Source organism: Carya illinoinensis, chromosome 14 (assembly GCF_018687715.1).
Source record: "Carya illinoinensis cultivar Pawnee chromosome 14, C.illinoinensisPawnee_v1, whole genome shotgun sequence".
NCBI lineage: Eukaryota > Viridiplantae > Streptophyta > Magnoliopsida > Fagales > Juglandaceae > Carya > Carya illinoinensis.
Genome location: NC_056765.1, coordinates 9,709,910 through 9,781,590, shown reverse-complemented (window position 1 = coordinate 9,781,590; position 71,681 = coordinate 9,709,910). Strand labels below are relative to the sequence as shown.

The 71,681-nt window shown below is 35.3% G+C and overlaps 5 protein-coding genes across 12 annotated transcripts; 2 read left to right on the top strand and 3 right to left on the bottom strand.

Annotated features, from left to right (window-relative positions):
* The first annotated feature begins 1,872 nt into the window (after positions 1-1,872).
* LOC122294790 lies at positions 1,873-6,726 on the top strand. Of its 4 annotated transcripts, none has more exons than XM_043103754.1 (3): positions 1,873-2,334; positions 3,558-6,034; positions 6,128-6,726. In XM_043103754.1, the coding sequence occupies exons 2-3, from the start codon at positions 3,614-3,616 to the stop codon at positions 6,419-6,421; spliced, it is 2,715 nt and encodes a 904-aa protein (XP_042959688.1). In that variant the 5' UTR covers positions 1,873-2,334; positions 3,558-3,613; the 3' UTR covers positions 6,422-6,726. The 4 variants fall into 4 exon arrangements, with proteins under 4 accessions (XP_042959688.1, XP_042959689.1, XP_042959687.1 ...); XM_043103755.1 differs by having other exon boundaries at positions 3,549-6,034; XM_043103753.1 differs by having other exon boundaries at positions 3,513-6,034.
* Positions 6,727-20,478: 13,752 nt separating this feature from the next.
* LOC122294668 (serine/threonine-protein kinase BSK5-like) lies at positions 20,479-25,026 on the top strand. Of its 2 annotated transcripts, XM_043103580.1 has the most exons (10): positions 20,482-20,887; positions 20,988-21,208; positions 21,361-21,496; positions 21,998-22,131; positions 22,214-22,319; positions 22,408-22,493; positions 22,734-22,922; positions 23,156-23,320; positions 24,030-24,143; positions 24,577-25,026. In XM_043103580.1, the coding sequence occupies exons 1-10, from the start codon at positions 20,812-20,814 to the stop codon at positions 24,817-24,819; spliced, it is 1,470 nt and encodes a 489-aa protein (XP_042959514.1). In that variant the 5' UTR covers positions 20,482-20,811; the 3' UTR covers positions 24,820-25,026. The 2 variants fall into 2 exon arrangements, with proteins under 2 accessions (XP_042959515.1, XP_042959514.1); XM_043103581.1 differs by lacking the exon at positions 24,577-25,026 and having other exon boundaries at positions 20,479-20,887; positions 23,156-23,350.
* A 2,219-nt stretch (positions 25,027-27,245) lies between these two features.
* On the bottom strand, positions 27,246-30,259 carry LOC122294667 (mitochondrial import inner membrane translocase subunit TIM10-like). The gene is made up of 5 exons (XM_043103579.1): positions 30,074-30,259; positions 29,810-29,862; positions 28,813-28,851; positions 28,560-28,629; positions 27,246-27,673 (listed from the first exon to the last, which is right to left on the bottom strand). The coding sequence occupies exons 1-5, from the start codon at positions 30,116-30,118 to the stop codon at positions 27,623-27,625; spliced, it is 258 nt and encodes an 85-aa protein (XP_042959513.1). The 5' UTR covers positions 30,119-30,259; the 3' UTR covers positions 27,246-27,622.
* Positions 30,260-52,845: 22,586 nt separating this feature from the next.
* LOC122294400 lies at positions 52,846-60,916 on the bottom strand. Of its 4 annotated transcripts, none has more exons than XM_043103106.1 (3): positions 60,284-60,916; positions 56,523-56,564; positions 53,283-53,319 (listed from the first exon to the last, which is right to left on the bottom strand). In XM_043103106.1, the coding sequence occupies exons 1-2, from the start codon at positions 60,670-60,672 to the stop codon at positions 56,546-56,548; spliced, it is 408 nt and encodes a 135-aa protein (XP_042959040.1). In that variant the 5' UTR covers positions 60,673-60,916; the 3' UTR covers positions 53,283-53,319; positions 56,523-56,545. The 4 variants fall into 4 exon arrangements, with proteins under 4 accessions (XP_042959039.1, XP_042959040.1, XP_042959042.1 ...); XM_043103107.1 differs by lacking the exon at positions 53,283-53,319 and adding an exon at positions 55,233-55,251; XM_043103105.1 differs by lacking the exon at positions 56,523-56,564 and having other exon boundaries at positions 52,846-53,319; positions 60,284-60,913.
* A 935-nt stretch (positions 60,917-61,851) lies between these two features.
* On the bottom strand, positions 61,852-64,189 carry LOC122294401. The gene is made up of 3 exons (XM_043103109.1): positions 63,844-64,189; positions 63,493-63,535; positions 61,852-62,259 (listed from the first exon to the last, which is right to left on the bottom strand). The coding sequence occupies exons 1-3, from the start codon at positions 64,120-64,122 to the stop codon at positions 62,108-62,110; spliced, it is 474 nt and encodes a 157-aa protein (XP_042959043.1). The 5' UTR covers positions 64,123-64,189; the 3' UTR covers positions 61,852-62,107.
* Positions 64,190-71,681: the final 7,492 nt, after the last annotated feature.

Below are 71,681 nucleotides of genomic sequence, written 5' to 3'. Positions count from 1 at the left end.
TTTACTTTTTTAAGCAATTTTTATAAGATTAAATTTATTTTTAATTGAATTATAAAATTACGTTTACTAATTGAATTTATTTTCTTAAAGATTGTGTAAGAAATTCTTGTTTTGAAATTTTCAATCCAAATTCAAAAAACAGAAAAGGAAAAAAATATAACTAAGTATTATAACAGTAACAAAGGAAGTATAAGATATCATTATCCATTTAACTAACTAGGAATGATTTATACAAATTTTAAATAGATAAATATTATGCAAACCCTCGTAAAATAATGAATCTCACCTAAAAAAGATATAAGAAAAAAATTATATTTTAACAGTGAGACTCACTTTTTTATAACAAAAATTATATATAGTATGCAAATAATACATAAAAGTTACTATATATGATATAACTCTTTTAATAAAAAATTAATATTAGATTTATTTATTTAAAATTTGTATTTTACATTATTCATTATTTTTTAACAGAAATAATAATTATAATCATGAGTATATAAATACCATATAATTATTTTTAAAATAAATAAATAAAATATAAATTTTATATAAAAAGAAATTAATTTTTTTAATAATAAATTTTTTATTTCTTTTAAAATAAATGTATAATATTTATGCATTGCTCGTAACATTATTATATTTACTTAATAAAAATTTTATATGTAATATTTTTACGTAATCTTTTATATTAAAAAAATATTAATCTAATTAATTATATCAATAAAATATATAACAAATACATAAAAATAATTATATATAATATTATTTATTGTTTGAAAATGATGAGGATTGCCATCAAAGCAACGTCAGCCACACGCCAATTGTCAGTGAATCGTACATGGAATCAAAGCGATAAATAGTAACTCAAAATTTGCTCTCTCTCTCCCCGAAACGAAAGAAAATGCTTAAATGAGACAATACTGTAAGGTTGGGTTGGTACCGTAGAATTTTTATTTAAAATTTTATTTTATTATTATAATTTTTTTTAAATTTTTATATTAAATATAATAAATAATTTAATTTTTTTAACATTTTAAAACAATATTAATATTAAAATATTAATATTTTATCTTAAAACTTAAAATTTTTATCTCATTTACTAAACCGAACTTAAATAGAAAAAGATTATTAATTGTAATGCACAAAATAATTATTATTAATGAGATATTTGTAAATATTTTATAAATTTTTTGTGTGCATATTTAATATTTTTTTAAGAATAGGATTATATGTATTTATAATTTTATGTATAAGATTTATCTTATTATTTTTTAATTTAAATTTAAAATTATAAATTTTATAATTTTTAATATATCAATAACTTTTAAAAGTCAGTATGCATTACATAAAAATTATAAATACAGATAATATTATCCTTTTCCTAATACTATTTGTTAATCCTACAATTAAATTTTCAACAATAAATTAATAGACTTGATTGTAAATTTATGGAAATTCAAGCATTAATTTTACTGAAAAACATAAAAAATTATAACCATTACATCTCATCTCAATTATAATTATTACGGATTTGTACCGTTTGAACTGAGAGTTGATTTCAACTTATCTATCTAATCATTATAAGTTTTTATAACGAGTTCTATTACATATAATTATTTTTATATATTTTTTATATACTTTATTGATGTAATTGATCAAAATAATTATTTTTTATTAAAAAATAATAGGATCAATCACATTAATAAAAAATTTATCTATAGTCATTTTTATGTAATTTTTTAATAATAAATTTAAACATTAATTTTTTTATATAAATTTTATATTTTTTTAATTTTTTTAAAAATAATTATAGGATACTTTCACGGTTACTGCGATAAGTATAAGCCCAAGAACATTGTCAATCTCCGTCGCGCCTCCGTGATGTGACCACCTTATTATTTGGTATCCCTTTTCAGCCATCCGATGAAGGGAGATCGTTTACGCTGGCTCCTTCTCCCTCAGATATAGTGCTTGCTTTGACTGTATGTTACCGCATAAGAAACAAATGAGCTCCAGCCAGAATCACACTCACTCACTCACAGACTGACTCTCTCTCTATCTGAAGGCTCTGTGGAGCTCTGGGTTTGCATCTTTTTGCTAATATTCTCTACGGCTTTGGAGTTTGGGCAAGAAAAAGAGTCGCATTGGGATTACCAGCCGATTATTTCTTTCATCTTTTCTCTTTACGACTCTTTTCCTCGCTTCTGATCTCTGTAACGTCTCACCTTTCACTGACGCACACATGATGTACCGACGCGCTTTTCTTCATCGAGCTGCTGGAGCTTCCGTTAATGGTTGTTTCTCGCTTCTGCGTTTCCTACGCTGAGTCTGGTACGACTAAGTCTTTCTGAGAAATCCAGACGAATGTTTTTCTGTTTGCTTGGATGGAAATCACGATTGCCATGCCTGTTTATTGTGTTTTTGCTCATTCAAGGTTTGGATTTGTTGGTTCTCTGATGTTTGAAATGATATAATTATCACTATATTTTTACGTTTTTTTTAAGCTCTGGATTTGCATCTTTTTAAGTTGAATTTTGATACAGAGATCTCGTTCTTTTTGCCGTTTGAAACACTTGTACACTGTTTTGGACTCGGGAAAGTTGGGAGAACAAGAAAAGAAAAGCCTTTTGTTCTTTGTTATCTTTATTTTGGAGACCCAAACGAGGCCCGGCTGTTTAGGATTTTGAAATATTAGTGCGCTTTGGCTTTCGTATAGCTGGAGGATCTTTGTCTGTTCTGATACTTGTGGTAGTAACTAGTAAGAGCTAAGCAGCTACGACGATGACAGGTCGCTTTTCCTTATCGAAGTACTTGAAAAATGGGTAATGGACCACTCGATTTTTTTTTTGGCTTTGGATGTATTTTTCTCCCCTTTTATCTTGGTCCCTATGCTACCAATTGTCCTCTTGTATCCCCAAACTTTCACGCGGTGCGATTTAAAAAATTCATTTCAACATTTGGATAAAAGTAAAACTAATGTTAGGGTGTTCACTAGATTGTAAGAGTTGCCTGGTTCTGAACATGGATGAGCTATGTGGATGATAACTGACCGTACATTCTTTTTTTCTTATGCATAATGAAGGGAACAAAGCCCTGACGGGTAAAATGACTTTCTGTTGTCATGGTATTAGCTGTACAGTAAAAATTTGGTTGTTGATGAGGTGAATTTTGGATGGTGGTTTTTTCCATGTGCTAAGAAAATTTTGCTTCTTGTTAAAGGGGTTGTGATCAGTTTGTAACTTCGGCTGCTTATATTGTTGGCTCACGAACAAAAGGAAAGTACCTTTTTCTGTAGGATGAGTAAAAAGTAGGTACCCACGAGGCGAGATTATCCATTCTATGAGGACAAAAACACCTAGTTCTTCATTTTTAGATGCATGTAAAGTTATGGATGCCAATTTATTATTTTGTTGTATCATTTTTCTTGGAGAATGGTATTATAGTAAATCATTTTGCCTTTTATCTCCAAAGAGATCTGCTTCATTGTAAAACTGGTTTGACATTTGCAGCTGAAAAAGAAATATTAAAGCATTCCTTGTTGCAAGTTTCTGCAGAAAGAAGAAACCAATAATCGCAAATACTGGTGGAGTCCCCAAAAGATATCTGGTCTATGGAATATCCTTCGGAGCTTAAAATCTACTCAAGTGATCGACAAGCTGTAGGAACTTCTGAGACGCCCTTACTGCCCCAGACATGCCGAGGAATAAAGCTGCAAGGAAGATTAAAACCTGAGAAGCCAATTCTGTCATATCATGATTTTCAACATGAAATTACCAACAATGCAAAGGAATTCCGACCTAAATCTTCTGAGAATATCCGAAAACAACAGAGTGGTAAGAAGGCAACGGAAGAAGATGAACTTGTGAAGTACATGTCAAATTTGCCAAGTTTTCTGGAGAGAGGAGAGAATCTCAAGGAGAAAGCTTTAAATGTTGGGGTTCTTGACTGGAGAAGTCTTGAAAAATGGCACTATAGTAATAAGCAGATACCTGGTGAGAGTAGCCGCTATTGGCAATCTTGTAGCAGTACATCAAGATCATTTTCAACAGATGGGTCATCTGCTCTTTCAAGCAAACATGACAGTCGCTCTCCTGCTCATCCTAGAAGGCGCCGTCCTTCATTGCATTACCATCTGATGGCATCTCCAATAGAAGGCCATTCTCCAAGTCATGATGTCAAAGCCTTTGGGGGAAATTTTGGAAATTTTCAAGATCTTAAACCTGCAAAGAGTAACATCTTGAGTGGGCAGGGGAAGTTCATCAGAACAGATCAGCCTTCTTGTAATCCGGTAATCAAGCCAAAAGAGTACAAGAGAAAGGATTCAGGCACAAAGATTAATCAAGAAAGTGGTTTTATTGGAAATAACCGGAATTATGAGGCAGCGTCATGTACAAACTTGAAGACAAAGATTCAAGATGGTGAAATTAAGAAGAGTGCAGAGAAGTTACGACAAGCAAATTCAAATAGTATTGACCATGATGTCAATGCAAAACGTGAAACTGCCGTTCTCATTTTGCCAAAAGATCTCCCCCAAAAAAATAATTCTAGAATGTCCCAGTCGTCTGATTCGACAACATCTTTAGGTCGAAAATTGGCAGAAGCAAGCCGAAGGAGCTTTACAGAGAGATCCAAGGAGATTTTCCATGCAGAACTTTCTAGCATCCCATACTCGTGCCCACTGCCTTGTGAAGTTGACAATGAACACTCTTATTTAGCTGATACATCTAGCCCAATTCCATGGTCAGCTAAAGTAAGAATCAGTTCATCCATATCCCAGAATTATGGAGAGAAACAAACAATCTTAACACCCACCAATAGAATAAACCAACCTTTGAAGGGGTTGGATGTGAACATCAACAAATCTATGGACGAAAAGGTACGAAGCTCTTCACCTTTCCGGCGGTTTAACATTGGTTTGGGCAAGATGAGTAAAAGTTTCAGCTCCAAAGAGGGTTTGGATACGCAGCATATGAGCTCAACATATACTTTGTCCAAATCTGGTTCACAGAAAATTGGGGTGGATATGTCGAACAATGATAAACTCACCGCCACAGGCAGAGCCAGGTCCAGCCCTCTGAGAAGATTACTTGACCCATTACTGAAGCCAAAGGCAACCAGTTGCCATCACCTTATGGAGCCATTACTGGGAGAATCAATATCAATGGATAGAACTACTAAAAATTTCAGCAAACAATTGGATTCCCAGGCCGTGGATTCTGGCAAACCAAAATTAGATACAACCGTTAAAGCTTTTCTGCGAGTAGCAATTAAAAATGACCAGCCTCTGATCACATTTGCAGTTAACAATGACAGTGATATTCTTGCAGCCACGGTGAAGAAGTTAAGTGTCTCAAGAAAGGGCGACTACAACGTGATTTATACCTTCTTCACGATTCAACAAGTCAAGAAGAAGAATGGGAGGTGGATAAATCAAGGAGGCAGAAGCAAAGGAAAAGGTCCTGATTACATTCCTAATGTTGTTGCACAAATGAAGGTTTATGATTCAGAGTTTTCCAATTTGATTGGACCGCCTTGTATGGATCATTTCAGTACGAGAGAATTTGTTCTTTTTTCTGTGGACCTAAAACAGGCAGATCATCAAACCTCTGACTTCCAGCCAAATAACGAGCTTGCAGCTGTTGTTGTCAAAATTCCAAAAAGTACCAATAAAACTCCAATCGGAGATGGGTGTAAAAGCAATAACCGCAATGACTTGTTAGGGGTTGGTTCAAAAGAGTGTGGCATGGGATGTTATTACAGCACTGGGGGACATGTCCAGAAGCTGCCTTTCAATGGTACTAGGGACTTTGTTACCCCAACAGTCATACTTCCAAGTGGTGTGCATAGTCTACCAAGCAAGGGAGGACCTTCATCGCTGGTTGAACGCTGGAAAACTGGGGGATTATGTGACTGTGGAGGGTGGGATTTGGGTTGCAAACTTCGGATTCTTGCTGACCAGAATCATATCAATAACCAATTGGATTCATCCAAAGCTTGTCCCATAACAGATAAAATTCAACTATTCTGTCAGGTACTAGTCCTTTACTTGGACAGAGCTTATGCCCACTCTATTATACCATCGACTGCTAATAATGACATCTTTTATTTTATTACTTGACCGCAGGATGATGTTCAAGTAAATCAGCCTTTCTTCAGTTTGGCCCCTTTCAAGGATGGGATCTATTCGGTCGAGTTCAATTCTTCATTGTCGATTTTACAAGCATTCTCCATTTGCATAGCTGTATTAGACAGTACGAAACCATGTGAGCTTTCCCTACCCAGAGACTCTATCAAAGAAAAAACTTGGGAGGAAACAAGATTGATACCAAGTGAAAGAATAAGGACTCCAAATCGAATTGAAGTTGTTCCTGCAAGATATGCCTCATATCCACCCCTATCCCCAGTTGGGAGGGTCTAATGTGCATATCTTGCAGTTTAGGTCAATATTTTGTGTTGGCTTGATGGGCAATGTACAAAACCTACAAGGGTTTTGATGTGGATCAAAGTCAATCTGTCATTGGTGTGTTCAGCAAAGTAGAAAACGATCTTTATACTCATCATGCCCTCTTTAGTAGCCGGAAAAGTATCCGGAGCACCTTATTTGTTTTGTTACTTTTGACTGGGGAAGCAACAGCAAATGTAATATGAGAGAAGCAGTCTTCTTCGATTGTAAGTGTGCATATTATGAGTAAATGGTATTTTGCTTTTCCCATTGGACCCAAACCTTTAAAATTCTTGGTTTTACCATTGCATTGAGTTATAAGTTAAGAGAATAATAAATTCATGCATTATTCATAAGCTGGAACAGAAAAGAAGTGCATTGCCAAGGTTGAAGTGTGGAGTTGTCAAGTACTTTCCTCTCTGATGGAAGGTCAAACGTGCTGCACTGCATTTCGTGGGACAATGTGCGTTGTTCTCTACTTTGCTTCTTCAGGGTAAAAGCACTATACTCGTATTACAAAGAAGATTGGTGTCAATGTCACATAGATACAACTATTTTGTTATTTTTGTCCAATTTTTTAATAAAATAATATTAGTTTTTGAATATTTTTATGTTGAAATGACAATAATATAATTTCGTAACCCAAAAATGGGCCAACTCTGATTAGGCACGCTGTTGCCTATCTAGGAGTTATTCATGGGCCACAAACATTTCAGAGCTAGCAGCTCTCCTATGAATGTTTTTAAATTGCCTCAATTTGATTGTCTTATTTGGTTATACTGATGAGATGATAAATTAAATAAAAAAAATTATAAATAGTAATGAAATAGTTTAAATTAAAGATGCTTTATGGGGTTTTAGAAAATAAGAGAGAAAAAGTTAAATAAAAAAATTATAAAGTTAAAATATTGTTAGAATATAATTTTTTTAATATTAATTTTTTTTAATTTAAAAAAGTTGAAATATTTTTTATATTTTGCTCGAAAGTTTAAAAAAATTGTAATGATTAAGTAATGATTATATGAAAAAGTTAAAGGATTGAAAACTTAAAATTGAAAAATATTTATGTTTAAATTGTGTTTGAATATTAAGATAGGTTGAGACCATCTATAAATCTATAGTATTTTCCTCATGGACAGAAGGATTTAGAAGCATAAAATTTGGAATCAATATTTTGAACTTGAGAGAGACTTGGAGCCGGTCAGGGGTCACATGTTGTTTTGCAAATAAATAGTTACCACATATGACTTTCAGCCACATTTAATATAGATCCACATGCAACAGATCACAATTTCTATTCTTGAATTTGTGTCTGAGATCTCCCAAACTTGAATGCCTCTTCATTGAGCCGACTCAACTCCTATGCCTCCCTCCTCCCCCACCCCAATCGGCGGCCTCCCCTGTCTCTCTCTTGCTCTGTGTGAAAAAAGTAGTCCATTTGCTCTGTGCAAGAATTGTAAAGCTTAGGAAATAAGAATGGGAGAAAAATACTTGTCCTCGTATTGAATATGTTATTCTACACTTTAGATCCCTACAAAGAAGAAACCGAAAAAGAATATGAAGAAAATGAGAAGAAGACATGGAATCAGAGGCTTACAGAACGCCGCTTCTTTTCAGTTTTCAACTATTGTCTTATAATAATAACTATCAAGTTTATTTTGGTTATTTTAACTTCTGCACATTAATATAAATACTTAACAAAAATTTGTATGATCAATTTTTGGCTCTGTTGGGAAATTGATGATGGGTATGCATTTGCCGTTTTGAGTTGGTTGTAACCATGGGCTATAATCATTAGGGGTGAGGAAAAGAAAAGAATTGGAGGAAGAACAAGAAAGGGAGGGGAGAGGAAGAGTAGAGATTCAAGACGAGAAAGAGAGAGGCAAAGGAATAAAGTCGATTCCGTGAGGTAGGGTTTATTAGAAGATAAATACATCTCATACATGTTGCAATATTATTGGCCAGTATAAAAGTAGGTATTACACCCTACCTGTTGGAAGCTTTTCTCTTTGAACTTCTATAAATCACCTATGTAATTGCTTTATATATTTTTGCGAGTTTTTTTTTTTTAGAAAAGCTATAGTTACAATATATATATATATATAAATTTATAAATTAACGTAATTTTATTCTATATTAAATTAATTTATAATTTAACGTATTATATCAAATCAGTTAACGGAAATTTTGTAAAATTTTGTTAAATACTAATTTTTTTTTTTAATTTTTTAATTTTTTTTTTTTTTTATCTTTCTTGTCAAACTCTCCTGACCAAGTTGATGCAACTTGGCTTCATCGTCCAAACTATTCATTTTGTTAGGTAAATTAAAGAATGTTGTCATGATTTATGGTCGGTGATGTGATCTTATTATTAATCAAGTACATCTGCTGGACAACTATTTTTTGCCTTTTTTTTATTTTTTATTTTCCCTCCCTTTCACCATTTCCATAATTATGTAATCATTACACACACGAGGCCCCTATGTGTTAAAAATAAATTTTTAAAATAATTTTCTTTTATAAATTATTTTATAAAAATATATCTTATTTAAAATACATTTATATGAATTATTATAGAAGAAATTGTTTTTATAAGTTTTAAAAAATTATAATATTATATTCCTAGACTGAAATGGCTGTTGAATGGCAACAGAAGTTTTCTATTCTGCTCTTGAATAGAGTAATCCTATTTTTTATTTATACAATTACTAGTAGGACGTGTTCTATTCTTATGCAGCCTCGAGGTATATAGTAAATTTGATAACATTTTTTGTTGAGAAATTAGAGAATTTATAAAAATAAATTTGTAAATTAAGGTAATTTGATGTGAAATAAATTTAATATATCATATTAATTCACGTGAATTTAAAATTTTATTTTTATAAAAAAAATATTTATAATTAAAGCATTTCTCTTCTTTATTTATACACGAGTATATATATACACGTGCACGACCATTATCCAATGATTCACTTCTTTTTTAGGCACTGAACGGATGGAAGTTCAAAAACAATTATTTTAGCTGCTGCTGTAAAATATACAAATTCCTTTAAATAATGGGAATTGGGAATACAACATATAATAAAAATATTTTATTTTATCTCATTTTACCATTACAATATTTTTAGATTTCTACATAAAATATAATAAAAATTTTAAATTTTTAAAATTTTAAATCAATAATAATTTTAAAAAAATAATATTTTAATAATATTTTATTCAATTTTGAACTTTCTTTTCAACTCAGAATCCAAACGGCAACTAGATTCTGTTTGGCCACTGAGATTTTTTAGATGAAAATTTTAAATGTTAAGATTAAATATTAAAATATTATATTTTAATATTATTATTATATTGGGATTTAAAAAAGTTAAAAAAAAAATTAAATTGTTTATTTTATTTTATATAAAATTTTTAAAAAGTTGTAATGATGAGATAAGAATTTTATATTTAAGATGTGAATTTTATATAACCAAACAATACTTAAGAGTTGTGGGATGCTTGTTTTCAGTCTTATTAAAATTGTAAAAAGACCAATCTTAGAGGCTTGGGATGCAAGATGAAACAAATGAGAATAGGATTATGAGATGCAGATGGCAATTCAGTTATCAATTAATTTTGTTATTTGTAAGACTGATGTGTCAGTATATCATTTGTTGTTGTAGTAGTAGGACTCCTTACAGTCAACAAAAATTTAAAACGCTCAATTTTTTTTTTTTAATTCTTATAGGACCCACTTCTTCAGTAGCGGGTTGAGTATGTAAAAATAATAATAAAAAAAAAATTAGCATGTGCAAAGTTTAAAATTCTCAAACTATTTTTCTTAAAATTGATTAAGGCTACGTTTGGGTATTAAATGTATATAAGGTACTTTTAATATTTATTATTATTATTTATTATTTTATTATTATTTTTCATCCACTTTTATTATTATTTCTTACTTTTTATTTATTTTTTATTACTTTTTACTTATTTTTTTTATTACTATTTACGGTTCTTCTCGATACCCAAACTCACCTTAAGTTGATAGGGGATGGACCATGGTAATTCATGGTGACACATAGGGGACAAGAGGATGAGAGCATGTCATGCCTTCGATTGCCAAATGGAGCTGGCCATGGCATGATCCAATGATTCAAACTTAATAATGCTTCTAGGATGAGGTCCCCACCACGTCCAAACACCAACCCCTACTGCTTTTTATCGTGTTTTTGTTCGATGCATGCATATATATCCTGTTTTGGTATGAAGATGAAGCATGATGTCTGAGACAGCATTTGTTTGCATCACATGCCTTTCCTACTGAATTTCTCCCTGTCAAAGGTACTGTTCCCACTGCCTTTTTGCTATATCTTTTGTGCCAACGTTACATCTGGGCTGCTCTGCCCGACCACTGTCAAAATTTATGGAGAAAAAAAAGGGAGAAAAGAGGAAGAAGAAAGATGTCATTATGGCTGCAGGGGGACTCCCTGTTGGTTTAAAGTGCAACCCAAAAGAAGCTGCACCAAGCTCTGAATAAGTTGCTGTTGCTGTGGTGTGGTGATAGAGTGCAGCCAGCACAACTGGACTTAAAAATACTAAAAGGGGGGAGCCATCAGAAGTATTCTTTTTGTCCTGAGTTGTTGCATTTTATACCGGATTTGGTTTAGTAAACAAAAGAAATGTTTTCAGCAATACATGTCAGGATTTGGGGGTCATGTCTACTGCATAGACTTAGTTTTGGATAGAAAAAATATTTTATTTCAACTCATCTAATAATATTTTTTAAATCTTAAAATAATAATAATATTAAAAAATCTTACTTTTGAAAGAAGCCGAATCCCCATAGCATATTTATTTCCTTGCCAACCCCTGTGAGAGTATTACATGAAAGGAATAAGACTACACTATGCATTCTTTTTGAAAAAAAAAAAAAAAAAAAAGAGATTCATTATTAAAAATCATAATTGTTTTTAGACGAGTCTCATATTTATTTTTTTTCAAAGAAAATATGCAAGCTTACACTTTTTAAAACTATAAATATCATTTCTCTGTCTCCAAATTTTGGTGGCTCGAGTAATTGGCCAAGCTTGAGGATTTCTAACAAAATAAATAAAAACATACGAAGCTAGTTTTATAGTCTTTATTGTATCCCCATAATATATATGTATAAAGTAATATTATATGAATAATAAATATTGTTGGAGGAAGTTGATGGAATCTTTTTACGATGAGTGATAATATATGAGTTTTGTTACATACAAGTAAAGTCGCGTACTAATCTACGTATCAACACTGATTCTTTCATACTTAAAATTTTAATTAGCACTGTTTTCAATAAAATCTACTTTTTGACCAATCACAATAGATTGGTGTATATATTAGTACATAATTGTGCTTGCAACTGGATTTTTCCATAATATATATAGTTGTGGAGTGTATAAATTATTTTATATTCGCTTAAAAAAAAAGTAAAATTTATTATTAAAAAAATTAATTTTTTTCATATAAATTTTAAATTTATTTACTTTTTAAAATTAATTATATAATATTTATATATTCACGGTAGTAAATATTATTTATCACGTTTCCGCCGAAATCTTATAAAAAAATATGGACCTTAAAGGAGCAGAGAGCAGTCATTGTTGGCCATGTGGGTTATCCCACGAGTGTGGTTTTGGGGTCGAGGGCCAGGCTGGGTAGGGGGGTACCCGTGTTGGGTTGCACTTTGAGTAATGGAGGCATGTTTTCTTGAAGACACTCATTATTTAACAATTCATTTATTTTTATTTTTATTATTATTACATATAATGATCTTAGACACGTGCAATGTGCATAAATAATTGAATTTATTATCTAAAAAAATGTTTTATATAAACTTTTAAAAAGTTTCAATGATTCGATGTTATTATTGTAATATATTAATTTATTCTAATGATATACATCATTTTATTTTACTTAATAATAACAAAAATGAGAAAGTGGCTTAATAGTGTTAATTTTCATTTAATAATAAAGAAATATTAGATACAATCTTAAAATGCGCAAGCTCCACATAATCTTTTGAAAAAAAGTAAGATCCACCATTAAAAAATAATTTTTTTCATGTGCTGTTCATATTTATCTATTTTTTTCAAGAAGAGTATACGAGACTTGCATACTCTAAAACTATAAATATTATTTCTCTTAATAATAATATTCTATAATGGGGGGGTTGAAGATGAGATTTTACAAGGGTAAAACTTCTTACTTTGAAAATTATATTATAGTATATAGATATAAATTATCATCATCATCATCATTATTATCAATTTAGACTCTAGCCATCATCAAATCAATGTCTTTTCATAGAAAAATCTCAGGTACTAGAAAATGATCAAGGTGTTCTAAGTTTTATGAATTTTAGAGATTAGAGGAGAGACATAAATATATAAAGTAGATTCATATTTATAATTACTAGAGTAAACTTTTTGTAAAGTATTGAATGTTTGATAAATATTTAATGATTGAGTTCACATATATATTTCTTTTATTTTAAATTGTAAAGTTTGGACAAAGACCTTTTTTTTTATAACAAAAAATGGTATTTATTGATACTTATTTCTGCAAGAGAAATTCAAAATAATGAGAAGTAGACTCAAATCAATGATAATATTTGAAATAGTCGACACATTTTTGCCTAGAACATGAGCAATTTCTTAAGGTCTATTCTAACATTATTGACACACCAACTAGTAAATCTAGAAAGCAAAAGTTTAATATAAGATATTAACAATCATTTGCTGTTCCAGCTGTCCTCATTCCTTTAATAGCATTCATTACGTGTAATACTTCTCCCTCAAGAATGACCATCTAAAAGCCTAGTTCATTGCCAAATTTTGTGGCCTAGAGTGCTGCAAATACCTCTGCTGGCAGGGGATTTGGGATCAAGGATCTAATCATCCTCATTGTTACCATTACATCTCCCTTACAGTCCCTGATAATAACTCCAAACTCAACTTTGTACTGTTTTTTTTTTATCAACTGCATATTGATCTTGTTTACAACCCTTGGAGGTGGCATCTAGTTGCAATTGTTGTCTGTTTGAGTTGCACTTTGCATGGTAGGCTTCTAATGGAGAAGTTTTAGGTCTTGTAGCTTATGAGAGGTTCGTTTCAAGAGTGTATTAGGGTGTGTAAAAACCTAATGAAAATTTCTTCTCTTTCATAATCTCCAAGCCACTACTACAAATTCCTCCAAATACTCTTTATTCATATATATGAGCATAAAAAGGATATTGTCTTTAAAACTCTAGGATGTGATACTGTATTTCTGAAATGATCTTGAATATTGTCCCCACACATATCTGGTTGATTCACACTCCCACAAAACATGTTCTATTGTTTCTTGCTCTTGATAGCATATGAGATACATAGGATCATCCACCACCTACTTTCTGAACAGATGCAAATTGGTTGATAAGGCCTTATGATAAGCTTTTCAAATGAACAACTTTTCTACATTTTGGATTGATAGTTTCCAAAATTGCTTCCACTTCTCCTCATGACTAATGTTTCTAAGCCTATCGCGAATTTCTTCTTGCAAGTTTTATGCACTTTTGATCGAGAAGATTCCATTAAATATGCATCTCCAAATAAGTTTGTCTGCATTGCCACATTGACTTATAGGCTTATTAGATCAACTTCATTACTCAGAGAAAAAATCATTGACAAATTCCACGTTCCACTATATAGTGTCTTGGTCAATTAGAGCAGCTACTTTTTTATTTTGCTGTAATAGATTTACTTCACTTTGGATCATATAAGAGGAAGGTTGAGGCAATCATTTATCAAACCAACTTATGATTGACTCCTCATTCCCTACTCTCTAGATTAAACCTTCCTCAACCAGTGGTTTTGTTTCCATGAAACTTCTCCACAAGTATGAAGGGCTTTACCCCAACTTGGCTTGGTGAAAATCCCTATTTGGATAGTATTTGAGAGTCAAAACTTTTGTAGCTAGAAATTGAGAAGACTGCAGTAACCTCCAGCCCTGCTTGGTCAGCATGGCCAAGTTAAAATCCTCCAATTTTTTAAATCCTAGACCTCCCATTGATTTAGGTTTGCCTATAAGTTGCCAATTGACCCAATGAATCATTCTCTCTTTATCTTTATGCCCTTACCATAAGCCTTGCATCCACCTATTAATCTCTTGCAGTATGGCTTTTGAAAATTTCCATATGGTAGGTATGGAGTGCTTGAATCACAGATTTCAATAAGATTTACTTTTTTAGCTTGAGAGAGAAAATTTATTTTCCAATTGCTAATCCTTGATCTCACTCTATCCAAAATACTATTGAATGACATTACTCGAGATCTTCCATTTTGAGCAGGAAGCCCCGATACTTATTATATGATTGGTAGATCTGATACCTGCCATTTCAATGAATATGCCATTTTTTTCTTCTCTTGTATTGTTGCTAAAGAAAATACATATTTTTTCCTTGTCGAGTCTTTGACTTGATGTTGTTTCATAGGTCTCCAGCAGCTTTAATAATCCAGTCCACTCTAGTGAGCTAGTATTGCAAAATAGCAAATATCATATGGAAAAAAAAAAGATGGTTGTGTGGATTTATCCTTGGGCCAGTGGAACTCCAGTTAAGTGACTTGCAACTTCAGCTTCATTAGTCAATTACTAAATGTTTTAGAGCAAAGGATAAAAAGATAGGGTGAGAGGGGATCACATTGTCTTATTCCTCAGAGGGATTGAATTTCCTGCAAGCTATTCCATTTACGATAATGGAATAGGATACTATTGTTACACATCTCATTGGAGGTCAATCCATTTGCTTGCAAACCCCATCTTCTTCCTTACTACTTCAAAAGAAGGTCACTCAATTCTATCATAGCCCTTGCTCATGTCTAGCTTCAAAGCCACAAAACCATCATTTCCTTTCACATGAAATTCATGGATGCATTGACTAATAAGCAACAATCACATTGTCAGTAATTAGCCTGTCTGTCACAAATGCACTTTGAGTAGGAGATATAATAGAAAGAACAATTGACTTCAACTTGTTGGCCATCATCTTAGTTAAGATTTTGTACAGCACATTGCCCAGGTTGATAGGTCTAAATTCAGTAACTTTGTGAAGGTTTTTGACTTTTGGAACCAAAGCTATATGATTATCATTGAGATCAGGAGTCCATGAGGCTATGTTGAAAGCATCTATGACTACTTTGCACACACCATTTCCAATAGTCTCCCTAAGATTTTGATAGAAAACTGCAAAGAATCCATCTGGCCTAGATGAGCTTAAGGGGTTTATTTGAAAAATTGTTGTTTCTACCTCTTTTGTAGTGCATTCTCGAAGGATTTTTTCATTCATATCCTCTGTAACGGTAGATCCAAGAGTTTGTAAACAATTTGCTATCCCTATAGGTTGAGATGAAGATAACAGATCCTGGAAATAAAGTTGAAACATAGAACTGATGTCTTCTTTTGATTTCTCTGTATTGCCATTCCCATCAGAAATTGACTTAATGGTATTGACTTTCCTTCTCTAATTTTTCACATTTGGAAAATCTAGTATTCTTGTCCCCTTCTTTGAGCCACTTTTATTTGGCTCTTTGTTTCCACTTTAGATCCTCCTCTTCAAGTAATCCCTCCACCTCATTTTTCAAGCTTTTGATTCTTTTAGTGTTTTTTGTTTGCCTCTTGAAAATATTGGATAAGGGACAGTTTGGTATTAATGAGCTCCTTTTGATTCCTGCAAGCCATTTTGCTCCATTTCTACAAAGATTCTTTGCATCTTTTTAGGAACATAGTTATTGTCATGTATGCTATAAGAGTTGGATTTTGGATCCATGTTTGCTTTACAATATCAATTATCATGTCATTCTTCTTTTTTAGCCTAGCTTGCCTCATATCTAAAAAGCCTCAATTTCTTCCTTTCATCAATCATCATGTTTCTCATTTCAAAAAGGATAGGACAATAGTCAGAATTTTGAGCAACAAGAGTATTAACACTGGTACCATTAAAGTCGTGGAGCCATTCAAAGTTGTCCAAATCTCGATCCAATTTTTCTTTAGTGAAGTCATTACCTTTCCTATTGTTGCTCCAAGTAAACTTAGCACCTTGATAGCCCAGGTCACTTAGTCCACACAATTCAATAGCTTCTTTAAAATCCTCTATTTGTTTACAAGGTCTTTAAGCAACTCCTACGTTTTCATTGTGATGAAGGATCTCATTGAAGTTACCAATGCATAACCATGCCACATGCTCAAGAAGTTTTAGTTCTCTCAATAAGCTCCAGCTTGCTATCCTTTTTTTTTTTTTTTTATTACTGGATTGCCATAAAAACTTGTAAGTAGCCAATTTTTATCTGTGCTAGGTTGTGAAATTTTGAGGGATATATAACTCTGAGAGTAGGAATCAAGATCCACTACCATATGGTCCTTCCAAAGAAAAGCTAAACCTCCACTCCAGCCAATGCTATCCACTAGAAAACTTCTTTCATAACCCTATTTGTTTATAATATTCTCCACCTTACTCTTGTTGCACTTTGTCTCTATAAGGAAAACAAAGTGTGGGCCCTTTGTGATCACCAAATTGTGAAGTTCTCGACCTATTTGAAAGTTTTCAAGCTCTCGATAGTTTCAACGAAGACAAATCATTGCTTCTGGTGAGGCTACAAAACTACCTCTACCAATAGTTCCTAAGTTTGACTCCTTGTAGGTGTAAGTTTGTTTTTCTTAACAGTTGGACCTTTCTGAGTGTCCCACTCCACTACATATGAGTTTCTTCCCGCCCCCCCCCCCCTCCTTTTTAGAGCACATTATTGATTTATTGTTGGCAGATAAAACTCCTCTAGCTCATCTCTTCCAGTTGGACCTTTTTTTCACCACTTCAGCACAATCACTAGGATTCAAGCCAATTTTATCATTCTTGGCTGTGCTGCTGACATGTGTATTTCTTTTTTTTTTTTTTGAGTATGAGTTGTGGAATTTATGATAATGAAAGATTCTATATCCATATTTACAAGAAGAATATTACCCACTAGGTTGTCAATTGCCAAATGTTTGAAGGCTCCAAATTGTGTAGGTACTTCCTTTTCATAAAAGTTTCGTTCGTTTGAGTCTCTCATCATTTTGAAAGTCACCACTTAGATTGCTCTTTTTCCAACAAGTATCCTTAATGAGAGTTTCCCTAGGACAGTTGGCGGAGTCATCGAGATCTTCAGTTACCTTATTAATCAAATATTCCTTTGATTGCTCCTTTAATTGCTGCACATATACTTCCTTTACTTTTTTGCATTCATTGTTGCCTCCTGTGCCAAAAAACTGATGACTCCAATTCTCTGATTGGTCAACTTCTAGCCTGCCATTATATCTTTTAGAGCCATGAGAACTGGTTCTAGCTGGTTCTGCTATGAGCCATGGTCCATATTGTTGTTGAGAACCTATTGCCAATTGCCTGTCATGCTAGCAATGAACATTCCCCCTTCTATGTTTTAACACTCCACAATTGAAGTAAAAGTTCTGTAATCTTTCATATTTAAAGCTAATCCACTTCTGTTTTCCTCCAACGTTCAACTACCTTCCTCGAGCAAGTGGTTTAGTAATGTTTAGAGCAATTCTTACTTTGAGAAATTTGTCCTATCCCAGACCTTCTTTATCTAGATCGACCATTACAACCTTATTTGCTCACAAATCTCTTTTGTCATTCCAACAAATGGTAAATTATGAATCTGTACCCAAAATGTTCTTGTGAGAATGTAAACTCATTTGGATCGGAGAGTTAATATCTTCAAATTCTTGAATTACCACCAAGGATCGATTAAAAAAAACTAGGGTTTGCCTTTTATAATCCTCTCTTTGTCAGTCACTTCTTGAAAGTCTATGATGAATGGGTTTGCTCCCACCTCTTTGTATGTAATCCAGCCTTTTGGTTTCCACACTTGAGTCATGGTGTATTGAAAGGCCTCACGGTTCACACATCTATCTGCTAATATCATAACTAGTATGCAATGTCTTCCTTGAGCAACTGTCTTAGAAATGGCCTCCTCTGATAATTGTATTACTTGTTCTTCATCCTTAGTTAGTTTAAGGCCTTTCCGTAGATTGGGAAGGTCTTTATTTGCCATGCTAAAATAAACTCTACAGACATTAGGACTAAGAGACTAGATATCCCTGCCACAACAAAGAGACTCACACCTCACTCTTTAGAGAAGAAAAGGACCAGAGAAGGACTCCCAAGATCTCTAGTCTGGACGAAGACTCGCACCTCACTCTTCAGTTTAGACAAAGACTTTAAAAAACCTTAATCCCCAGAATAAAGTAATGCTTGGGAAATAAAACTAGATTGAAGCAATGAATAATAACTATTAGGCCTGATTTAGATAGCAAAATCCTCCTAACTCATCACATCTTAAGAATTATTCAATTTTCAAGTTAGTGTGTAAAGTACATCATCCACACCACTTAAATGATAAGATTTGATTTGTAAGATTCAAATTTTAAAATTTATATTTCAAATCAAATTATATCATATAAGTACGTTATTAGATGTGCTCTATACATCGTCTTGAAAATAAAATTTTTCTAACTATCTTATTCTAACCATATTTAAAATTAAAAAAATTCTATTTATAAGCCGATATGGATAGCACTACTAATAAAGTGCTTACATGATGACATATTTTGATGATTTGAAAGAAAAGTTTTAAAATTTGAATCATATGTATCAAATCTTACTATTTATGTAATATGAGTGGTGTACTTTACGCACCGAGTTGAGAATATAATAACTCTTAAGATTATAAAATATTTAGTTCTAAAATTATTATAATTTTTGTCCATGTTTTAAGGCCTAAAATAGGATAAAAAGATAAAAATAAACACATAAAATGACTTTATACTATTTATAATTAACTTGATAAATTTTTCGAATATCATATTTATTAACTATTACATGTGTTATCTCCCTTACTAACTATTTGAAAAAATAAAATAAAATCAAAGAAATCAAAATATAATGTATTTACAATTTTATCCAGCCATCATGCTCATCGATGGTAGGCTGGTAGCATGAAAAAGTGACATCTTTTTCCACTAACCCATTACTTGATAGGTGTAATTATTATAGAACAGTAGCCCATTTCATTATTTAGTCCAAAAGAAGGTAGTAGGAGTGATTATTATCAACCTATAGTCTTATTCCATACTCAATCCTTATCCCTTGCTTAATCATTACGCACGAATGGCCTTTCTGGTTCGACAAACCAAACGGGAGAAACTAGGATTTTTATAATGAAAAATAATATTGTGTAATGTATACATGTCGTATAATTGTTTTTAAAAAATAATAAATACATGATTTATTTAAAAAAATTAATTTTTTAATAATAAATTTAATTTTTTTTCAAAACGATTACGTAACGTTTATACACTTTATGATTATATATAATATTATTTTTTTTAAATTATGCCTATTTTATAAAGTTATATTTTTTTAAAAAAAAATTATTCTCAAATCAGTTTAGAGAACATGCTTGATAAAATTCTTATATGATATAATTTAATTTAAAAAATAAATTTTAAAATTTGAATGTTAAATTATATAGATAATGTACTTTATATATCAACTTAAAAATATAATAATTTTGTTTAAATTTAAATAATGCTATATGCTATATTTTTATTTGATTTTTATTTATTATATAAAATATGATATTTTTATCATTTTTTAATATTCTTTATTTTTTTAAAGAAAAAATATAGAGATTAATAGATAATGTCATCTCATGTTGAGTAAAGTGTAAGTGTGTGGAAATAAATTTTTTATTAAAAAAAAACTTATAAAATTATAACGTAAAAAAACTCATAATATATTTCAAAATTAATTCAATTTTTGCGAGACGACAAAAACACGTGAAACTATTAATGCAACCTTAGATAAACTTGCTTTTGTTCTTTGTCCTAAGATGTCGTTGAGATTTCTCTTCTTTTGACTTTGACCCCTCCTAATAGGAATAAGGCTCCTATACCCCGGCCCTCCTCTTGTGTCTGAAAGCGATAAAAAAAATTCCGGGGGGGAAAGCAGAAAGCGAGGAATGATGAGGTCGTAAGATTTCAATAAAAAAAAGTAGTAAAAACATCTGGATCCCAAAAGTTTCTTTTTCCTCTCTCACTTTTTTCTCGCTGTCCAAACGACAAATCAAGTGCAGTAGCTGACTTTCTCCTGCTTTTTATCTATATCTCTACCTTGCTTTCCTCCCCTATACTCGTCTCTCCGCCAAACAACCTTTAGTAACCCAGCAAAGACGTGAGAAATAAAAAGAGCAGCTTTAAGTGAGAGAGGAAGAGAGGTATTTATATTTTAGCTATTTCTCGGCGTAGGATTTGCAATGGGAGTTCGTTGCTCCAAGTTCTCGCTCTGCTTTTGGCCTTCAAGTACTAATCTCAACTACTCGTCAGACATTGGTAAGATCTTTGCTTCTTTTTTTTTTTTTTTTCCGGAGAAAATGTTGCTGCTCTAGATTTGTATGAGTTTTGGGGTTTATATATGGCGCTGTGGCTGCAGAGAACGGGAACAAGAATGAGAAGGACTCGTTGCCTGGGTTTAGGGAGTTCAGTTTGGATCTACTCAGGGTTGCGACTGGGGGATTCTCTTCGGAGCACATTGTCTCTGAGCACGGAGAGAAAGCTCCCAATGTTGTGTATAAAGGAAAGCTCGAAGAAGATCTCTTTATCGCTGTTAAGCGCTTCAACAAGTCGGCCTGGCCCGATTCTCGCCAATTCCTAGTCTGTTCTCTTATTCCAATCCATTCTCCACGTTAATTCTTCAGTTTTTACATACATAAATGCATATATGTGTATATATAGATATAGTGTGTACGTCTCTGTGTATGTGTGTGTGTTTTGGTTTTGAACGGGGAGTTTGATTCTGATTCCAGGAGGAAGCGAAGGCGGTGGGGCAGCTGAGGAACGAGCGGTTGTCGAACTTGTTAGGTTGTTGCTGTGAAGGCGAGGAGAGGTTGCTTGTCGCCGAGTTCATGCCTAATGAGACTCTATCTAAACATCTTTTCCACTGTGAGTATACTCGTTCTTTTGTTTCCTCGTGTACTGTATTCGAGTTTCTTATTTAAGTTGAGCAGATTTCTATGCTACATTTGTATGTTTCTAATATGGATGGGTTTTATCCACTATCTGGTTTGTTGGCGACGAACGGCTGAGGCAGATATTATTTGGGATTTTGGTTTTTCTGGAAATGCTGGGCAACGATCTTGGAAAATGGAAAGCTTTTTTATTTTTATGGGCTACTGAGTAATCAGAAGCGTAGACTCAAAATTTTGTTTCCTTTTTTAAGAACTTCCCTGGAATTTTTTGAGCAACCAAACGGGGTGTGAATAAAAGATGTAAGCTATTATTGCATACTGAGGGAAATGTACCTCATTTGTGGAGTTTTATGGACTTATAAACAATATAACATCTTATTTCTTCATTTGATACTTAGTTGATTCAATATGTGTCTGCACTTCACCTACTCAAAACCTTACTTTGCTCTTATTATATTTGTGCAATATGTTCTAGGGGACACCCAGCCCATGAAATGGGCAATGAGGCTGAGAGTGGCTCTGTATTTGGCACAAGCTTTGGATTATTGCAGCAGTAAAGGCAGGGCACTGTACCATGACCTTAATGCGTACAGAGTTTTATTTGATAAGGTACTTATGGCTATTGCCATTCTTCAGGTTTCCTACTCTTATTTTCGCCCTTCACTCCTTACAATGAGTTCCAACTTGACAGGATGGTAATCCCAGGCTCTCCTGCTTTGGCCTTATGAAGAATAGCCGAGATGGCAAGAGCTATAGTACAAACTTGGCCTTCACTCCTCCAGAATACTTGAGAATAGGTATTAGCTGTGGTTTTACTTAGGGTATCCATGCATGCCTTTGTATATTTCTATAACGAAGTTTATTTGATGTTGTTTCTGTTTGCAGGAAGAGTGACGACAGAAAGTGTAGTTTACAGCTTTGGCACCCTATTGCTCGATCTTCTTAGTGGCAAACACATCCCCCCAAGCCATGTACATTTACTAACAGTCAATTTTATCTATCTTTGAACTCTGCATAATTCTTGAACTTCCAAGAGAAACTCATGGGCTCCAAAATTAATTTAATGCTCAACTGTGCTTAGAGTTGCCACTTTATGGATTCAGTATTTTCTAAGTAGTCAGCTATTGTTTCTTTTTAGCTGAAACATTATCACATGCTAGTTAATTGTAACTTTAGAAACTTTTGCAAGTAAACGCTTCTTTTATCTACAGGCACTTGACCTCATACGTGGAAAGAATTTTCTGATGCTGATGGACTCATGTTTGGAGGATCATTTCTCAAACGATGATGGAACTGAATTAGTGCGATTAGCTTCACGTTGTTTACAGTATGAACCTCGTGAGAGGCCAAATGCTAAGTCTCTGGTGACTGCTCTCGCTCCTCTTCAGAAAGAAACACAGGTATGCTCAACTTCTTTCTACATAAATGGATCTTGGTAGGTTGATATAGCTTTTGAAAATATTTTCTTTATATAATATAAATATTATTCATTCGGACATTATGTTATTATCTCTCTGCAAAGTTTGTTTTCTAATAATGAGAGTTTGGTTAGCTGAATTCTTCTTTACAGTGCTGGCAGTTAAAATTGAGTACCTTGACAATACTGTATGATAGCATTTGATGGCATTTGTAGGTTCCTTCATATGTTTTGATGGGTATACAATGTGGAACGCTGTCCCCAAAGGAAGCAGTGCCATTAACACCTCTGGGTGATGCTTGCTCAAGAAGGGATCTTACTGCAATACACCAAATATTGGAAAAAGCTGGATATAAGGATGATGAGGGGGTTGCAAATGATGTTAGTGATCTCCAATCCTAAATTCTAAAGGTTTCTGCCTTGAACATGTCAGATGGGGAAGAAAAATTTAATCTCTCATCTTAAAAACTATGCTTTGTTGGATCTGCATGCTCCTTAGTCTTTTATCATCTGAAATTTATTTAGGCAATCATGTATGTACATAAACCATTGTATGCTGAAATACCATTCAATGCGTTGTCTTCACTGGCTATTTTTCAGTACTCTGAGAAATACTTTTGTGTTAATGAGTAATTCTTCTCTAAGTTTTATTGCTTTTGTCAAGAACTATCAAGAAGGAAGGTTGTCCTTGATTCAGTTGTCAGGTGATTTGCCTTAATAAAATGGATGGTTTAACTGCTCAGGATCTCCCAAATTATCATGATGCTAAAGAGTGATACTATGGCTTTTAACATAAGTTCTAACTTTTCAATATAAGACCATGTCATATAAACATGTATACACACACACAAGACCGTGTATATTCAGATGACCACTTTTTTGGTCGAGCGGGCTCTTTTATAATAGCACTTGAAAGATCGAAATGAAAAATGCCTGCCAAATATGCTGAAAATCTCATTATACAAACCAGTTATATGACACAACATGCTTCGATTTGTCGCATTAGTTTTGGTTCTAGAATCTGATATACCTCATGTAAATATGCCCTGTAGCTCAGTACCATGGAATTTTGTTTTGCCTTGCATTGCAGCTTTCCTTCCAAATGTGGACAAGTCAAATAGAGGAAACACTGAACTCTAAGAAGCGTGGAGATACTGCTTTTCGATCTAAGGACCTAGCCACTGCCATTGATTGTTATACCCAAGTAAGTCATTTCTTTAGACCTGCAGGACCTTCCAGCTAATTGGTCATCTGAATCAACATGCAAACAAATGCATGGTAGTGTTGGAATGCTGACAACCTGACACATTGGTGCAGGTTGTCATGTATTGTCAAACACTAAAAACATAATTTCATATACTTTCAACTCGGTGGATTGTAGGTTTAAAAATTGAATTGTAAGTTGGAAAAGATACAGTTATGTTTTAGTCAAAATGAAATCGGAGTGCTTGTAATTTCGTTAACCATAGAAGGAAATTGAAATGGGGTGATAGCATCTTCAGCTAACGCACCGATTTGGTCATAACCAATCCCAATTTAAACTTAACAGCCTTAACATCTGTATTATAGAAATGGAGAGTTCTTCTGAACTTGCTCCAATTTAATTGTGTGGTCTTATCCCTTGCTTGGATGTGTAGTTCATCGAAGGTGGGACTATGGTATCACCAACCGTGCTTGCCAGGCGCAGCTTGTGTTACTTGATGAGTGACCTGCCACAAGAAGCTCTAGGAGACGCTATGCAAGCCCAAGTAATATCTCCTGATTGGTCCACTGCCTTCTATCTTCAAGCAGCTGCCCTCTTCAGCCTTGGGATGGATAATGATGCGCGGGAAAGTCTCACAGATGGCACATCCTTGGAAGCCAAAACACGTAGAAACTGAAAGTGTATGACATTTTTTATTCTCATTAGGGATAACAAAAACAAAAGAAGGAAAAGACAAAAATAAAGAAAAAAGCACTCCTTGTATATATGCACATGCATTTCTTCTTTGGTATGAGTCCCCCAGCACCTAAGGTATGTTTGCTGGCTCATTTTTATGTTTTGATGTTGTTCTGTAATTTTAATCATCTCCTTAAGTTGCTGCTGCCTTTCTTAGTTGTCATTTGCTATATTTAGATGGTGATAATAGCAATGAAAGGTAGAGTTCGTATTTTCAAAAATCTGTCCTCCGGATTGTGCGGTTCATATTCTCACGGTCATGTTAAATCACCGCTTTATCTCAAAAGCTTAAATTAATAGAAATACGAAGATTTAATTATTCATATTATATATTAACAGGTCAAAGGAGGGACTTTAACCTGACATCTCTTGAACAATTTATCCTAACTAGGATCGAGTTTGAAACAAACCCTTTTCTCGGTAATGTTGCGAGGGATAGAAATTTGATCGACCAAGTCATCTTCATGCGGCTTAGACTCATTTCAAGCGACTCAACAATTGTTACCACTTTTTATGCTTTATTGTGAGCATTATAACAATAACAGAAAATAAATTAAGCCCAGTGCTTTCTTTTGTGAACAGAGTTGGGTTGTGTAACAAAATTGACTGATTCGTTAAAAAGTTTCTACTTTGAAGTGTAAATTAGAGCTAGTGCTCAAATCCAATGAATCAATTATGATAGTTGTGGCGGTACAAAATTCCTACTAATTTGGGTGTTCAAATTTAATAAGTGCACTTATCTCATTTTCTTTCCTTACTCTTTATCTACCGGAATGGGGTTTTGGTGGAAAAAAAAACAACAAAAAGCACCAACATCAATCCAAGTATTATAATAAGTCACGGGTGTTCACAAAAACCAATTCACACCATGCATTTCCCGTCAGTTTCTTTCATATGAGCTGCTAACAGTGATGAAAAACCAACTTTGTTGGGCAGAGTTGTGGCTCACTGTGAAGGGGGGAAGAACGTGGCTTCTTGAAACCCAATAAGCAGCACGAAGCAACCAAAACAATTGGAGATGTAATAAAGTGTTGAACTCAAGATTTTAAGTTTTGTATAATTATATATTTACATATGGATTTTGATGATAACAAATGAATTCAAAGAATGAAGAAGTCTCAAGATCAAGTTGTCTACACAATGAAGTCAAGCACATCAAAAAAACAAGTATGAATAAGAAAGGAACAAGTTCACATTAAAATTATAGAGTAATGTTGTAAATCTCTTCAAAATTCGAAATTAGGATTAATGCTCAAAATTAGTATTTTATCATAAAGCATTAAAATACATTTTTCACATGTGCATGCCTTGATTAAAGGGTAGAACTTTGAAAATATTAAAGATGATTGATTGTCATCTTTCACATGTGCATGTTTTATTTGAATATTTTCAAAAGTGTTTGATGCTTTTTTAGACTTATACAAAAAGTAAAAGATTAGGTTTGAAATTTTTGAAAAGGAAAGTGTGCTCCTTTTGTCATATGCAAAAAGTAAAAGATTAGGTTTGAATTTTTTGAAAATGAAAGTGTGCTCATTTTGTCATATGCCAAAAGTAAAAGATTAGGTTTGATTTTTTTGAAAAAGTGAATGATGTTGTCTTTGACAATTGAAAAAGAAGAACCTTTTATTTGAATTTTTTGAAAAAGTGAATGATGTTGTCTTTGACATGTGAATCTTTTTAAATTTGAATATGAAGTCTCATATGCCTATAAATAGATCATTTGAGAGCTTCACATTCACAACATCCAAAGCATACAACATTCATTCAAAACTTTCATTCTCTCTTCTCCAAGCATTGAGCCTTAATCTTTATTCATTTTGAGAGATATAATTTGTGCTGTATTGTTCTTATTTCACTCATTGAGGAGTGTTTTCTGATAACCTACCCACTATAAGTTTTTGTATCAGAAAAAGGGTGTGTATAACCCTTGTACGTGTAGAAAGTATTCTATACGGGAAATAGTTGAATCACTACTTGTAAGGTGATTGCAAGTGTAGAGGGTGTTCTATACGGATCCTTTGTAGCGGTGTTGTTCAAATGTGTAATAGGTTTCTATCTCCACCTGAAGGAGGTTGAATAGTGAATTTGGGAATCCTCAAGGGGTAGCTTGAGGCGAGGACGTAGGCAGTGGGGCCGAACCTCGTTAACATACTGAGTTTGCTTCTCTCTTACCCTTACTCTTTATATTTATTGTTATTTCATATTTTGTTTATATTTTGTTTATATTTTATATTATATATTTGATTTATAATTGTTATTTTTTTTAATACAACTCAATTCACCCCCCCTCTTGTGTTAGTCATCTGGGCAACATAAAGCATCATGGAATAATAAGAAATTCACTCATCTATTCTAGAGTAAAAGATATATCCTCAAACACCTAGATAAGATGAATTTGTATAATGACCTCATAAACTATAAACTATGAATGTCTTCCAGTATCCATTTATTTGTATCAAGGATACTCGCACAAATTAATCATGTGCAAGAACCAGATTTGAACTACTAAAAAATGATCTCTCATTAACGAAAAGCAAATACTTTTTCAGACTTGCAACTAGGAGGCAGCATAAATTCAAAATGCTGCCTTTTTTCCCCTCTCAAACGAGAAAATGGATATCAACTCATAATGTTGGGTACAGACAAAGAGACAAAAGAAAATAATTTTAGTTCCTCCTTTCATAGCCAGCCAAGTTAACATGTAACAAATGCGGAATGGCTTTCAGATGAGAGCAGCCTTAATTTCACATTGGAGGCCGACCAGAACCCAGTAGCTGGCCAATTAGATTAGTCACCTGGAACATACAGAAAAGATCTTGCTTTTATCTCCATTAAATGATAGTCATCTACATGCAACCATAAGTGAAGAACTATGAAAAATGGAACCAAGAAGCAGCTCATGACTCAAATATCTATGTTTCAGACGATCACGTGGCTATAAGTATTTAGGTCTTTTTTTGTTTGATAAAGTGTTTAGGTCATCCTAACGCAAAACCAGGACTGTGGCCCTCACATACAGATTTTTAAAAAAAAAAAAAAAAAATTCTTAACAAGACAAAAACCAGCAAAATATGGATACTGAAAAATAATAAAATAAAAGCCATCAACAGCCTAAGACTACAGAGGTCAAAGAATGAGTAAAGAAAGCCGAATAAAGCAGGCCAGGGAGAACGTGAAAGAAAGTAAATCCAGGCCAAAAGAATTCCCCAGTATATTACAGTCATCACAGTAACACGACGACTTCGCCCCTTGTACGGGGATATCTGAGTTATTAGATGTATATAAACTTATGTAGCAATATTATAGTGTGGGTATGACTTAGCCACAGGAAGAAAACTAGTAGCTAATAATGGAACAAAGGAAATAACCCTCCGCCAAACCACGTGCATGTGTATGCAGCTTATGGTAAACTAAAACTTATATTTCCATCTGTTAAGAATCGGCAAACTATGAAAATTTTTTCTCGAAAACAAAGGCCAGGAGAATAATGCAACCATGAGAGTAAATCTCATTCCTATCAAAAGATATTTACACCTCCCCCAAAAAGCAAGTCAACAGAATTGATAATAACAATAAAAAATAAAAAACCGTTTCAATTGTTTGATATAAAAAGAAAAGATAAAAGAATCAAAAGTTCACAGGAAGTACTCTAAACCATGCCTGAATACATCAACAACTTACTTGCCAATATTTTGAAACACAGCGATCAATGCAACTATTTTCGCCCATATTTAGCTCAGACTCCTTGTACCTGAATAGTAAAAGAATATATTGGATACAGCTTTTTTTGGTACAAGAAGTGGGTAGTTTCTGGAATTATTTATTTAAGAAACTTGAACTGAACTTATTGGGAAAGTCTTCAAAGGAGAACTCAAAATATACTTAGAAATGTTCATGGAAATTGTTGGAATTTAATGAACACAAATTCTTGTACCTTTTCTCGACGCACTTGTTAAAACATGTGTGTGTGAGCCTGAATAGGTAAAAAGAGGAGAGAAAATACATTAGCCTCAAGAAATATTTTATCAAGAATGGAAGATCATAAGCAATGCAGAGTTTTTTCATATGCATATCAGCAAGCAAGTTCTTCAACCACATCAGCCACTCCAATTCTAAATACAGCAATTCAAATCCATTATAAATATGCTTAATCTGACAGTTTAGGTAGATTATACTCGTCCAAAACTTAAAAATAAAATCAAGATAGACAGAACCTATGGCAAAGCTAAATAATCAAGAAACAAGTAGTACCTCATCCCACCTATACCTAATTAAAGTGTTTTTGGAATGAAATTATTAAATAACAAATTAACCTCTTTCAGTAGAATGTACATTAAGATTTAATTTACAGAATGTTTGCCCTTGTCTTTACTGACCATGAGAAATATATATATTTTCTTGATCCAACGAGAGTATGTATGAATGGAAATTGATGATGACCATTTTTCAATAGATAACCACATTTTACTGCAATATTCAACCCAGCTCATTACAAAGCTTAAGATTGGCAATGAAGTCTAATTTTTTTCTCTCCCATGAGATGTTTACAAGCACACTGAAATTCAAAAACTTGGATCACACCGGGAAAGCAGATTATCATATACATGCACCCAAGGTTGCTCGAATTGTGGAGGCAGGTGCCTAATCACGCATGGTACACCCAACGGGAAATAAATGACAGAACACTCAAGGACCGTAATCCAACAGAAATAAAAAGAATAATACGCTCTGCACTGTGTCATCTCAAGAAGCTCATAAATCATATGCAAGACCATTTTATAATGGCTTAGCTTCACAAGATTTTTCAATTATTGACCAATGAGCATTGACAACAGTATCAAATACACTTGATATCAAATCTTAGAAAACCCCTATTGTTGAATGGACGACATTTCTGGTATGGAAGCATATATACAAGGCAGAAAACCTACTTGTTGAACAACTCGACCCTATACTCCATCTCCTTTTCCGCCATTCCAAAGATCTGTGGAATTACAATAAGCAGAATTTATAATCTTCCTGTCAACAACTTAAAACAAGAGTGCCGGATACACAGATACTTGACGAATTCGGTTCAGAGAAAAACAGAAATGCCATGCTCAGAAACACTAAAAAATAAAACTAATTTTTAAATTTCATTTCCACAGTTCAATTCAAGATCCGAGTATCAAACAATAGTTAAAAAAGGTACCCACCTGTTCTTTATCCAAGCCCGACGGCGGATTATTGTTGGCAGCCATTGATGCAAGCTGAACTGAAAAATGAAAAACTCTAAATTTAAAATGTTTGGGCGTTATGAGGCAAAGGTTTGGGCGTTACGAGATAGAGTGCACACGAGATTAGGGTTTTAGAAGTGAGCCTACAGTATAAATGTGATGGACAATGCTAAATCAATGAGCGGTCTTAATAACACTGTTAGACAATTTCTTTTTTATCAGAAATGCTAAAGCTACACATGGTTATTACTGGGGATCTCGATTGTGTGTGTGTGTGTTTTTTTTTTTTTTTTTTTTTAATTTAGTGATTAAAAAATACTTTTTAATTATGTTGTAAATTTTTTAAAAAATATATTTAAAAATATTAAAAAATACATTAATTTTTTTTCTTTTGCATTGTCAAAATCCGACCGAGATCTCCATACGTGGCTGTAGAGTCACTCTTTTTCTATTACCTCCGATTATACCTAGTGACATGATTTATATTAAGTTATTTTTATTTAAATATTTGATAAAAGAAGCCATTTTAAACATTCTGTTAGAATTTTAATGGATTTATTGTTTTGAAAAATGAATAGTCAATGTTATTTTAAATGAAAATATAATTTTAAAATAGGGCATTTTTCATCAATCTTGTCCATTATTTTTTCCTAGAAAGTATCGAATGAAATTTTAATGGAATGTAAGCCAAATTCCTTAAAATATGTGACATCATCAAGTATAACCAACGATGATAAATTTTAAAATAAAAAATAGCATTATTCATTTAAAAAAACGTTTCATCCCTTAGTCATAAAAAGATTTTAAAAAAATGAAATAAAGTTGATTTTACAATCTTCTACTATAAATTTATTTGCTACAACAATTAACTGCGATTTCTTTTTAATTTTTCTTTTTTCAAAAACACAATTTACTAATCAAAATACTCAATTTACACTTAGTAAATTGGAACTCCTTAAATTTATTTGAGATACTTAAAATCATAATTAAACAAAAAGATTAGTATCATTGTTCTAGATAGGAATTTTTTTAAAACATTGTGACGATGTGACGTCGCACCACATTTGATCTTCACTCGCGGTAGCCCACTTTGCCACCTTACTAACAATGGTCCCTCTGTTAACCGTTCAACATCACCTGGACGGAGGTGGTGGAGCCACCACTTTTCAGCCCAAAAAACATGGTCGATCCATCTCTCTTCATTTTATCATCTTACCATAACATGGTCAAAAAGATTTTTAAGAAAGGGGATGAGATGAAACTAGTGGCCTATACCAAGCCTTCTCTTTCATATTTTGTTTTCCCCGCTGTGTGCCATCCATCACTACCAATGATATTCACACATTTTAGACAACGTACTCATTCGATTTTCGGGCCATTCATTGGTCACAAAAGAGCTAGAAAATTGAAAGAGCTAGAAGCCTAATGCCTAGCCCTTCCTTTAGCATCACTTCACTTCTTTTCTTCTATAGAAACCACCCATTACCACCAATGACATTCACACCATTTTGTCGGTTATTTTATTAGCTTATGGACAACACAATCATTTGGAACGAGGCCATACGTTGGTCACAAAAAGTTGGATCTAGGAAAAGCCATGGAGGAAAATTGAGCCTCTCTTCAGCTTTTTTTTCACTCATTTTTCTCTGCAAAAATCAACCACCTGTCCAATGTTGAGCAGCTTAGTTTGCAACTCTAAGAAGCCTCAAGGTTATCACAATCATGAGAAGATCTAAGACCATTCAAATTTCAAATTTTCAAACTTATTTTGCACATATGTAAAATGTAAATTGATGTCTCATGATAAAAGATTTCTTTAGAGCGTTAAAATATTTTTCGAATTTTGAAGGAGATGTACAAAATTACTCTAAAGCATCATTTGTAAGTTTGTCTTTCTTGCTCATGCTTAATTTGTTGATATTCTTGAATACATTTTGTGGACAACTTGAGACTCCTTTATGCTTAAACTTGTTTAGTATCATCAAAATCCATAAGTAGATATAAAATTATATGATGCTTGAAACCTCAAGTTCAACAATCTTCCATCTTTTTATGATGACAAACACTTCGTAGGAATATCTACAGTAATGCTTATACTCCCATTGAGAATGTGCGTTAGTTTTTCAAGTAATAGATAAACTTAATTCCAGGCGTGTATATATATATATATATAAAGCTTAACCATTTAAAGAATATTAAATCAAATAAAGCATTGGCAAAAATATGTTAATATTCTATTCTAAATTTCTCCATTTTTGGCATCGTTAAAAAGGACCATAGTAACGACGGATGAAAATGGGCGCTAGTAGAAACTATATATAGCTAAATAATTGTAACTACTTAAGCCAGACAAGTTTTGTAAAGCTATAAGGCTAGCCTTATCGAGTTATTGCAAATAGAGTTTCAAATCCACTTGATATTTTTCACAAATGAAAGTTTGTAAACATTTGAAAGTTTTGAGTTTCTACTTAAAAGGATTGTCCCTCCCCACTAGATTCTCACAAGAAAAATTTCTCACATTGTTCTTTAACCTAGTTTTTGTTTATCCAAAACAATTTTTATGGTCGTGCAATTTTCTTCCAATAATGTTCTAGATTTGAATTAGGAACTCTTTACGCCTCAACCACTTATTTTCTCTATTGAGCCCATTAATGCCATGATAGGAGAAGAGAGACATTTGATTTGCAGGACTGATTCTGAGATCAATACAAAATCAAAGACTCTTAATGCTCAATATGCTGCTTTTGTTACAACCATGTCTTGAAGATTACGAGCAAGAGTGAGTGAGGTTGATTAGCTTAACAATCAAATTTCTAAATTGTATCAAATGCTTGTTGATAAAGATGAAAAAATAAAAAAAATAAGAAAATAAGGAGTTGAAAAGTTGACAAACTGGTATGCTCGTGACCTTTAGCCATAAGCAGAGGAGCTAGAAAGAAAGAGAGCTCAAATTCAAGGCTAACAGTGGGCAATAACGACAGAGATTAAGTGTTTAGGAGAAAATAACTTTTGAGAAAATCGAAAAAAATTGAGGGACAAATTGTACTAAATCTAGCTAGCTTAGTAAAAATAACTTTCGAAAAAATGAGTCTAAGATGTTTTGTAATGTGGTCAAGTAAGATCTGAAAAAGTATGATATTTTGTCTTATGCTCATGTTTACCTCTGTAAATGCAGTCTTCAGCTTATCCAATTCCCATTCAATCTTCTTCGCATATCTGTAATCAATCTTCATTCTTACTCTGCAATTTTTCTTTATAAGCAATGGCTCAACAATCTTCTTCTATTAATCATTTTTATCAATATATGATGTATTCTACACCTCAGTTACTAGTAAACTTAGCATCTACTAAGGAGCATCTACTAAGGTGCCATAGTGTAGCATGAAAGAGATCTAGTTAATAAATCAGATGATGAGGTTATTTATGAATTATTGACTCTGGGTACTTGAAATTTATCATCCATTGTGGCATTTTCTCAACGATTTCAGTCTATAACAAGTGAGGTTGAAAAGCTTAAAAAACAAATTTATATACTTCAATGACTTGTTCAACAGTCTAACATAAAGATAGGGCATAAAGTAAGAAAATAAATAGTGGAAGTCATTGCTAGACTCTTCATTTTGATTGCATAATACTTTAGATAAGAATAACATGCCAATATGTGAAGATTGAAGAGTATGAACGCTCAAAAAATGAGGTTAAGAATCTCAAATTTTTTTTAAGTAATTTTGAGCTAAGAAAAGATATTTGCAGTCCTAGGGTGTGCAAGCCTCGCGCACACTCTATTTGAAAAAAAAATGAATAAATTTGGAATCTACATGGAAAAGTTATTTTTTAAATGATAAACCTCACTTTTTTCCAAAGAAAGTATGCAGGGCTTGCACGTCTTAAGATTATATCTAGTATTATTCTTTTAAGATAATAAAAAAATATTTAACAAATATCCATAGTATGCATCATTCCTAATTCTCTTCTCGTCATGTATAATCTATCTTTTGGCTAAGGTTTTATGAGAATATTTACCAACTGGTTGTATGTGCTTGTGAAATATAGTACAATGTCACATTTTTGCATATGATCTCATAGAAAATTATATCTAATTTTAATATGCTTAGTTATAGAATGTTGTATCGAGTTGTTTGAAAGATTTATAGCATTGATATTATCAACTTTGAGTGAAATGTGATTATATATAAGTTTAAAATCCTTAAATCGTTGCTTCACGTATAGAACTTAAGCACAACAACTAACTGCATAAGCATATTCTGTCTTAACAGTACATAAGCATATTCTGCCTTAACAGTAGATAATGCAACAAAATTTAATTTTTTACTAAACTATGAAATAAGTGCATTACCTAAGAAATGATATATTCTACTAGTACTTTTTAGACCAACTTTGCAACGAGTATAATTTGCATCTGAGTAGGTGATTAGATCAAAGTAGTGCGCTTAGGATACCACAACTTTAGATCAATTGTACTAACAAGATATTTAAGAAAACACATATAACTGCATTCAAATGAGATTCTTTTGAAAATGATTGAAATCGTGCGCATAAGCAAACACTAAATATATATCCAGTACTTCTTGTCAAATATATTAGACTACTAATCATACGTCGATATACATTTAAGTCAACTGGTTTACTGTTTTCATTTTTATCAAGTTTGATGGATGGACTCCTTGGTGTTCTAATTTACTTTGCACCTTCTATTCTAAACTTTTTGAGTAATTTTGTTTTTTATATTTTTTGACTAATTAATGAAGAGAAATGTTTTAGTTACAAAGGGATTCTATAAAAGTAAATTTACAAACTGACGTAGTCTGATGTAGGGCTGTACAAAATACCAAAAAACCGACCAGGACTAACTCAGACCGACCGCTGGAGATCAAAACCAGCGTAGAGCTGATTGACGCACGGTAGAATTTATTCAAAACCGATGTCCAGCAGTTTGGTCCCGATTTGAGCCTGGGCTGGACCGCTGAACCGACCAATGGTTTATCTATATATTTTTTTTAATTATACATATATGAAACAACGTTGTTTCACTTAAATTTAAGTGAAACGGTATCGTTTTAGGACTTAGTATTTGAAAAAAAATATAAAAGGAACGGCGCCTTTTTAACTCTAGGGTTCGAATGGTGCACGCTCCTCTTCTTCCTCCTCATTTCTTTTTTCACTTTCAGTGTTTCACAATTCTCAAGTTTTGTCGCCCCCTCCTCTCTCTCTCTCTCTCTCTCAAAAATCTCACCGAGTCACCGCGCTTCATCTCGCTCTCTCTCTCTCTCTCTCTCTCTCTCTCTCTCTCTCTCTCTCTCTCTCTCTCTCTCTCGGTGCATGCAGCCACCGAAGACGCCCCTTCATCGGTCGATTTCGGTCAAGATTTACATCATTTCAAGGTATCGATGCGGTTTCAGTTTTGGACAAAAACTGCACAGATATGTCGATTTTCACCCCTAGTCTGATGTCGTACAACAAATTGTAAAGTTATTTTTATTGTAAAATAGATATAACATATTATATAAATTCATGTCAGTTTGTAAGTTTACTTTTGTGAAATTTTTTGTGGCTAAATCACTTTTCATTAATAAATATTCTACTTTTTACTTACTTGATTTGCAATCCAAGAAAGAAACTAAGTTCTTTTATAATGCTCATTTCAAGTTCTTCCTGCACACTCTTAATAAAAACTTAGTACATATTTTCATTAGTACTACCAAATATTATATCATGTACATAAATTTGAATAAAAAAAAGGATCGGGCTACTGTGCCGCCCAACTCTTACCGCTAGGCATGCCATCCAATTCATTTTTTTTTTCAATTTTCTTTTCACATTTTTTTAATATATTTAAATATTTTTTAAAAAAAAATACACCAATACACTTAAAATCACTTCCTTAATCATTAAGTAAAAAAAAAAAAAAAAACATTTCCTGAACGGTACCACTCGGGCGGCATAGTAGCTTTATGCTAAAAAAAATATCATCATTTTCATTAAACATGAAAATGGTTGTGTCAATTTTTTCTTTTGAAAAATCTTTTTCAATTAAGAAACCATAGATCCTTTTATTCTAAGTTCTAGGAGCTTATTTGAGTTTACATAGTGCTTTTGTCAGCTTAAAAAGCTTGTTTGAGTTTATAAAGTGCTTTTGTCAAAAATATAATTTGAAGAAATATGATTTTCAAAACCTAGAGGTTGCTTAACATATACCTCCTCATTTATAAAACTATTTAAGAAAGTATTTTTAACATCCATCTGAAAAATTTTGAAATATTTATAACAAACATATATAAGTAGCATTCGAATAGCTTCTACTCTTGCGATCAGTGCATATATCTTATTATAATCGATTCATTTTTCTTAATTGAAACCTTGAGCTACTAGTCAAGTCTATTTCTAGTGATGACTTCAAACTCTTTTTTTTTTTTCTAAATCTCATTTTATTCTAATAATAGTATGATTTTGGAGTTTAGGAATAAGTGTCCAAACATAATTTATTTCAAATTGATTTAACTCTTCTTGCATAGCTAATATTCAAGATTCATCAATATTTTTATATTCAATTTAAGATAATAAAAATATTATGATTGTAAGTATTTCTAAAAGATGATCAAGTACTTACACTTCATGATAGTTTTCCTAGAATTTGTTCTGCTAGATGATCTTTCACAAGTTTCTACTATTTGGTTGCATGTTGCATTAAGTTTTTATAATATTTCTTGATGTATTCATGTTGGACTTCCTCAATTGTATTCTCTTTATTAGGTTTAAGGCTCTATATGTTATTTATAAGTTTTGTTTCATCATCAATAGATTTCTTGGAAAACATAGGGTTAGGTTCATCAAATATTATATGCATAGATTATTGTGCAATTAGAGCCTTTTTATTGAAGACTTTATGAGTTTTACTATTAATAGAATACCTGAGAAATGTATATTTATCAGATTTTGCATTAAATTTACCTAATCTATCCCTGACATTCAAAATGAAATATTTGCATCTAAAAACATGAAAGTAATCAATGTTTGGCTTTCTCCCATTCCAAAGATTATAGAGAGTTTGATCTAACCTAGATATTAACATAATTCCATTTATAACATAACATGCTGCACTTACCACTTTAGCCCAAAAATAACTAAGCAAGTTATTCTTATTGCGTATTGTTTTTGCCATCTCTTGAAGGAATCTGATCTTCCTCTTTACTATTCCATTTGTTGAGGAGATAGAGAAGTAAAGAAATTATACACAAAACTATTTTTATCAAAAAAATTTTAATTTTTGAATTAGCAAACTCTTTTACCTATCACTTCAGATACGTAGAAATAATTTAGTCATTTTCATTTTAAATTCTCTTATATAGCTTGATAAAGGCTAAATAAAAAAGATGACCTAAGTATATATAAAAAAATCATCAATAATAACAAATGCATAATATTTTTTTCATAAACTTTCAACTTTGTTTGGTGTAAAAACATTTGTGTGTCAATTGTAGTGGTTTAATAATGAAAATATGTTGCTTGATTTTAAAAGAAATTTTTGTTTGTTTATCAAACTAGAATGCCTCGATAAGCCTTGTTAATATAAAAGGCTAATCCGACACCTTCTCTTCCAAAACCTTTGACAAATCTTGTTGTTGTAACAAAGCCTTCATCTTGATGCACAACAAGTTGAAACTATTTTGACCATCGAATTTATGGATAGAGATCTAGAGACAAACTAGAAGTAGATTAGTGGAAGCAAATGGCAAAAATCCAACAATCATACAACGAATACCAAGATTTAAGTGGTTTGACTTGAACAATCCTACGTCCATTGGCAAAGTAGACCTCAAGAAATTCATTATCAAAGATGAAGTTACAAAGGAGAGGTACAACAAATAACTTCTTCCCCAAAGTCCCAATACACCTAATAAGCTCAAGAAATGATACAAAAAGAATAAACAACAAACACTCCTTAATCCCAAAGACCCAATACACCCAATGAGTTTGGAATCACTCAATAAGGAGTTCTCTCAAATTTTTTCTTCAAAATCACCTCTCTCGGCCTCTCTCTTGCTTTTGGCCTCAACCGTCACAAATACAACATTTCATTTATATAGTGAGACATCATAAAATCTAATCTATGTAAGTTCGTTTAAGTGGAGTGTTGAGCGCACATCGAGCAAACAAATTGTGTGGCCTTCGCTGGAGACTGTAGAGCTAGTATTGAGCAAACAATCTATTTGAAGTTTGCTCGAGCTATAGTCAAGCCACAGTCAAGCCAAGTCTCTGGAATGATATTTTAAATAGGAAATCAAACCACCATTCCAACAAGATTCACCTTGAATCAAAAGTTCGTGCTTATCAAAACAAAACTTTCTAAATAAATAATTAAAAAAAAATTATTTGATTATCCTGTTCCAAATAGCACTATACAATATGAAAATCTTTTCAGCTAATTATCTATACATGCCATTCATGGTAGGATAAGATGTTCATGTATACCTTTTTTATGTTTTTAATTGCTTCTGCCTAGGGCTATGCATCCAGATATGGATCCAAATACCTGGGAGTATCCAAATCTACATCTGAATTTTTTAAATCCAATGGATACTAGCTTGGGTAAAACTAATTACAACCCAGTCATGTGTCCAATTTATACTTGGGTTGTAACCGAGTATCCGATTTTAACTTTTTATTTTTTTTAATTTCTTTTCTACAATATTTCATACACAACAAAATTTTAATGAGAAGAAAAATGGCACACTAAAAGTGCTAAAATAAGTACAAACATATATACCTAATAAAAATAAATAAAAACATATACCTAAAAAAATCTTAAAAAAAAAGATCTAAAATCTTAAAAAAATTCTAAAAAAGTAAAAGTGTAAAGATTAAAAACCTAAAAAATAAAAAATTCTACAGATATATATAGTCATTCTTCTTCTTGAATTTATAATCTTTTGCAATATACAATACTTGTTATTGTTCAAAGATTTTCATGTTATTGTTGCAACAGCAAGGTGGCCATTCCTTCCAATTTTGTCACCTCGTAACTTCATATAGAATTGTTGGATATTAAGAAATATGTGAACATAGGAATTTCTAAATGTAGAATTTACAGTTCAGAATGAAATAACTTGGACACAAAATACCTTAAACAAGGCAAATCCAATCAATATGAACTACCTAAAAAAATTCACTCAATGTCTAAAGTGAAAATTATTATCTTGTGGTTTCTCTTCTGAACATTAAGCCAGGAGGCTTTGCAGCTTCCTTAATTTTAGACATGAAAGAAGATAAGTCAAATTTCCATAGCAAACCAATAAGAATGAAATTACAAGTAGAAAAAAAAATGTTGATTTAGACCAGTTCTCTAAGAACTACTTATTAAGTTTGAAGATCTCATTTGGTTGAATAAAACAAAATTCACAAATATATGAAAGCAACATGTAGCAATTGAGATCATCAAACTACACCTCAAACAAATAGCAAAAATTATGATAGAAACGCGGCATCACCAAAGCTATCACTACAAGAGGCAATGATATTTCTCATTTATCCCATCACATTAATAACTATAATATTTAATAACAAAATATAAGCAAAATGAGATTACATACATAAAGAAAGACTCATCACATTCATGCAAAAATAAAGGAAAAAAGATCAGAGATACGTACCCATCCTATTGTGGAAGATGGACTTGAAATTTTCCTTTTTGCTGAATTTACCAACTAGTGCAGCAAATCTATTCCCTTGGCTATTAATAGTAAGGTCTGCACTCACTCCAATTGTATACATATCTAAATGAGTGTAGTCATTGTTCACCACATGGAAGCACATGTGCCTATATCTGCATATATATGTGAAAGAATATGTTCAACACAACATGAAAATAAAAGGCATATATTAATATTATTTACAATATAAAAACTCCTACGATATCACCAACATGAACACTCCATAAAATGTTTCCAGCATCATCAGACTTCCCAATGTCAATAGTACTAAAGATTGCTCAAAAAGCACCACAAACCACTTGGGGAAAGAAACCCAAACATAAGCTAGAATTGTGATGACCCGCTTTTGAGTGAATTTTCGCTGAAATAATTATTTTTATTTTAATTAATATATTAGTTTATTATTTTAATTTATTTGCATTTTAAAATTAGTTTTTAAATTATTTGATGTTGTGTTTTATTTCTTTTAGTTGTTTTGTGAGTTTTAATCTCTTTTTGGCGGTTTAGTTTTGTTTCCCGGAATGAGGATTAGACCTCATCTTTTCCCTACATCTCTTTTCCTTTTTCTCTTCTTTTTCCTTTTTTCTTTTTTCTTTTCCTTCTTTCTTTTTTTCCTTTCTTTTCTTTTTTTTTTCTTTCTTTTTTTTTCTCCCCCGCGTCGAGCACCCCCCCGGTTTCTCTCTCTTCTCTCTCCCTCACGCCGGATCGTTCCTCAGCCCAGCCCCACCGTCGCCGGCCACCGTGTGGCACACCACCCCCACCATCCTCTTCGTCTCCCTCCGGCACACCTCTCCACCGGTTTCCACCCCCATCCGGCCGGCCGTTTGGCCGTAAAAGCCCTCCAAATGCTGCACGGTTTTTCCTCCGATCCGCCACCGTCGCTCCACCTCCGGCCACCATTTCTTCATCATTTCATCACCGGTCCCTTGCCGTCCTAACCCACCCATTTCCGGCCTCCAACGACCACCGGAACAGCTCCTACGAGCTAGCTTTCCATTTTGGGAAATCCGGCCTATTTCCGGCGATTCCGCCGCCACCCACGGCCAACCACCACTTCCAATAGCTTCACAACCATCCCTAGACCATTCCCTATCAATCCTAAGCCCTAGTTTGTCCCCGTTCAAAAGTGGGTTTTTCACAACCCACGGCCACAGTGAATTTTCACTGTGACGTTGCTTTTTCGCCGCCGTTTGCAACGCCTCGTGTTTTCTAAAATTGCCATATAGCGCTGTAAGTATTTTCCAAACCCTATTTTCAGATTTAAATATATATTGCTCATTCAATTATTTTATCTGCTGGTTGGTTGATTCCGGACTGAGTCCGAGGAGTTCAGGGGTCGGATGGATGGAGGACGGAGTTGCCTGTTTATTTGATTTATGTTGTTGGATTACTTTATTATGCATTGATATGGCATTACATGATGCATGCGCGTGTATTTTTGTTTATGTGTGAAAAGCCTGTGTATTGGCGTAAGTGGTCTTACGGGTGCGTGTGTATCACGACCCCAAGCCAGGATGGGGTATTATCCCTGTGGAGCTCCTCTGGTCACTCGGGAGCGGAATAAACTGAGTGATGTCCCCTGAGTTGTCGCTAGATGACGGGAGCGGGGGCTAGGGGTTGCTTGGCTACGAACGCGCCGGGCGCGGAACCGGGCATCGCTCTACGCACCGACTCCGTGGCCCTTCGCTGGTGAGGGCTAGAGGATGCTTGGCTACGAACGTGCGGGGCACGGAACTGGGCATCGCTCGTTAGGTGTCACATGCGTGGTGGTACTCTGCGGTGTGGCACTGGAGCCAGGGTGTGCGGATGACCCCTAGGGGAGGTCATGGTGCATAAGGATAAAATGTGACTTTGGCGTGTTTTCCGGAAAGGATGTGTTTTTGGGCCAAATGGGTTTTTGGCGTGTGTGGAAAACTGTGTCTTTGGGTTTTGTGCATTGGGCATGCTTCATGCATATTGTTTGAGTTCTATTTGTTTTTATCTGGTAGTGTTGGGTTTTACTTACCTGCGGTACCATTTTTGGTTCCGTAGCTTTTGGTGCAGAGTTAGAGGACGAAGAGGAGGAGGCTGAGCCCGATGATGCGGCTCCGCCGGGTTGCTGATGCTATGTTTTATATTTGCTTAAAACTGTATTTGTGTTTTTGTAATATTTTATCTACGTACGTTTTAAACAGCTTGTATTACGTTAAGAAAATTCTGGTACTTAGTTATGACTTTTGTTATCCGCTGCATGTTCTTTCGTGCACATTTGTCGCCTTTGCACACACTTGGCACACGTCGATGGGATGGTGACCCGGGTTGTCACCATCCGGATGTCTCGATATCCCCGTGTTCGGGCGTGGGGATTTGGGGGCGTCACAGGTGGTATCAGAGCGGTTTGGCTCTGGGTAAAACCACATGTCCCGTAGGCAGTACCAGAATGCTTTTTAAAGTTGTGTTTTAAAAATTATGTTAAGTACAGTAGTTTTATTTGTTTTATTTGTTTGAACTTGTTTGTTTGTTTGTATTTATTTAGTTATGTTTTTGCAAGCTGGTTTCTTTTGTTTCTTGCTGTGTGGTGTTGGTTTTGTTTTTGTTGGTTTTATGATGGTTTTATTTGTTTTCTTAAAGGAGGGTCAAGAGTGGTGTTGTGGCAGGAAAATGGGGAGACCAAGGAAATCTACCCAGGAACCACGGGACAATACCTCCAGGGATGACTCCCTAGCCGAAGCAATACGGCAGATGACAGAATTTATGCAGCAGAGTGCGAGGTCTCAACAGACAGGGCCTTGGCCACCACAAGGAACCTTGGCCACCGCAAGGGGGTCCTTGGCCATCATCAGGAGGACCTTATCCACCGTCAGGAGAGCCTTGTCCGCAACAAGGAGGGTTTTGGCCACAACCAGGAGGTCCTTGGCCATATCAGGGAGGGCCTTGGATGTATCCAGGAGGGTCCAATAGCATGGTGCAAGCCGGATGCACCTATGAGCGCTTCCTGGCGCATAGGACTCCACACTTCACCGGAAATGAGGATCCACTTCAGGCTGGAAAATGGATCAAAGATCTGGAGAAAACTTTTGAGGTGTGTGGATGCACTGAGGCACAGCAAGTACTCTACGCCAGCTATCTCTTGCAAGGTACTGCTTCTGATTGGTGGGATACCAAGAGGGTGCTGTTGGAATCTGAACTGGGATCTTTCGCTGCGGTGACCTGGCAGCGTTTCAAGAAGGAGTTCAATGACCGCTTCTTTCCCGCATCGGTAAGGAAGCAAAAGGCAAGAGAGTTCTCCAATCTGGTCCAAAGGGGCGCGACAGTGGAACAGTACGCCCGGAGGTTCATAGAACTTGAGCGGTTTGCTCCTCACCTGGTCGCCACTGAGGAGATGCGAGCAGATCGTTTTCAGGAGGGGCTACGTCATGACATACGCCGTATGGTGGTCAGCCATCGGATATCCACTTTTCAAGAATTAGTGGATGTGGCCACCCTTGTGGAGCGGGAAAATAATCTGAGTGTGGGCTCCCCTCCAGGGCATAAGAGGCGGAGTTTTTCTAGTGAAGGAAGCAGCTCTGGTTCGCCCCAGAAGTTTGTTCAGCGGGCCGGAACTCGACCTCAAACGTCCTCAGGTGTTCGTATGGGAGGACGGGTGCCTATTTGTGGAGCTTGTAATAGAGCTCATGAGGGCGAGTGTCGGATGAGTAGCGGACCCCAGTGTTACCGGTGCGGCCAAGTGGGACATATCGCTTGGGATTGCTCCGTCAGAGTTCAAGAAAGCCGTGGAGGTAGACACGGTGGGAGAACCAACCCGAGACAAGCAGTACAAGCTCGGGTTTATGCTGTCACACCCGGAGAGGTGGATGATGAGGCACCAGCGACCCATGATGCTGGAGTAATTACAGGTATGGTTTAATTTAATTTTAAGTTGGATTTAATTTTTGGTGTTTGTGGTTTATTCTTTGCTTTTTGGATTTCATGGGTTGATGTGTTCGGTTCAGGAAGAGTCCGTTTGTATGAGTTTTATGCTTGTACTTTGTTTGATTCCGGTGCTTCACGGTCGTTTGTATCTTCCACGTTTGCTCGGGTGTGTAATTTGGTCACGGAGCCGTTGCCGAAGTCTATGGTAGTGGCTCTACCCGATGGTGAGATGGTGTGGTGTTCCAAGGTTGCTTTGGGATGCCCGTTAAATTTTGAGGGAAGATTCTTGGATACTGATTTGGTGGTGTTCAAGCTATTGGGTTTTGATATCATCCTCGGAATGGATTGGCTATACCGATATTCTGCGAGTATTAATTGCAGAAGTCGGATAATTAGCTTTCAGCTTCCAGATGGTGATTGTCTGGAATTTGCGGGGAGTAGATTAAAAGAAAAGCCGATGATTATATCGGCGATTCAGGCAAGAAGAGAGATTGCATGGGGAGCGGATGCATTTTTGGTTCAGATGGTGTCCACGCCGTCTGAGAAGAAGTCCTTGGCAGACATTCCAGTTGTGGAAGAGTTCCCCGATGTGTTTGTGGATGACTTACCCAGACTACCCCCCGTGCGGGAGATGGAGTTTGTTATAGACTTGGAACCTGGAGCAGCTCCTGTGCATAAAGCTCCTTATCGCATGGCACCGGCTGAATTGAAAGAGTTGAAGACTTAGTTGCAAGAACTGGTAGAGAAGGGATTTATTCAACCTAGTACGTCGCCGTGGGGTGCACCAGTTTTATTTGTTAAAAAGAAAGATGGAACCCTCCGTATGTGCATTGATTATCGGGAATTGAACAAGGTGACCATCAAAAATAAATACCCTCTCCCGCGGATTGATGATTTATTTGACCAGTTTCAAGGAGCAGCCGTGTTCTCTAAAATTGATCTGAGATCGGGATACTACCAGCTGAGAATCAGAGACCAAGATGTGCCTAAAACTGCCTTCAGGTCGAGGTATGGACACTATGAATTTAAGGTGATGCCGTTTGGGTTAGCTAATGCCCCTGCAGCGTTCATGGATTTAATGAATCGAGTGTTTCGACCTTATCTGGATTCCTTTGTGGTAGTATTTATTGATGAGATATTGATTTATTCCCGAGATGTGGAGGAGCATGTGTATCATCTTAGTCTGGTACTTGAGAGGTTGAGAGAACACCAGCTATACTCCAAGCTAAGCAAGTGTGAATTCTGGTTGGAAGAAGTTAAATTCCTTGGGCACGTAATTTCCCGGGGCGGAGTGGCTGTTGATCCTAGTAAGGTAGAAGCCATTTTGTCATGGCAGCGCCCGACTACAGTGCGCTACGTCAGGAGTTTCTTGGGGCTCGCTGGTTACTACCGAAGATTTGTAGAGGGTTTTGCTCGCCTATCCGGACCTCTCACAGCTTTGACTCGGAAGAATACGGAATTTGTTTGGTCAGAGAAATGTGAGAGAAGCTTCCAGGAATTAAAGAACAGGTTGACAACGGCACCAGTGTTAGCACTCCCAGAACCGCATAAGCCATTCGTAGTCTTCAGTGATGCGTCTAAGTTCGGTTTGGGTTGTGTCCTTATGCAGGAAGGACGGGTTGTAGCCTATGCATCTCGTCAGCTAAAGGACCATGAAAAGAATTATCCGACGCACGATCTAGAATTGGCTGCGATTGTTTTTGCTCTCAAGATCTGGCGGCACTTCTTGTATAGGGAAGCTTGCGAGGTATTTACTGATCACAAGAGTTTGAAGCATTTGTTTTCCCAGAAAAATCTGAATATGAGGCAGAGGCGATGGCTGGAGCTAATCAGTGACTATCAGTGTGAGATCAAGTACCATCCGGGGAAGGCTAATATAGTTGCTGATGCTTTGAGCCGGAAGTCTCATTTGGAAGATGAAGCCGAGCCGTCAGAAGTGGATTCGTTGCTTTGTGGGATGAGAAGGCTCCTTATAGAGAGTTCGCAGCAAGTAGAGATTTTGTCTTCAGTTCTTGATATTCGGGTAACAGATTTTGAAGAATTGAAAACTCTCCAAAGAAATGATCCGAAGCTGCTGAACATCAGGAAGAGAGTCAGAAAATCTCGAGGGCCGTTGCACTATAGCATGGATAGTGATGGGATACTTCGGTTCCGAGATCGCAAAGTGGTCCCTAAGGACTCGGATTTCAAAGAACGGATCATGGCGGAAGCTCATGCGGCCCCGTATTCAGTTCATCCCGGCAGTACAAAGATGTATCGAGACTTGAAGAAAAATTACTGGTGGGATGGAATGAAGAAAGACGTTGCCTTATATGTGGAGAAATGCCACACGTGCCGTCAGGTGAAGGCCGAGCATCAGAGACCTGCAGGTATGCTCCAACCCCTCCCTATTCCTGAGTAGAAGTGGGATGACATCACGATAGATTTCGTAGTGGGTTTGCCGAGAACGCCTAGTGGGAAGAATTCTGTTTGGGTGATTGTGGACCGGTTGACGAAGAGTGCTCATTTTCTGCCTGTTAATAACACCGACTCTTTGGGTAAGTTGACCCCGTTTGTATGTCAAAGAGATAGTGCAGCTGCACGGCGTACCAAAGAGTATAGTGTCGGATCGAGATCCGAGGTTTACGTCGCAGTTCTGGAAGAGTTTGCAGGCAGCTTTGGGTACTAAGTTGAAGTTCAGTACTGCTTATCACCCGCAGACAGACGGCCAGTCAGAGCGCACCATTCAGACCCTGGAAGACATGTTGCGAGCATGTGTCATGGAATTCCAAGGGAGTTGGGAAAATCATTTGCCACTCATCGAGTTTGCCTACAATAACAGCTTCCATGCGACCATTCAGATGGCTCCCTATGAAGCTCTCTATGGGAGAAAGTGCAGGTCGCCCTTGTGTTGGGACGAAGTTGGGGAGAGTAGGATAATCGGGCCAGAAATAATTCAAGAGATGCAAAGCCAAGTCCGGATCATCAGAGATAAAATGGCGGCAGCTCAGAGTCGCCAGAAGAGTTACGCTGATACCAGGAGGAGAGAATTGTCATTTGAAGTTGGTGATTGGGTTTATCTTAAAGTCTCTCCCATGAGAGGTGTTAAGCGTTTTGGTAAGAAGAGGAAGCTAGATCCGAGGTATGTCGGCCCTTTTCAGATTTTGGAAAGAGTAGGGTCCGTCGCCTACAGAGTTGCTTTGCCAGATTATTTTGGGGATGTTCATGATGTCTTCCACGTATCATCCCTGAAGAAGAGTTTTGGACAGCAAGAGCCACGCTTCGTCGACCCAGCGGGTATTCAGTTGCAACCGGATCTCACTTATGAAGTTGTTCCGTCGCAGATTTTGGATTGGAATGAGCAACGGTTGAGGTCCAAGACGATACCTTTGGTTAAAGTGGCTTGGGGAGATCCGTTAGCTCAAGACTTCTCTTGGGAGCAAGCAGCGGACATGAGGGAGCAGTACCCGTACTTGTTCGAATAGAGGAGGTATGTGTCTTAATCTTGATCACAGTTGGTTTATGTGCTTACTTGTGGCTTGCTTTAAGCTGGTGGTTGATTTGCAATTTCGAGGACGAAATTGTTTTTAAGGAGGGGAGGATGTGATGACCCGCTTTTGAGTGAATTTTCGCTGAAATAATTGTTTTTATTTTAATTAATATATTAGTTTATTATTTTAATTTATTTACATTTTAAAATTGGTTTTTAAATTATTTGATGTTGTGTTTTATTTCTTTTAGTTGTTTTGTGAGTTTTAATCTCTTTTTGGCGGTTTAGTTTTGTTTCCCGGAATGAGGATTAGACCTCATCTTTTCCCTACATCTCTTTTCCTTTTTCTCTTTTTTTTCCTTTTTTCTTTTTTCTTTTCCTTCTTTCTTTTTTTCCTTTCTTTTCTTTTTTTTTCTTTCTTTTTTTTTTCACCCCCGCGTCGAGCACCCCCCCGGTTTCTCTCTCTTCTCTCTCCCTCACGCCGGATCGTTCCTCAGCCCAGCCCCACCACCGCCGGCCACCGTGTGGCACACCACCCCCACCATCCTCTTCGTCTCCCTCCGGCGCACCTCCCCACCGGTTTCCACCCCCATCCGGCCGGCCGTTTGGCCGGAAAAGCCCTCCAAAGGCTGCACGGTTTTTCCTCCGATCCGTCGCCGTCGCTCCACCTCCGACCACCATTTCTTCATCATTTCATCACCGGTCCCTTGCCGTCCTAACCCACCCATTTCCGGCCTCCAACGACCACCGGAACAGCTCCTACGAGCTAGCTTTCCTTTTTGGAAAATCCGACCTATTTCCGGCGATTCCGCCGCCACCCACGGCCAACCACCACTTCCAATAGCTTCACAACCATCCTTAGACCATTCCCTATCAATCCTAAGCCCTAGTTTGTCCCCGTTCAAAAGTGGGTTTTTCACAACCCACGGCCACAGTGAATTTTCACTGTGACGTTGCTTTTTCGCCGCCGTTTGCAACGCCTCGTGTTTTCTAAAATTGCCATATAGCGCTGTAAGTATTTTCCAAACCCTATTTTCAGATTTAAATATATATTGCTCATTCAATTATTTTATCTGCTGGTTGGTTGATTCCGGACTGAGTCCGAGGAGTTCGGGGGTCGGATGGATGGAGGACGGAGTTGCCTGTTTATTTAATTTATGTTGTTGGATTACTTTATTATGCATTGATATGGCATTACATGGTGCATGCGCGTGTGTTTTTATTTATGTGTGAAAAGCCTGTGTATTGGCGTAAGTGGTCTTACGGGTGCGTGTGTATCACGACCCCAAGCCGGGATGGGGTATTATCCCGGTGGAGCTCCTCTGGTCACTCGGGAGCGGAATAAATTGAGTGATGTCCCCTGAGTTGTCGCTAGACGACGGGAGCGGGGGCTAGGGGTTGCTTGGCTACGAACGCGCCGGGCGCGGAACCGGGCATCGCTCTACGCACCGACTCCGTGGCCCTTCGCTGGTGAGGGCTAGAGGATGCTTGGCTACGAACGTGCGGGGCACGGAACTGGGCATCGCTCGTTAGGTGTCACATGCGTGGTGGTACTCTGCGGTGTGGCACTGGAGCCAGGGTGTGCGGATGACCCCTAGGGGAGGTCATGGTGCATACGGATAAAATGTGACTTTGGCGTGTTTTCCGGAAAGGATGTGTTTTTGGGCCAAATGGGTTTTTGGCGTGTGTGGAAAACTGTGTCTTTGCGTTTTGTGCATTGGGCATGCTTCATACATATTGTTTGAGTTCTATTTGTTTTTATCTGGTAGTGTTGGGTTTTACTTACCTGCGGTACCATTTTTGGTTCCGTAGCTTTTGGTGCAGAGTTAGAGGACGAAGAGGAGGAGGCTGAGCCCGAGGATGCGGCTCCGCCGGGTTGCTGATGCTATGTTTTATATTTGCTTAAAACTGTATTTGTGTTTTTGTAATATTTTATCTACGTACGTTTTAAACAGCTTGTATTACGTTAAGAAAATTCTGGTACTTAGTTATGACTTTTGTTATCCGCTGCGTGTTCTTTCGTGCACATTTGTCGCCTTTGCACACACTTGGCACCCGTCGATGGGATGGTGACCTGGGTTGTCACCATCCGGACGTCTCGATATCCCCGTGTTCGGGCGTGGGGATTTGGGGGCGTCACAAGAATCATGACAACTCCACAAATGATGCAATAGAAATACGGATCTACCCAAAATAAAGAAATCCAAAATGGTTGGCCATGGATGATAATCAGTAAACTCAGATCTAGTCAAAATAAAGAAACCCACTTCCTCATATCTAGCCAAAGTACATCTAGTTTTAAAGATAAACACAAAAATCTCTATACAAACCGAGAGAGAGAGAGAGAGAGAGAGAGAGAGAGAGAGAGAGAGAGAGAGAGAGAGAGAGAGAGAGAGAGATGGGGCAAATGATGGTGATGGAACAAAGGGATGGCACGAATCTAGGGTTTCAAAGTTGAGAGATAGAGAGATGGGGCAAGTGGCTATCGAGAGAGAGAGAGACTAAAATGAAATGTGTGTGTGCATGTAGACCAGGGGAACTTGGGAAATAAATGGTAGGGGCTCAAAACAACGTTGTTTTCCATAAACAAAACGACGTTGTTTTGTAACATTAAATAGGTTTTTTTTTTAATTTAAAAAAATATCAATTATGAATAACCAGGTCAATTCCCAATATTCGTAACTGGATTCGGGAATATATTACATGCCCAAGTCCAATTTGAGCAGATCACAGGCTGGATTCATCCGGATTTCTGGGTTCTGGACTGGACTGGGAAAAAAAATCAATTCTGATGCTTAGCCCTACTTCTACTTATGGATTATTTGTTGCAATCAATATTTTTTATCAAAGCAATCCATAATGTCATTGTGTAGTCCAAGGGTTTCGTTCAGCGTGTATAGCATCCCTCATCCTTCAAAAAATCGAGTTAATATTAGAGTGCAAACAACAAGTAAGATATGAGAATTCTCTTTACAACATTTTGGGGTATGTTGATGAGTTTTATCCAGGAAAGTTATTATTTTTTATTCGAAGTTTCATCATCCTTAATAACATCTATGGTGCCATTTGGAAGCCACTTAAAATGTGTCAAGTGTGATAATAGATTATAGAATTTTAGATGAAGAACAATATTGTTCGTTTGGCAAAATGATTCCTTATGCCTTAGCCTATCCCTAATATAGTGTTTTGTATGATAATTATTGATACCATGTTTCATACCCTGGGCAACAAGGCCTCTCCGCTGCTTTGTCTCTACAAGGTTTGATGAGAGGGGCTCGATGGGTATGGGATACCTCCAATGCCCAAGCTAGAATTTTTGTTCACAGTGGGAGTGTAATATGGAATCACAGAGAGAGAGAGAGAGAGAGAGAGAGAGAGAGAGATAGATCTTGCTACTTGCATTTTTGGCTCTTATTTATAGTAGGCGGAGTTGGTCCCCATGGCAACTAGTGGATTGTGTTGAGTCATACCATGCGTCGTTCTAGTCGCAGAGTCCTTTCTGACATGCATGTCGTCACCCTGCCGTGTTGCACACAATTTATCTCTTCGCATTCCTGCACATCCATGTTGGCAGGTGGCGGGGATGGTGTTCCTACTACCCCGATGGTGGGGGTAGTGGTACTCATTTAATGCGACATGCTAGTCCTTGCGTGAAGGATCTCTTGTGCATTTAATGTGGCATGTCCATTGTCTGACCGTGCAGGCTATTGGTCATGCTGGAGGTGTGACTCTCATTCTTGCTCGGCGGGCCCTCTCTTGGGCTAAACTCAGCCTCCTTTTTCCCTTCCATTCTTGTTGGGCTATTTTATTGGGTTGACTGGGCCCTAAGTGGGGCGAACCCCACGTAACCCAGGAGCGGGAACTTGTTCCCTCCTCAATAATATATCTTGCTAATGATTTTTTATTTTTTTAACTATTACATAAATCTGTTTTATTAGTTGGTCATGTTCCACAAAGGATAATATTTCCCAATCACTTGTGGATTTGAATCTATGATGTGGCCCAAGCATGCACTTAAGCCATAGTATTCAACGTATCAACATAAATCTATGCAACCCCAAGTAGTTGGGATCAAAGTTGTATAGAGTGTTCACATGTTTTCTCACTAGTACTTCAATTACACACTGCAGAAAATGACGAGAGCTAAATATTTATTGTTTCTCACACGACAAGAGCTATGTAGCTTATGTGAATTTGATGATTTTCGGTTCTTGTTATGGAGTTTTCCAGGTGTTCCAGCGGGTGAGGTATTGAAAGATGGATCCTGCTATGGCTATGGAGGATCCTCACCGAGCGGGCAAAATGTGTTTTTTTTTCTCCCTTTTTTTAAAAATATTTTTTTAAACCCTTTAAACATTTTAAAAAAATATATAAAATACACAAAATCATTAAAAACACTTCATTAACTATTAAGTTAAAAAAAAATAAAATAAAATAAAATAAAATAAAATCGGTGAGGATCCTCTGTGGCCCAAAGTATTATCCTTGAAAGATGCAAGCCAGGATCTGATGATGATGTGCCAGCATGAGAGAAGCACTTTTGACAAGCCTGTTTCTGATTACAATGTGAGAAAATCCGAGGATATATCTATAGACTATATGGTTACTGATAGTAATGGAAGTGTTGGATAGGGATATGAAAAAAAATCAAACCTTTTGATTTGCAGCCTCCTTAATTTTACTTTTGATCGTCATTGTAGTTGAACAGACTAGATTAAATCAAGGATTTAGATTTTGAAACCCCGAAGTTTACATCTTGTTCTGTTGTTTATGACAATTTGGCCGATAGACCTAAATTGCTTAGAGTGGGAACTTTGTCCCTTTCACATCTATCTTTCTATTTTCATTACTATTTCCTTTTGTTTAGTTAAATAATAAAAAAAGATCGTTTCTTGGATGTTTTGTCCATAGAAATTAAGTAATAATAAAATAATTAATAGTAATAAAAAATATGTAAAAAGTAATTAATAGTAATAAAAGTAGATGAAAAGTAATAATAAAATAATGAATAATAGTAAGAAGTGTTGAGAGTACCTGAGGTACCCTTAATACCCAAACGCAGCCTAAAGTCCTCTTCTCCTTCGGAGGATGAGGTATGAATCTTTATTTTAAGCAAAGTGTTGTCTCTTAAACAATTTGTTTGTAGAGAGCTACAATAGTAGTTAAGATTATACCACTCACAAAGAAATTTTATGTAAACACAACAATTGACTTGCGTTCTAGAAATTTCTCAGTATATCCAGTTATAATTATAACTTTTATATGATGAATGAATGAAGCCATTTTTCCATTAAAATAAAAAACATCCACTGGTGCGAGGTAAGAAAGGAACGACAGATGTGTTGTCCCGTTTGATATTTAAGCATCCATTGCCCCCTCAAAAAAATTGATACTGTTTGTCTGTTGGAATAATACTGATCTGCATCTTGAATTCTATCATTCTCGATATTACCGACAGATGTGTGGTGCATTTTAAGTGATTTTTCTAAGTCAACTATCCAAGTAGAAAGCTATTTAAAATATGATACATCACTTCGATGGGACTAAAGATGATAAACTTTAGAACGAAGAGAGAATTTATCTGATCTCTTTCCCTTGATGTTTTGCCTGTGCTGGAGCATTCTCTGGAAAGTGCAATACTGAGCACAGGGAAGAATCTTCTGGACTGCTAAATGGTTGTCTTTCATGTATACATTCTCAATATTAGGAAAAGAGACAAATAAATACAACAGGATTGCTGTTTCATTTGCAAAAATTACAAGACGTGTAATTGAATGGCACACAGAAACTTTTGTAATTATACATCACATACACGTTCCATAGCAATTCTAAATACTTGGGGCAAGGGGGCATAAGTGGAGGTGAAGTGTGTATATATATATATATGTATATATATATCCAGAGATCAGAACTGAACTCATGTTAGTATTTTAAAGTGAAAAAGCCAAGAAATAACAAAGCCAAGGACCATGCAGGCCAATAGAAAATTCATTATGCGGCGGCCACGCCAATTGTTTCGGTTCTCCACTAGCATCACTGGTGCTGCTAATGCTGAGGCTGAAACAGTAGCATTATTTGTCTCATTTCTTTGCATACTGGCAACATTGAGTGCAGTGGCACCACAGATCTCACAGGTCCTGAAAATATAGATATGTTTATTAGTGGCATAAATTATCTGAAAATGAATCAAAACTAATAGTTACTGAGTTTTGTAAGGCATATAAAGAAAAAACGAAAAAAATGAGGTACGAAGCAAGTTTCAAATCTAAAGGACAGCATCAAGCTCTGGATTACTGCTCTATTATGTACATTCAATTCAACTTACCAAAGCATTTATGAACTAATCTCTTGAAAATATTTCAAAAGATAAGGATGCTGTCTTGAGGGAAACTACACTAAGTACAAATCCTTTGCAATATGACCACTGAACGACCAAAGTTGCAATTTACCCCTTTGTCCAGATCTAACCATTAAGATGGACGAGAGGTAGTGGACATGGCATTTAAGGAAAAGGGGTGGGTGGATTCAAAAGTTGTAGTAGTTTGAGGGATAAAGTGACAAAGTTTTTAATGAGCAGAATGAAGTGACAACTTTGGTAGTACAGTGGCCATATTGCGTATGAGTGGTAGGTTGAGGGGTAAAAATGGAATTTTCACCATCTTCAAACAAGAATAGGAAACTTGGACTGCATTTAAGTTATGTTTGTTCTAGGAATATGTATGTATGTATGTATGTATGTATGCATGCATGCATGTATGAATTCAAGTTATATTTGTTATAAAATATGATACCATTTACAAAAATTACAACACAGTCAGAGGGATTCAAAGGGGTGTTTTATTAAGTCATGACAGCAATATTTGCGTCCTTACAATTATCATTACATAATGGAAACCATCCAGTTTCGGAAATAATACAGTTCTCTTGTCCACATCCCAACATCCCGTGTACTTGGGCTAGGCCTACTTCTATTTATCAATAAAATTTTTGTTTACCTATAAGAAAAAACAATACAGCAGAGCATGCTCATCAATTGCTTTACACACTCCATCACAATTGCTAATTTATGTCATATAAAACTATTAGCTAACACCTCAATCAACTGCACTCTGGTCAATAGATTTGCAGTCGTGCCATGCAAATCATACAAACTTTGAACACTCACAATCATCTCCACTTTCCTATTAGCAATTTAAAACACCTGCACTGGCATATTGCACAACATGGAAACACAGCCTGGAAATATGCATACATATGTATTTGATTAACGATGAGCAAGCATAGTGTCTGCACGCCAATTGCCAATATTTCTTCTTCTTCTCTTTTCTCAAAGTTAGTTATCTTCTGTCCATACTTGATGGATTGCATTTATTTCATTTAAAAAACAACTTGTCAATCGATTCCTCACCTATCAAAACACAAACAATATCTATTCGAACCGCCTTTACTTGTAGGAGTACATCTTGGTTCATTCTTATATAATTGATATAAAAAGAAATTGAAGTTGGTGTAACCACCAGGATTGTGAACGGGAGTTCTTATCTCGGTACTTGGTACAGACAAAAAAAGGCAACAGAAAATGAAAGCAAACACAAATCAAATAGTTGCAGGAATTCCATGAGAGGACACCCCCAAGACTTGTTTTTATCTGTATAACTTTACTTTTTCATCGACAAAGGAGAGAGTGGATGGATGAACCCTGCTTATCATTTGTTTATTGGCAAAACCTCCTAAATAGAGTGTGATTGTCTCCAAATTAGAAGTCTCAACTTGTAACACCCCGTTCCCGTAGGATAGAGACGTTACTAACAAACATAATAAAATGCCCGGTAAAAAGACTCATTACTCTGAAATACCTTATTTATTGAAAGAAACTTAACTGAAAGGATATAAATAGTCTTGAAACTTGAAACTGAATAAAGCAAAACATGAGCTAATCTTAAACAAGACTAATTATTGAAATGACATAAAAGAAACTTAATCCTTGTGTAAATGACACTTATTCATCTCTAAGTCCTTATACTAAATCTACTCCTGGCCATCCAGCTCTGCATCATCATAATCACCATCTGTGACAATCAACATAGAAGAAAACAAAAAGACAAACAACAAAAATGAGTCGAATACTCAGTAAATAATACATCATACCGTAAAATACTATCTAGCTTAGCATAAATTTGGTTTTTAAAGCCTTATCATAACTTTCATATAACATTCATGGATTAACATGGGTGGAAACACTCATAATCATGGCAAACATGAAGCGTGAATGCATGAGTAACTTGTTTATCTTGAATTGTACTTATTTCATGGTGAACCACGCTTGAGTCCATGGCACCACATAACTTGTCATGTAGTGAAACACGCTTGAGTCCGTGTTTCACTTAACTTGCATAACATGAAGTGAAATACGCTTGAGTCCGTATTTCACTTATCCTGCTTGACGTGGAGTGAAACACGCTTGGGTCCGTGTTTCACTTATCTTGCTTGACATGGAGTGAAACACGCTTGAGTCCGTGTTTCACTTATCTTGCTTGACATGGAGTGAAACACGCTTGGGCCGTGTTTCACTCATCTTGTTTGACATGAAGTGAAACATGCTTGGGTCCATGTTCACTTAACTTGCATGACATGGAGTGAAACACGCTTGAGTCCGTGTTTCACTTAACTTGTGGTAACCACGCTTGAGTCCGTGGTACCGTCTTAGCATAACTGTGGTAAACACGCTTGGATCCGTGTTACCTTAAAATGTTTATCTTTCTTGATGCATGATAATTTTCTTGGACTTCTTAGACTTTTCTAGCATGGCATATTCTTGTACATGGCATGGCATAACATGATATATTCTTGTACATGGTATAGTATAGCATGACATGGCCTAACATGATTTAATCATTTTATGACATTTCATGGCATGCATGATCTGAAAACTAATGAACATGTCATACATGATTAGGCTATTTATTACATGGCATGCTTGACTTAAGTTATTGCATGAACAATACATGGCATATATGGTCTAAGTACTACATGAATGAAGCATGCATGATCTGGCTATTTTAATTCATAGAATACCTATCTTAAATTATTATATGATCATATCATGATTTCCATGTGATTTTTGTAACATTCAATCCATCAATCAACAATCCGTAAAAGCATAACATATATATAGGCTTACTTTCATGTAAATCATCGTAATTCATAGAAGTTCGTGAAAGCAATCTAACCTTGACTTGGCTCTTAGCGCAACATAGATAACCATCAAAACCATATCATATTATCATACCCAATTATAATATTTACATTACGTGTACATTTATATGATCATACTATTTACCTCTTAGCGCTGCTTCAGAAATCTCACGTCGTAGCTCGTGACCTATACGAGGCACTAGACGTTACTAATCTTTCTAGAAAACGTGTCGTAGCAATCTAATTACTTAAAATCTTACCATAGAGATAATTTAATAAATAAGTAATTAATAAAAAGAATAAATATAATCATAACATAACTAAATAATTTCTAACTGACTTAACCTAAATTCTAGGTTCTTATGTTACACAACTAATTTGGAGATTTCAGTTAACATTCTCAATCTTCTATGATCACAAGATGGTCATAGAAGTTGTTCGACCCAACTCTGTGAGGTAGACTAAAAACATTCCCAACTAAGAAATTAGTTGATTGTTACAAAGAAACTCAACCTTCACTTGAACCAAAATAACCATGATCCCATGTTTATATACATATTTCCATATAATATTAACCTAAAGCAAGGACTATTCAACATGGAAGATGATTATCCGGTGTTAACCTATTATGCAATTACAAGACATATAGATGGCAAACCTGGAAGAAAACCAGTAGTTTAATACATCCATAGAAGCAGAAATCAATACACAAGAGTCAAATGCATTTGGACTTTCTAAAGTCAATCCCCAAAGAAAGGTGACCATGAGAAGCCTCTTACAAGTTCTGAACTTGAAAGAACCTATTGTCCATAATGTTAAGTTTTATATTGGAAAACTATTTCTATGTCATTTAACTTGGCACTAAAGAGGTAAAAGGATAGTGGTAAACAACAGAACGTGAGTTAGGTAGCTACAACGCAGTTTAATGAGCTCCACAAGTGGGATGTTTTAAGGACTCTTTATAAGGTAAACAGGAAATGTCCAAATATGGGAGCTGTATCTGTATTATAATAAATACAACTAGAACTTCTGCTCTCTATTTTTTATCCCTCTTCCCTCCCCTTTTAAAACCTTTCACCTAACATTCCCCCACCACCCCCAAACTGTCAGAGCCTACTCAGAGGAACCTCTGTTTGAAACCAAACCCCCCTCCACTCTAATTTCCACCCCTTCCCTTATCTCTTTTACCATTTTCTTTCCCTTTTTCGTTGTTTTCCTGTTTTGTGTTAGAAGTTAAAACTTCGGACCAGTATTGACTCAAAACACCCCCAACACCAATGGAACCACTTCCACTCCAGCTTCCACCTCCACTTAGCAGCCACCCATTTCCACTGGCGCATGCACATGACCATCATGCCCAACCTCATTTTCATGCTCTCGTCTCCTTCGACCAGATTTTGGAATAACAGCATTATTTGGCTGGTTGCTGACTTTTTTTCCTCCACTTGCCTCTCCCACCCTTTCCTCTCCACTTTCCATTGCAAACACCGAGCGAGAACGGTAAGGGGCGCACAAACAATGTCGTTGCACTGGGATGCAATTTGCGAAGCAGGGGCAAACAAAGCTGTCCTGCCCCCCACCGGATTAGGAATACAAAGGCATTTCCTTTGAAAGGAGACCTGGAAAAGAAAGACCTATGCTATTGACCAACCCATTTTTAGTGACTTCGAATCAATAGGCCTCTCCTTTTTTCTCATTTTGTTTAGGCGGGCCAAATAGAAAATGAAATGCAAAAATGGGGAACGGTTCCAAACCTTGTTTTAGGTTTAAGGGCTGCCTGCCCTACCAAAGCACCAAAGGCTTTCGGGGCTTACACCTCCCCCTTACACGACCTAAAAAAGGGCTTTCAGTAGCACCCCGACATCAACAGCCACAGGCCATCCCATTGATCTGGCAACTCACTGATCCACCATCCCACACCGGCACATGTGCAGCCCAGCCCTATCTAGCGGCACTCCTAAGATTTTTCTTCCCTCTTCAAGAAGCAACTTCCAGTCCCCTCTATATGTCCGAAGTGGACATCCATTCTAACTTTTTTCCAGAGGACAAGGGTGTGGAAAGCTCTGTCGGATGCTCTAAAGCAGTCAAGTCCTGTGCTACATCACCTATCGCAGCTTTCAGATGCAACACGGCAATCACTCAGTAGGATAATATCAAAATTGACCTTTATGGAAGTTTGCTCAATTCACCAAAGGAATATAGATCCGAACCAAACTTTTAGCTCTATTGCCCTTTTCATTTTTAATTCTATGCACCGTATTAGCTGTAAGAGTGGGGTTTGTTGGAACTTGGGGCTCACTTTTGTATTTGTCTTTTTTAATTAATGCATAGTTACTTATAAAAAAAAAAATATTATTAATGGTCCTTGTAGATTACAAGTTGAGAAATCAAATTGGACTCTGCTCGTGACTTAGAGAATTCCCATATAGTAAATATTCGAATCAAGAAGTGGTAAACAATCAATGCTACCATCTTTCAATTGCATTTTCACTCTCTATGAAAGACGGCCTTGTTTGGGTATTGGAGTATTCTCAAATATTCTCAAATATTTCCTTCCCAAACATCACTCAAGCACAAAACACTTTTCAATTTCAAATTTTCAACTTTTTCATCTAATTATTTCTCAGATATATATTTTTTTCTCATAAGTAAAAATTTTATTCAATGAATGTAATAGGCAAAGCCCATGTACACAAGGAGTACACAAAAGAAACACGTAAATACATTCAACTACTAAATCAGCAAGGACAGAAACTCATGAACTGCTCCACCATTCAAAACAATTGCTGAAAACCAACTAAACAGGGAAAACATTAAAAATTTCCAAAGTTCTTCTATAGTTCTTTCCCTATTATTAAAACACCTCCCATTCCTTTCCAACCAAATGCTCCACATAATACACAAAGGAATCATCTTCCACATAGCTGCCACTTGATTGCAAGAATGGAGTTTAGGCCAACCATTTCTAAGATATTCTCAAATATTTCCTTCCCAAACATTACTCAAACGCAAAACACTTTTAAATTTCAAATTTTCAACTTTTTCATCTAATTATCACCTAATCATTACAACTTTTCCAAACTTCCAAACAAAAAAAAAAAACAATACAACTTTTTCAAATGTCAAGACAAAAATTATATTAAAAAATTATATTCAAACAATTTTTTAACATTATAATATTTTTATTCAACTTTTTTCTCTCTCCTCTCCCAAAACCCAATAAAACATCTTAACTCAAATCATTTCACTATTCACAAACCATTTCACTATTATTCATAGATATTTTGAGATATTCTAAGTGTCCAAACAAGTCTTAATAGTCTATCTTTCCCCCAAAAGAGTAAAGATATGCATTTACTTGTAGTTTTATTGATCATAAGACTTCAACCCAGTTTTTCTGTAAAAATCCAAGTTTCTAAACCTCAAGGCTAAAATTTTGACATCAGCGTCCCCGTACCCCTCTTTGTTTGGTTACTTATAGCATGACAGGAGTGTGAAACAAATCGAGCCAACACTATTTCATGGTTTCGTCAATTTCAAATAATAAAAAAATCACCATCACTAACCAAAATTATTCTAATAGGCTTGTTTTGTAGAGATTTTATTCGTCTTGAGCCACGCGGTCGTTTCAATCATTCCTATCCTTCCTTCCCTCTTCTCAGCAATCAAACAGAAACAAAAGAAGAAAATTATACAGGCAGCAATAGCATACCCACAAGTAAAAAACATATAGAAAAAAAGAATCCCATGATTCCATATTTATCACCACTACTCACAAAAAGCAGATACCAACAAATGGATATTCAGAATTTCCCAAAAAGGACCCATCATTAATGAACAACCGCATACAGAACAAACGACTTTCATGAGCTAGTTATATGAGAAAATTTCGAGGCTTTTACTCACGTGTTTCCCTTGATCTTGAACCACGTCTCAGCACATCGCTTGTGGGCAGCACCCAAATCACCTTTACAAGCACACCCCAACTCAACTAGCACCCTGGCCTCTATACCATCCTCCAAACCCAAATGGCAAATCCTACAATCTCTTTCAGCTTTACCCAAATGCTTCTTCAACTCCTGAACCCCACTCTCCAAGTCGTCTTTAAACAAACAGTCTGACCCAGAGGAATCCCTCTGAGAGTCCAGCACACCTTCAATCTCCACCGGCGAGTGCCACGACTGGTCGTCGGAGTCGCCGGAGATTGAAACGCCACTGCTACCTGTGACAGAATGATGATAACGGCAGCGACTTGCAGTGCCGGCGTCAACATGGGGCCCCTCCACAGTTGCCATTGTGTAGAGTGAAAGGTCATGGATTTGGGAGATAAGGCATGGAAAAGCTTAAAAGTTGGAGATTTCCCTCAAAGTGTACAGGCCATTAGAGATCAGAGGAGAGAGAGAGAGAGAGAGAGAGAGAGAGAGAGAGAGAGTCAAAGAAGGAAGAAGGTGCTAGGGACTGAGATCAGGTGGTGTGGTTGGACCATTGCAGGCTGCAGCAGGTGGTGTGGTTTTTGTTTGCTCAACTTTATCAAATAGAAAAATTCGATGTGAAGTTATTTTTATGTATTTTTTATGTACTTTAATGATATGATTAGTTGAATATTTAAAAAAAATTAATCTAATCAATTATATTAATAAAATATATAAAAAATATATAAAAATGATTATATATAATATTGCTCTATCAAATATCAAAGTCTCTGTCTCTTTACTGTCTTTCTATCTACAAATCCATGACTGTCAGTTTTTGGGCAGTGTTGGGGGAAAAGGAAATCTGGCAATTGGTAAACTGTGGGGCCGAGTGCTAAGATAGTTTTGTTTTCTTTTGTCTTTTTCCCTAAGCTTTTAATGGAATATGAATCGATGATACTTGTTTTATATTTTTTTAATTATATAAAATTTAAAAAACTTTTTAAATTATACGTATATCATTATCCTTGACATTATGCGAAGAAATATGGACCTTCTCAATAAAATCATTGCTCCAATGTTAGATTCTCCCCCACTGTTGATGCTACTGTTTTTCTTTAATTTTAATATAATTGTTATCAAATCTTTTTGCTGGGTCAAATGAGATAAATATCCAAAGTTATGAGATTTTATTCAGCTTCAATATCCACTCAATACAATTGAACAGTTGGCACTACATTTATTACTTTTTAATGGTTGAAATATCATAGAGGTGTACTTCACTGAGTTCCATTGGAAGGCAGATATCAATGGGAAATGCTGGTCCATACAAATTAAAATACTAATTTAAGGACTTATGCCTTGCTGACGCGGGTGAGTGTCATAAAAGAAAAGAAAGTTTGGACCAAACGAGGACGGAAATTACAGAAACACCCTGCCTCAAGCCTGCCCTAAGCAAATACTCATTGAATCTCCAGATTTCTTCAGATACCATTTTGGAAGAGGCAGGATTAAAAGCATCACTCCAAAAACATAAAAACTGAATGAGAACAAAATCCATCATGCTCAACCTTTAAACTTGTGATGACATATTTTCATTTGCATTCCCAATAGGCCGTTTCTTTTGCTTCCAGTGCACATGGATGCTACAAAAAAGCATCAAATACATCCAGAAAAAACTGAATAAAGAACAAACTACATACGAAAGACAACGGTGCCAATGGAGTGAAACTCTAAAATAGTGGGGCGCCAACGGCTGAAAAAGGACATCAGAGTATAACAGGTCAGGCAACCAGTATCTATTATTAGTCGATTCGATTCAAGATGCTTGAACTTCAGCTTTCGGGGCAGTTTCAGCACATTTGGTCAAGTTGGGTGCAATCTCCACTGTTTTTGTCAAGTTTGGAATATACCTCCAACAACGCTTGTGGACTCCGCTTATTTTCTTTGGTGCATCTGCAGCTGGCAAGCCTGCATCAAACTCTAGCAAATAAACTTTTTTGAAAGATCAAAACACAATCAAGCACAGAAATAAATAAATCGAGCCTTGAAAACAGATAATTCTTCTGCCTTGAAATAGACTAATAAATCTAACCCTTATAACAAGCTCCAAATATTGTGAAATAACTAGTAACTACAGAAAACAGGCATTTAACCAACACATAATAACAACGCTCTTGCAACTAGAAAAAGTAATCACAATCTGAATCGAATTTTATAATCCTTACTCTCGATACCATAAAATGAATTACTATTATACACATTTTTATGGACCTGAGATTTGGATGAAAGACCAAAGATCGAAAACAGTAACAAACTTTCTTGGACCATAAACACTGAAGTAACAAATGTAACCTTTTTAGATGACCTTCCAGTCAATCATACATTTCAATCTGATTTCCCACAGAAATGCATATTCTGATAATTGGTCAACCAAAAGTAAACATATCTAAGATGAAATCTACATGTTCCATTGCAAGTCCATAATTATAAGTTACTAAGGATCATCAAAACAGGTATCTTAACATATCAAAGAAGACAAAAGCTAAATAGCCTTTTTGAACCAAGTACTCTACAGAAGATTGCAATAGGAGATAACTAATCCCCATAATGCAAAACTATTTTCAATCCGGTTTTATTGTTTCAGTACATAGACACGGCCAGTGCGAAGAGACATTTAAACACTTAGACACGACTAGTGGGAAGAAACAACTAATCAAAGATTATGAGTTTTCTGGGTCACACTTTTTCAGCATTTCAACATTGAAAAGATTAATAAGCACGACTGAGACTTGGGCAAAGAAATCCTTGAGCTTAAATAATGATTTGTTATGGTGAAAAGCGAGAGTCTTTTTTAATCTTTTTCGACGAGTAGAGCGTTACAGATATATTAAAGTTTCCAGGATCAAGGGATTCAAGATTTGCGAAGGCGATACTAAACCCAATCAAATAATTCCAACAAGATAAACAGCTCACTCCCTAAACTGAAACTCTTTTCAGATTCAATATACAGAAAAACAGAAAAAGTAACACCCGGCTTAATGATACTGAGCAATAAAGCATGAAATAACCTCTTTTCTTTAAATTAAGAGAAAAAATCTCTAGATATATTAAGTAACAGCAGCAGGTGCAGTGTCAGCAAATCTAATACCAATATAGAAAAACAAATTTCAATCTTTAAGAAGTATGAAACCAAACACTGACCGTCCTTGTGAACGATTCCCCATGCCTTGCCATGCCTACCATCCTGCAACAGAACCCAGCAACCACATAAACCCCATACCCTTAAACCTATGACAGAGTGGCGGACAAAAGAAGCATAAAAATTGAACCAACTCGTTGTTTGGCTGCCGAGAAACTGTAGGAAAGAAAAATTGTGGGCATGCACATCTCTCCAGATAAGACAATGGTTTAGCCAAATTCAACGGTAAAATTTGGATAACCGGATTTTCGGTTTTTTCCAATAAACTTGGAAAATTTCCAGTAATTTCCCCACATTTTCTCGTAAAAATAATAACAACGGAAAATCAGCGAGGCAGAGAGACAGAAAGTGACCTTGTATAGATTGATCTTCGTGATCTCGTAGGAGACCCCGGTCCAGTGAGTCTTGGCCATGTGGTACCCGAGTCCCCAGCTAGGTAAGAACTGAGCCACCTCGAACAGGTTCTTCTTCTTTCTTCTCTTGGGTTTCTTCAAGGCCGAGGAAGAAGCATTGGGATTTGGCGCAGAAGGAGATTGCGTAGCAGCACTGAAGCTTCTGAGGAAGCTGAATGGGAGCTTCAAGAGGGTTAGAGCTCGATCGCTCGCAGCTCTGTTCGCCAGAGCAGTCGCCATTTCTGGAGTTCGGATGTGTATCTCTTCTCGGTGAAAAAATTTCGGCTTTCGTGCTTTTTGAGCAACTGCGAAGTGAGGGTTTTGACGTTTGTTTTATTTTGAAAAGACCTCGATGGTTTTAAAATTTGGTAAATTGACCCCTCAATTTTTCAGTTTTTAAGTTTTGGCAGCGTTTTTTAATTAATTGATAAAGGGTGCTGCTTAAGTTCTATGGGTTTGGCTTCCTCTTTTTAACAAGAATCTGATCTCGTTCATAAAAGTATTACACATTTCCTTACAAACCAGTTGAAAGATACATTCAGGAAGAACTTCTAATTCATACAGATGCTCAGTGCATAAGAGAGTTCCTTTGCCAAGTCATGTTCAGTTTGATTAAATTTCCTTTTTGTATGAGAAATAGACTAGTCAACAAACGAATTAAGCAAATGTCTGGTATCTGTAATCAATAAAACCCCATAACTCTGGTCAGAATTTGGATTTTTTAAAATGTTTACCACCTTACAGGCATCCCCTTCTATCTTAATACAGTAAATTCATATATCCTTGCAAAATTTGAATCCCAACATCAAAGCGTATGCCTCTCCACTGAAAGGACATAAACTTAGTACTCTTCTAGCTCTTAACGTCCTAATTACTTTGTCTGCACGATCTCTAATGATAGCCCAATACCAATTAGCCCCATCTCAACTTGTACAACCACATCCCAATTGAGTTTATAATACCCCACTGGGGGTTTCAACCATATATACTGTTGAGAGACATTTGAGCTTCTTGTAGCTGTTTTATTATAAGAAGCTTGCACTCTATTAAATAAGTCAACTTCATTTCTAACCTAATTGACAAGAAAAGAGAGATGTTTGAACATTGCACAAAACTATTTCTTCGAAACCAAATCTGTCTAAGAATCATTGTAGCTTCTTGTAATTCCTCTTTATCAAGCTTGTCAACTAATGCTTACCATATACCATGAAAGTCAGCACCCTCAAGACTCATTTTTTGTGTTGAACCCAAGATTTCAAATTTTATATGATTATAAATCTACACATGGATTTTGATAATAACAAATTAATTCAAAGAATAAAAGAGTTTCAAGCCCAAGTTGTCCACACAATAGAGTCAAGCACATCAAAGAACCAAGCATGAGCAAGAAGGAAACAAGTTCACATTAAAGTCATAGAGTAATGTTGTAAATCTCTTAAAATTTGAAATTAAGATTAATGCTCAAAATTAATATTTTATCATAAAGCATTAAAATATATTTTCCACATGTGCATAAATATTTTTGAAAATTAAATTTGAAAATTTTGAAAGATGATTGATTGTCATCTTTTACATGTGCATGCCTTGACTAAAGGGTTGAACTTTGAAAATATTAAAGATGATTGATTGTCATCTTTCACATGTGCATGTTTTATTTGAATATTTTCAAAAGTGATTGATGCTTTTTTATACTTATACAAAAGGTAGATGATTTTGTTTGAAAAATTTGAAAAGTAAAGTGTGCTCATTTTGTCATATACAAAAAGTAAAAGATTTTGTTTGAAAAATTTGAAAAGTAAAGTGTGCTCATTTTGTTATATGTCAAAAGTAAAATATTAGGTTTGATTTTTTTTTAAAAAGTGAATGATGTTGTCTTTAACAATTGAAAAAGAAGAACCTTTTATTTGAATTTTTTGAAAAAGTGAATGATGTTGTCTTTAACATGTGAATCTTTTTAAATTTGAATATGAAGTCTCATATGCCTATAAATAGATCATTTGAGAGATTCACATTCACAACACCAAGAGCATACAACATTCCTTCAAAACTTTCATTCTTTCTTCTCTAAGCATTGAGCCTTAATCCTTGTTCATTTTGAGAGATATAGTTTGCGCTGTATTGTTCTTATTTCACTCATTGAGGAGTGTTTTCTGATAATCTACCCACTATCAGTTTTTGTATCAGAAAAAGGTTGTGTATAACCCTTGTGCGTGTAGAAAGTATTCTACACGGGGAATAGTTGAATCACCACGTGTAAGGTGATTGCAAGTGTAGAGGGTGTTCTACACGGATCCTTTGTAGCGGTGTTGTTCAAAGGTGTAATAAGTTTCTATCTCCACCTGAAGGAGGTTGAATAGTGAATTTGGAAATCCTCAAGGGGTAGCTTGAGACGAGGACGTAGGCAGTGGGGCCGAACCTCGTTAACATACTGAGTTTGCTTCTCTCTTACCCTTACTCTTTATATTTATTGTTATTTCATATTTTGTTTATATTTTATATTATATATTTGATTTATAATTGTTATTTTTTTAATACAACTCAATTCACCCCCCCCTCTTGTGTTAGTTATCTGGGCAACAATTGGTATCAGAGTTAGTTGACATGTACTGTTCATACAGGCAGATCACTCATAAGAACTCTCGCTTGTGACTGTGTCACCGAAGCAAGACTCTCCGACCATGGGTGACGGTGCACCGGTAGAGACGATGGAAGCTAGTCTGGTAGGTACAATTGTTAGGTGACATAGGTGCGGCCTATGATCAGTAACAATTGGTATCAGAGCTAGTTGACCTGTACTGTTCATACAGGCAGATCACTCATGGGAACTCTCGCTTGTGACTGTGTCACCGAAGCAAGACTCTCCGACCATGGGTGACGGTGCACCGGTAGAGACGGTGGCCGGCTAGTCTGGTAGGTACAATTGTTAGGTGACATAGGTGCGGCCTATGATCGGTAACAATTGGTATCAGAGCTAAGAGATCTATTATAAGATTAACTATCTTTTGAATTAAGATCTTATGGCTAACATTGCAGTTTCATTTGGTGAAGGTCAATCTAGCAGTCGGCCTCCACTCTTTTGTGGAGATAATTACTCATTCTGGAAAGTTAGAATGAGAATATTTCTTCAAGCTCAAGGTAGAGAAATCTGGAAATGTATTGTAAATGGACCTTATATTCCAACAAAAGTGGTTGATGAAGTAAAGGTCAAAAAGGAAGAAGAAGAGTTTGATCGTGAAGACGATAGACTTTATATTTTAAATTTAACTGCTATGAATTTATTATATAATGCTCTTGATGGAAATGAATTTAATAGAATAATGAATTGCGCTACGGTAAAGGAAATTTGGGATAACTTGGAAGTAACTTATGAAGGAACTTCGCAAGTCAAGGAATAAAAAATTTATATTCTTACTCATGAATATGAAATGTTTAAGATGAATGATGATGAATCTATTTCTAGTATGCACACTCGTTTTACTAACATCATAAACAGCTTGACAGCTCTTGACAAAGTTTATTCCAAGGTGGAGATAGTAAGAAAAATTCTCAACTCTTTACCAAAACGTTAGGAATCAAAAGTTACAGCGATTCTTGAAGCTAGAGACCTCAAGAAGCTCGAAGTCAATGAACTCATCATGTCACTTATCACCCATGAGTACACATTGAAAAGAGGAGAAGAAGAAAGAAAGCCAAATAAGAGTTTAGCACTTAAAGCTGTTCCTCATGAAAGTGAAAGTGATGAAGATGAGGAAAATGACGATAAAGATGAAGAAGTTGCGATGATAACAAGAAGAATTCAGAGGTTCTTGAAGAAAAATAGAACTGCTCCGAGGAAATTCTTCAAAAAGTTTTCCAAGAAAGATTCAGGTAAAAATGATATTTTAATTTGTTATAAATGCAATAAACCTGGTCATATCAAGTCAGATTGTCCTCTGCTAAAGAAAGATCGAAACAAGGGCAAGAAAGCAATGAAAACTACATGGGATGATGATTCAAGTAGCTCAGATAGTGAAGCAAGCAATGAAGAATCAGCAAATCTTTGTCTTATGGCTAAAGATGACATTGAGGTAACAAATCTTGATAATATTGAAAATCTTTCATATGAAGAATTGCAAAATATTTTAGAAGAGGTTTATGAGGAATTTGAAAAATTGGGTATCAAATATACTGCTTTGAAAAAGAAAAAATTTTCTTTAACAAATGAAATTGAAATTTTAAGAAAAGAAAGTATCATTTTGAAAGATGAAAATCTTGAATTGAATAAGAAGAAAACCGATTTAGAAAATATTGTTGAAAACTTTAAGAATGGAAAAAGAAATTTTGAAAAACTTCTTGGTAGTCAAAGATGTGTTTTGGACAATGCAGGTTTAGGATATATGCCAAAACAAAAATACAAACCTTATAAAAATTTCTTTGATAATCATTCTACATCAAAGACTAATATTCAAAATTCTTTTTATAAAAATAATTTTGTCAAAAAGGGATATTATTATAATCATTCAAGTTTTTCATATATGTCACATGCTATTTGTAATTTTTGTAATAGAAATGGTCATAATTATCATACTTGTCCTATTAGAAGAAATCATACAATGACTATTAGGGTCATATGGGTACCTAAAAATCTTGTTTCTTCTAATACTAATAAATAAAGGATCCAAAGAACTTGGGTACCAAGAAAAATCATTTTAATTGTTTTTATAGGTATGCATGAAGTCTTCCACAAGCAAAAACAAATGATTTTTAGATAGTGGATGTTCAAGACACATGACGGGAGATAAGACTAAGTTCTTTGATCTTAGATCTAAAGAAGAAGGACACGTGACATTTGGAGACAACTCGAAAGGGAAGATCGTGGGAATATGTAAAATTGGTAATGAATCTTCTCTCATAATTGAAGATATTCTACTTGTTGAAAGTCTAAAACATAATCTTTTGAGCATAAGTCAATTATGTGATAAAAGATTTACAGTTACTTTCAAAATGGATAAATGCATTATTTTGAATGATCATGATTGTAATATTTGTTTTATTGTTTTTAGAAGTAACAATATTTATACAATCGATTTTGAAGAAATTACCCCACAATATGCAATTTGTTTTTCAGCTCAAAATGAAACTAGTTAGTTATGGCATAGAAGACTAGGTCATGCCAACATGAAACTTATTTCCAAACTTTCAAAAAATGATCTTGTGAGAGGTTTACCAAAAACATATTTTCTTAAAGACAAAATTTGTGATACATGCCAATTTGGTAAACAAACAAAAACTTCTTTTAAAACTAAGAAACATATTTCCACTACTAGACCATTGCAACTGATACACATTGATCTTTTTGGACCAAATAGAGTTGCAAGTCTAAGAGGAAAATATTATGCATTTGTTATTATTGATGATTTCTCTAGATATACTTGGGTCATATTTCTTGCTCATAAAGATGAGGCACATAATGCCTTTACCAAGTTATGCAAGAAAATTCAAAATGAAAAGAGTTATACTATTTCAAGTATTCGAAGTGATAGGGGAAAAGAGTTTGTTAATAAAAATATTGAAACATTTTGTGATGAAAGCGGTTTTGTGCATAATTTTTCTGTTCCTCGAACTCCTCAACAAAATGGGGTAGTAGAGAGGAAAAATAGATCTCTTCAAGAGATGGCAAGAACAATGCTCAATGAGAATAACTTGCCTAGTTATTTTTGGGCCGAAGCGGTAAGTACTGCATGTTATGTTATAAATAGAGTTATGCTAAGGTCAAAATTAGATAAAACCCCCTATGAGCTTTGGAATGAGAAAAAGCCCAACATTGGTTTCTTTCATGTATTTGGATGCAAATGTTTTATTTTGAATGACAGAGATAATTTAGGCAAATTTGATGCAAAATCTGATGAATGTATCTTTCTCAGGTATTCTACTAATAGTAAAGCTTATAGAGTATTCAATAAAAAGACTTTGACTGTAAAAGAATCTATGCATGTAGTATTTGATGATTTTAGATTCTTCACTCTCCAAGAAATCTATTGATGAAGAAACAGGAGGTATAAATAATACGGAAAGTCTCAATCTCAACAAAGAGAAAACAATAGAGGAAGTTCAACATGGAGCCATAAGGAAAGATCATCAAAATTTAATACAAGATGCAACCAAACAGTGAAAATTTGTGAAAGATCATCCAGTGGAACAAATTTTGGGAGAACCTTCACAAGGTGTAAGTACTCGATCATCTCTTAGAAATATTTGCAATCATACTGCTTTTCTATCTCAAATTGAACCCAAAAATATTGATGACGCACTTCTTGATGAATCTTGGATTCTAGCTATGCAAGAAGAGTTGAATCAATTTGAAAGAAATGATGTTTGGACACTTGTTCCTAGACCCAAAAATCATACTATTATTAGAACAAAATGGGTTTTTAGAAACAAGAAAGATGAGTCCGGAGTCATTACTAGAAATAAGGCTCGACTTGTAGCCCAAGGTTTTAATCAAGAAGAAGGAATCGATTATGATGAGACATATGCACCTGTCGCAAGATTAGAAGCTATTCGAATGCTACTTGCATATGCTTGTTATAAAGATTTCAAACTTTTTCAAATGGATGTTAAAAGTGCTTTCTTAAATGGTTTTATAAATGAAGAGGTATATGTTGAGCAACCTCCAGGTTTTGAAAATCATATTTCCCCAAATCATGTTTTCAAACTCACAAAAGCACTATATGGACTTAAACAAGCTCCTAGAGCTTGGTACGAAAGAATTAGTGGTTTCTTGATTGAAAAAGGTTTTTTAAGAGGAAAAATCGACACAACTCTTTTCATTAAATATGAAAATGATGATATTCTTTTGATTCAGATTTATGTTGATGATATAATATTCGGTGCTACTAATGAAAATATGTGTCAAGTTTTTGCTAAGACTATGCAGGAAGAATTTGAGATAAGCATGATGGGAGAATTTACATTCTTTCTCGGATTGCAAATTAAGCAAGTTAAAAGTGGGACATTCATCAATCAATCAAAATATATTAAGGAATTACTGAAGAAGTTTGGGATGGAAAATGCTAATGAAATTGGAACACCAATGAGCCCATCAACTAAAGTTGATAAAGATGAATCCGGTAAACCAGTTGACTCGAAAATATATCGAGGTATGATTGGTAGCTTATTATATTTAACAGCCAGTAGACCAGATATTATGTTTAGTGTGTGCTTATGTGTAGGGGTGAGCATCGGCCGGTCCGGACCGGCAAAACCGACCGGACCGGCACTGTTTGGACCGGACCGGACCGGACCGAATTGGGTCCGGTCCGGTCCGGTCCCATTTTTAAGGGACCGAAAAGATTCGGTCCGGTCCCGGTCCGGGAGTTTTTCACCCCGGACCGGACCGGACCGGACCGAATAGAAAAAAAAAAAAAATATATTATTTATATATATTATTTATATAATAGTATTAGCATATTACTAATATATATAATAGTATACTATATGTATATATATATTAAATATATTACAATATAATTACATAAATATTAAAAAAAATGTCATTAAATATTAGCATATTATATAAATATATAGTTATCATTATTACTATTATTACATATAGTTATTAGTTATAGTATAGTTATTATTACATATATTTATTAGTTATAGTATTATTACTAATAGACTAATAGTATTAGCATATTACTAATATATATATATAATACTATATGTATATATATTACAATATAATTACATAAATATTAAAAAAAATGTCATTAGATTAAAAAAAAAAAAAAAAAAAAAAAAAAAAAAAAAAAATCAACCTT

Excerpts from the sequence above, each read along its gene's own strand:
- LOC122294667 (XM_043103579.1), bottom strand. The coding sequence starts at position 30,118 with ATGGCTGCCAACAATAATCCGCCGTCGGGCTTGGATAAAGAACAG. Across the intron at positions 28,852-29,809 it reads AGGGTCGAGTTGTTCAACAA|GCTCACACACACATGTTTTA; the intron begins GTAGGTTTTCTG and ends TTACCTATTCAG. Across the intron at positions 27,674-28,559 it reads GTGTTTCAAAATATTGGCAA|GTGACTAATCTAATTGGCCA; the intron begins GTAAGTTGTTGA and ends TGTATGTTCCAG.
- LOC122294401 (XM_043103109.1), bottom strand. The coding sequence starts at position 64,122 with ATGGCGACTGCTCTGGCGAACAGAGCTGCGAGCGATCGAGCTCTAACC. Across the intron at positions 63,536-63,843 it reads CGAAGATCAATCTATACAAG|GATGGTAGGCATGGCAAGGC; the intron begins GTCACTTTCTGT and ends GTTCTGTTGCAG. Across the intron at positions 62,260-63,492 it reads GGGAATCGTTCACAAGGACG|GCTTGCCAGCTGCAGATGCA; the intron begins GTCAGTGTTTGG and ends AGTTTGATGCAG.
- LOC122294668 (XM_043103580.1), top strand. The coding sequence starts at position 20,812 with ATGGGAGTTCGTTGCTCCAAGTTCTCGCTCTGCTTTTGGCCTTCAAGT. Across the intron at positions 22,132-22,213 it reads ACAGAGTTTTATTTGATAAG|GATGGTAATCCCAGGCTCTC; the intron begins GTACTTATGGCT and ends CCAACTTGACAG. Across the intron at positions 22,494-22,733 it reads AACACATCCCCCCAAGCCAT|GCACTTGACCTCATACGTGG; the intron begins GTACATTTACTA and ends TTTTATCTACAG.
- LOC122294790 (XM_043103754.1), top strand. The coding sequence starts at position 3,614 with ATGGAATATCCTTCGGAGCTTAAAATCTACTCAAGTGATCGACAAGCT. Across the intron at positions 6,035-6,127 it reads AAATTCAACTATTCTGTCAG|GATGATGTTCAAGTAAATCA; the intron begins GTACTAGTCCTT and ends ACTTGACCGCAG.
- LOC122294400 (XM_043103105.1), bottom strand. The coding sequence starts at position 60,672 with ATGGCAACTGTGGAGGGGCCCCATGTTGACGCCGGCACTGCAAGTCGC. Across the intron at positions 53,320-60,283 it reads TTCAAGATCAAGGGAAACAC|GACCTGTGAGATCTGTGGTG; the intron begins GTGAGTAAAAGC and ends CTATATTTTCAG.